The 68,736-nt window shown below is 48.8% G+C and overlaps 5 protein-coding genes and 2 pseudogenes across 10 annotated transcripts; 5 read left to right on the forward strand and 2 right to left on the reverse strand.

Moving 5' to 3' along the window:
* The first annotated feature begins 2,968 nt into the window (after nucleotides 1–2,968).
* On the forward strand, nucleotides 2,969–7,326 carry GCHFR (GTP cyclohydrolase I feedback regulator). Its single transcript, XM_079769399.1, has 3 exons — nucleotides 2,969–3,320; nucleotides 5,489–5,583; nucleotides 6,818–7,326. Exons 1-3 carry the CDS (start codon nucleotides 3,285–3,287, stop codon nucleotides 6,939–6,941), a joined length of 255 nt encoding a protein of 84 aa, XP_079625525.1. The 5' UTR covers nucleotides 2,969–3,284; the 3' UTR covers nucleotides 6,942–7,326.
* Nucleotides 7,327–7,442: 116 nt separating this feature from the next.
* Nucleotides 7,443–44,938, reverse strand: DNAJC17 (DnaJ heat shock protein family (Hsp40) member C17). 3 transcript variants are annotated; one of them, XM_079769389.1, is made up of 11 exons: nucleotides 44,773–44,938; nucleotides 17,722–17,791; nucleotides 17,377–17,435; nucleotides 17,076–17,163; nucleotides 15,594–15,685; nucleotides 15,250–15,346; nucleotides 14,704–14,747; nucleotides 14,193–14,267; nucleotides 13,636–13,716; nucleotides 13,023–13,133; nucleotides 7,443–7,622 (listed from the first exon to the last, which is right to left on the reverse strand). In XM_079769389.1, the coding sequence occupies exons 1-11, from the start codon at nucleotides 44,848–44,850 to the stop codon at nucleotides 7,500–7,502; spliced, it is 918 nt and encodes a 305-aa protein (XP_079625515.1). In that variant the 5' UTR covers nucleotides 44,851–44,938; the 3' UTR covers nucleotides 7,443–7,499. The 3 variants fall into 3 exon arrangements, with proteins under 3 accessions (XP_079625515.1, XP_079625516.1, XP_079625517.1); XM_079769390.1 differs by lacking the exons at nucleotides 17,722–17,791; nucleotides 44,773–44,938 and adding an exon at nucleotides 16,592–16,798 and having other exon boundaries at nucleotides 15,594–15,698; nucleotides 17,377–17,421; XM_079769391.1 differs by lacking the exons at nucleotides 17,722–17,791; nucleotides 44,773–44,938 and adding an exon at nucleotides 16,592–16,798 and having other exon boundaries at nucleotides 15,594–15,698; nucleotides 17,072–17,163; nucleotides 17,377–17,409.
* On the forward strand, nucleotides 7,629–13,009 carry LOC307098525 (uncharacterized protein C15orf62, mitochondrial). Its single transcript, XM_079769395.1, has one exon. The coding sequence runs from the start codon at nucleotides 10,169–10,171 to the stop codon at nucleotides 10,694–10,696; it is 528 nt and encodes a 175-aa protein (XP_079625521.1). The 5' UTR covers nucleotides 7,629–10,168; the 3' UTR covers nucleotides 10,697–13,009.
* On the forward strand, nucleotides 34,628–36,408 carry LOC307097543 (TATA-binding protein-associated factor 2N-like; annotated as a pseudogene). The gene is made up of 2 exons: nucleotides 34,628–34,653; nucleotides 34,852–36,408. The product of its transcript is annotated as a TATA-binding protein-associated factor 2N-like (transcript).
* A 145-nt stretch (nucleotides 44,939–45,083) lies between the features above and the next one.
* On the forward strand, nucleotides 45,084–52,232 carry ZFYVE19 (zinc finger FYVE-type containing 19). Of its 2 annotated transcripts, XM_079769383.1 has the most exons (11): nucleotides 45,084–45,288; nucleotides 46,750–46,871; nucleotides 47,038–47,091; nucleotides 47,478–47,596; nucleotides 47,773–47,918; nucleotides 48,251–48,359; nucleotides 49,887–50,096; nucleotides 50,491–50,570; nucleotides 50,861–50,959; nucleotides 51,092–51,219; nucleotides 51,303–52,226. In XM_079769383.1, exons 1-11 carry the CDS (start codon nucleotides 45,235–45,237, stop codon nucleotides 51,379–51,381), a joined length of 1,200 nt encoding a protein of 399 aa, XP_079625509.1. In that variant the 5' UTR covers nucleotides 45,084–45,234; the 3' UTR covers nucleotides 51,382–52,226. The 2 variants fall into 2 exon arrangements, with proteins under 2 accessions (XP_079625509.1, XP_079625510.1); XM_079769384.1 differs by lacking the exon at nucleotides 49,887–50,096 and having other exon boundaries at nucleotides 45,220–45,288; nucleotides 51,303–52,232.
* Nucleotides 52,233–52,922: 690 nt separating this feature from the next.
* On the reverse strand, nucleotides 52,923–62,631 carry PPP1R14D (protein phosphatase 1 regulatory inhibitor subunit 14D; the record flags this gene model as incomplete). The annotated part of the gene is made up of 4 exons (XM_079769396.1): nucleotides 52,923–52,988; nucleotides 53,176–53,208; nucleotides 53,407–53,490; nucleotides 62,377–62,631. The coding sequence occupies 4 exons, from the start codon at nucleotides 62,629–62,631 to the stop codon at nucleotides 52,923–52,925; spliced, it is 438 nt and encodes a 145-aa protein (XP_079625522.1).
* Nucleotides 62,632–64,770: 2,139 nt separating this feature from the next.
* Nucleotides 64,771–66,941, forward strand: LOC307098258 (small ribosomal subunit protein eS6-like; annotated as a pseudogene). Its single transcript has 2 exons — nucleotides 64,771–65,565; nucleotides 66,937–66,941. The product of its transcript is annotated as a small ribosomal subunit protein eS6-like (transcript).
* Nucleotides 66,942–68,736: the final 1,795 nt, after the last annotated feature.

Here is a 68,736-nt window from a genome sequence, read left to right on the forward strand (position 1 = left end):
CTCCTTATGCAAAGTATCTGTTTGCTTGCAGAGTAGCTTCCTGGCTTGCTGCCAGCCTGTGCATGGTCCACACTTATGAGTTCAGGATCTATGACAATGTGAATAATTCAGATGTTTACAATAAAAACACATGAATACAGGAATTCACTAATGTTAATGTTAAATTTCATGGAAAAAATAATCCTTTGAATCTTTGGTGGTTAGAAATTAAAGACCTCAAATCATGTGCAATAAACAGTAAATAAAGTTACACTGAATGACAAAAAAAAATACATTAGGGGCCAGGAAATGTCAAAAGAACTGGGGAACCAATCCCAGATCAGGAAGGGAAGTCACAGGGTATATATTATTGCTACGAATACAGTATTTCCTACTACTTACAACATATACAATGTAATGTATTAGATGCCTTCCTATTGGATGAAGTATGTATTTTCATAGAGTAATACTGGTAGATATGTTATAGTTATGGCAGTATGTCATATTATCTATATTAATAAAAGGGTAATATGTTAATTAGACCATGAGACCTTCCAGATGTCCTTCTGGACAAAGCCATGGTGGCGGGGCTGAGGCAGAAGCGGTTATGGGTGATCAGACCAGGAGGGGAGGGCAGTTGGAGGTGAGCAGGCTGGCGGGGGGGTGTAGTTGGGGGCAAGCAGGCCAGCAGGCAGAGTGGTTAGGGGAGATCAAGCAGGCAGGCAGGTGAGCGGTTAGGAGCCAGTAGTCCCACATTGTGAGGGGTTTGTCCAACTGCAGGTTTAGGCCCGATCCCACAGGGGTCCCAGATTGGAGAGGATGCAGGCCAGGCTGAGGGACCACCTCCTCCCCGTGCACGAATTTTGTGCACCAGGCCACTAGTGTAAATATAATTGTTCTATATGTTTCCAAGGTTTGCTTTTTCACTGAGCATTTTCATTGCTATAGTTTCCATCTTACGGGTTGAGGGCTTATATCATAACCGGTGGCCCAACATTTGGATTTTTGCAGTTTGAACTCTGAGGCCACTTCTAGAGCACGGCTCTAGTCCTTGGATTTGAAAACTGCCTGCAGAATGAAGTCTTTCTGTGCTGTTTGATTTCTGTTGATAAGTAACCCAAAAGCTTCTGTTCTATAAGTAGAACACCGACAAATGCCTAAACTTCAGTTACCCAGTATTCTTGTGTCCCAGCCCCACTTGCTGAACACGCACTCGGCCTCTGTTGAAAGTCCAGTTGCCTCCACCAACTGAGAAATGAATGATGTAAGTTTATGGTCTTGTTTCTCCTAACAACCCATCTCTGATGATCAGCTGCTAGCAGCTTACATCTTTAAAAACCCTGTTCTCCTCCTCCCACCTCAGAGCGTGTCTTTGGTTCATACCTAGGGCTATGTTGTCTGATTTGCAAATCACACAGGAACAAAATTCTCTTAATTTCTTCTGGAACTTTTGTTAACAGAATCAACCAAAAACATATTCCACTTTTGATGGACATAGAACTGTTTCCAGTTTTTTGCTAGTTACAAGCAGTGTTGTTATGAATATTCTTGTACATGTATTCCCATGCTGCGTGTCAGTGAGTGCGCCTGAGGTTTTTGTAAGAGAGGTTAGGCTGGGTCGTAGGGAATGCGCATCTTCAGCTTTACCAGATGGTGCCAAATTGTTTTCCAAGGTGCAAGGTAACTGTAATTTGCAGTCCCAACAGCAGTGTTTCCGTTTGTTAGATATCTTCACCAATACTTTGTTTACTTATTTTTTTTTGCAAATCATTAAAATAGTATGTCATTGTGGTTTAAAGTGTAGCTTAATTTTCATTTCTAGGATTTCTAATGATATTGAACATCATGCTATATGTTTATTGGCCATTTCCATTCCCTCTTTTGAAAAGTGCCTATTCTAGTCATTTGCCCAATGTTTCTTCTATTGATTTATCTTTTTCTCGTTGATTTGTAGTTCTTTATATGTCCTGGGCATTCATCCTTTGACAATTTAACAAAACCTTTGTTAAGCATGAATATGACTGTCTTATCTCTCTAGCTAGATTATTAACCCTGGGGGATAGTAGAGAGTACAGAAAATAAATTAGACCAATAAGAATCCTGTAGAATTATAACTCCCTATTTCCCTTACAGTTCTTTTCACATTTAAGGGCCCTTCAGTAAAAGTCAAGGTTTTTCAATCGCTGGCCTGGAAGGTTACAGGCTGTTTTTGTTTTGCTTTTTGTTGTTAATCCTCACTGGAAGATATTTTTTCCATTGAGGAAGTGAGGGAGGAGGAGAGACATCCACGTGAGAGACACATGGACAGTCTGTCTGTCCCCCAATCGAACCTGCAACCCAGGTACCTGCCTTGACGGGGAATCGAACCCACAACCTTTCGGTCAGCGGGGCTGACGCTCTAACCACTGAACCGCACCAGCCAGGTACGGTTTGCTTTATTTATTTTCAAAGAACCAATCACAACAAGACAAAGAATGTTGAGTTGTCAGATTTTGCTACATCCAGATGAGGGCGTGGGTGCACGGGGGTGAACTCGCTGCCCTCTCGTTGATGACTGGTGCGGGGAAGTGGTTTCCTTTGCCCCATGTGTTGCCTTCTGATCTCTGCTTGTGCTAGTCTCTCTAGCTTTGCTCTCCGAACTGAAGGCCAAAACAAATTCTGTTGGTTCAAGTCCCTCCGGGCTTGGCACGTAGCCAAGCGCTCAGTTCCTTTACAGATTTACCTATAGCGCCCAGAAATGCAAGGTCCAACCACTGTGCTAGGCATTAGGGCGGCGGAGACCGCAGCGCACCCCAGGTGGTACTTTAGCTGTAGCCACAGCTCCTCTCCCCGTTTCCTCCGCTGGACTCCGGGGGACGTGTCCTGCGGGTGGGAAGTGAGAGGCCTCCCTGGGTGCAGTGGGCCGGAGCTTCGGAGGCTTCAGCGGGGTCGCCGTTTGCTCCCTGCTCTGCTTCCACTGGGACGGAGAGGGGACCAGCAGGACTTTGGAACCTGTTCCTGGAGGCGTTGCCGTAAGAGGGTGCAAGGTCAACAGGCGCGCTTGGCGCCTCCACGCAGCGGGTGCCCGAGTGGCTCCCCACAGCCCCGGGGTAGGGGTGGGCCCTGAATCTCCGGGTGCCGGGGCGTCACGGGCGCCCGCTCCTGATTGGCTGCCGCCACGGTCACGGGCTGGGCGCTCCGAGATTGGCAGAGCCAGAGGCCAGAGCCGGAGTAGCGGGACCCGGGCGTCTGGTCGCAGTCCGAGGGGCTGGCGTCGGCACCAAATCCAAAGCCCACGCTGGGAGCCTGGCCGGGAAGCGCGCACCATGCCCTACGTGCTCATCAGCACCCAGATCCGCATGGTGAGTACCCCGCCTGGCCAGTGGAGTGGGGGCCGGCCGGGCCTGGGGGACTGCGGCCGCACTTTGGCGCCTCCCTCTTGGGCCCGTAAAGTGTCCGGACACGCCCCCTCGGGCCTCAGGGAGGGAGGCTGGGATCCCACTCTGCCCAGATCGCGGAACTCGTAGCTCTGGCCGCTTGGCGCCTCCGAGGACGCGAAGGCGGCCAGATGCGTGCGTCCCCGCGACCCAGCGAGCAAGGGCGCTTGCGGCTGCTCCCACCTGCCCAAGGGAAACCCTGGCCTCACAGGTGCAACACCCACAGCCCTACAGGGAGCCGCTCCGCAGGGGGTTGGGGGGGCGGGGGCGGGGATGTAGTAACCCGAGGAAAAGAGGTTTGGAAAAGATGTGCTAAGATGCTAAAACAGCTATGCCCAGTGCCTGACCCACCCACAGCCGCTAGCTTGGGTGGGTCAGGAAGAGTTGTCCCTAAGGCCTTAGGAAAGGAAAAGGAAACACACACACACACACCCCAAACGCTTCCTGCTCAAGAAGGGGCGCCCTAGCCAGTTTGGCTCAATGGATAGAGCTTCTGCCTGGGGACTGAAGGGTCCTGGGTTCATTCAGGTCTAGGGCACATACCTGGGTTACAGGCTCCTCCCCAGCCCCCTCTGGTCTGGGCGTGTGCAGGAGGCAACCAATCTATGTGTTTCTCTCATATCGGTATTTCTATCTTTCCCTCTCTCTTCCACTCTCTCTAAAAATTAATGAAAAAATATCCTCGGGTGAGGATATTTAAAAAAAAGAAAGAAAGAAAAGAAAAGAAGCCCTAACCGGTTTGGCTCAGTGAATAGAGCGTCGGCCTGCAGACTGAAAGGTCCCTGGTTCGATTCTGGTCAAGGGCACGTACCTTGGTTGCGGGCACATCCCCAGTAGGGAGTGTGCAGGAGGCAGCTGATGGATGTTTCTAACACTCTCTCCCTCTCCCTTCCTCTCTGTAAAAAATCAATAAAATATATTTTTAAAATAATTTTAAAAAAAAGAGAAAGAAGAAAGGGGAGAACGCTGCCAATGGTGTTAGAGGTGGGGAGAACACCATTCCGGAGTCAAAAGTCACCCTCCTCTGGGCGCAGTTTCCTGTCTAAGAAGGTGCTGGTTGCCCCAGTCAGAATTATATGACTGGGTCCCCCAGCTGGGCAGCAGGATGCTCCTCTGCCTCTTCTCACTCCCCAGGGCTGAGTGACCCATCGGAGGGTCAGCAACTCCCTGGGTGGGAGGGCTCACCACAGGACGGGTCTTGGCCGTGCCCAGGGCAGTGGTCTGAGAACCAGTCACTTGAGCAGTTGTTAAATGTGGACTCCTGGCCCCTTCCCAGACCTCTGAAAACACTAAGCCTGGGGCATGGGAATTCGGTGCTCCTCAGGTGGTTTTAAAAAATAGGTCAGCTTTATTGCTATATAATATACAAACCACAGAATCCACCAATTTAAAGTGTACAATTCAACAGTGTTTTTTAGCATGTTCAGAGTTGTGCAACCATCATCCTAATCAATTTTAGAACATTTCCATCACCTTAACAGTCACTTCTCATCACCGCCCGCCCCCAGGCCCCCAGCCCCAGGTAACCACTAATCTACTTCCTGTCATAATATATGGTCTTGTATCTGGCGTCTTTCACTTACATAAGGTTCTCAAGGTTCATCTATATTGCAGTATGCATCAGTGCACATTACTTTTTATTGCAAACACGATTCCATCATATGGATATGCCACATTGCATTTATCTATTCAGCAGCTGAAAAACATTTAGGTTGCTCCCACTTTTGATTATTATGAATAATACTGCTACCGACATTGCCGTACAAGATCTTATGTGGACAGGCTTTCATTTCTCTGCTCTCCAGCTGATTGTGACACACATCAAACACGGTGGTGGGTGGTGCCTGGCACGTAGGTGCCAGTTCAGACACTGCAGCTCCTCTTGGAGGGGCCAGAGAAGCCTCACATTGTTTGGTTGGGTCATGACTGGCCTCACCCTCTTCCAGAGTGTTCTCAGCCCTCAAGGTCCCTCACCAACCCCTCCAAACTTTATCTAAGCTGGCTCAGCACCAGCAGGCAGGGAGGAAGGAGAGGCAAGACCGGCTACCTCTACCTGGCAGCCAGCCAAGCATCCACTGTGGCTTACCTTGCAGGAGGTGGGTCCCACCATGGTGGGCGATGAGTACTCCGATCCAGAGCTGATGCAGCATTTGGGGGCCTCAAAAAGAGGCGTCCTGGGAAACAACTTGTAAGTAGTGGCATTCTTAAGTATCTTTTCCCCTGGACCCGTCCCTGTTCCTCACACACCACCAAGACCAGGGACAATGCCACTGCCCGACCTCAGAGCCCGCTGCCTGCCTCCTGGGCTCTGTCCTCTTATAGGGCCAGTCTGTCTGCAGCCTCACAGCCCCCCAGGCTGGCTCTGAGGCTTTCCCACTGCCCTCCCTTCATAGGAGAGCTCACGGACAAAGTCCCAGGACAGAGTCCAGTCCCTAGAGACAGGATTATGGAAGTGCTCCATTCCGTGCTCTCCCCCCATCTCCAAGCTGGACCTTATCGTGGCAGACAGGCACAGGGAAAGGTTTCTGTCTGGAAGAGCTGGCTGATTAACAAACCTCAGCCCCCAAAGCAGGGAGCAGGCAGCCTGAGTCCTACTTCCAGCTCAGCCAGCAGCCTGGTACTCGGCCACTTCCCTTGGCTTTCTTCACACTAGTTCTGAGCTTGAACTGTGAGTGCTGCTTCCTTTTCTGCCCCTCCCCGTTCGTGCCCCACAGGCAGGGAGAACCCTGCGCCACAGGCTGGAACTCCTTAGAAGGGTCCCCAGAATGAGCCCCATTCAAAGGGGGCAGCTAGGAGAGGCGAGCTGGTGCCAGCCCCTTGGGTCAGGGCTGGAGGGCGGAAGCCAACCCATCCATTTGCCATGCAGCATTGATCTGGAGATGCCCAGCGTGGAGCTTGCACCCTTTACCTATGTGATGGCCCTTTAGAATCAGTTCACCCTGAAAGAAGGAACACAAGCCTTCTCTGTGCTAGGGAGAGGCGCCCAGAGTCAGGAACTATTGGGGGTCAAGCTATGGCCCCAGAACTGTAGGACAGGCTAGGCAGGAGGAGGGGCAGGAGGCTGGGTGAGGCCCTGGGGAGCAGCCATTCTTCCTGAACAGTGCAGCAGCCTAGGGCACGTGGGGCTGTCAGCCCAGCCTTATGACACTGGGAAAGCCCTCTACATTTTCTCATTTACAAAATGAAAACAATGATGGTGCCTTCCTCCGGCTGTTGGGAGGAGTAAGTGAGATGATGCACGGACAGTGCTTAGCAGGGGAGGGTCAGGGAACGTGCACGCAGCCCGGCACCTGGAAGACACCAGCAAGCGTCAGTCCCTGTTATGAGCATTCCTGCCCAGGTGTGGTCTTCAGCAGATACTAGCTTTGTCGGGGAAGCTCGCACTGTGGCCCCTCACGCTGCCCCTCTCCATCTGTTCGCAGTTACGAGTACTACGTCAATGACCCTCCTCGAATAGTCCTGGACAAGCTGGAACGCAGGGGCTTCCGTGTGCTGAGCATGACGGGCGTGGGCCAGACGCTGGTGTGGTGCCTGCACAAGGAGTGACCCTCACTGTGAGGAGCGGACAGGGCACCCCTTCTCTGAGTGGCTGCCTGTGGGCCCTGATCCCAAGCCCTCCTCACTCACTGCCCTGCCCCTCTTCCCAAACTGTCCTCTTCCCTTGGACCAGCACCACTGGGCAGTGAATGGCTCTCTGAAACCTGCTCCCAGCTGCCCCTCCACCTTCCAGCTGGGTGAGGGTTCTGGAAGAGTCCATGTTCATGGGCAGGCTGAGGGGCTGGCAAGAGCGAGGCTGCCTTTGTCAGGAGCACTGGCCCTGATTCTGGGCGGGTGGGCCTGTGCCGCTAAACTAAGCCAATAAAGGGCTGTGATGACTGGTTGATTCTAAGCTGTGTGTGTGCAGGGACTCTCAGCAAGCGGAGCACCTCCCGGGGGTCTGTCCACTGCCAAGGGGAAGCCAGCCTGGGCGGAGCCTCTGAGGCAGAGCCCAGGACCCAGGGCCACACTGGACAGGCCAGCTTCCTACGCCTATACATGCAACAGAGGTAGACTTAAAAAAAAAGTTTATTAGGGAAAGGGGCTGTGGGGTGGTAGGGCTGGATGCTACGTGAGCTGCCCCACCTTGTCCTCCTGCTGCATCTGGGCGATCAGCTGCTGCCGCTCAGCTGCTTGGCGCATGCGCATCATGACGAGGCTTTCGTAGTCCCTCTCGGACACCACTGAGCCCTGGGGGACAGAGGAGGGAGAGGGAGGTCAGGGCCTGGGCAGAGCTAGGCAAGAGTCAAGAACGGTGCCCAGGAGGAGAAGGACCGGGGAGCACCTGCAAGCCCAGTTCATCATGTTCCTTCGGAGCAAGCAGACCCTGGGCCTCCGGACCAGCTTCTCAACCCATCCCAACCAGCTATCACCGCCCCCCCGCCCCCTCAGGTCTTCCCCTCTCCAGTCAGCTCTGGTCCAGCTTTCCCAGGGGCTTCACTCCCTTCCTTCCTCTCAGCCCTCTACTCCAGCTCTGCTTCTCACAGGTTTCCAGTAAAGGGAAGTTGTCAGAGGTTAGAAACCCGCTCTGCTCTGCCAGGTGGAGGCGGGAGCACTGCGCCCTCCCAGCTGCCCATCTTCCCTGTGGACGGGCTCCTGCTGAGGTCACAGGAGAGGAAGCCCTGCCCTAGACACAGCCTCAATCAACCTCAGCCAAAAAAAGAGAAACAAGCACGGAGCTGGCTTGCCTCCTAAAAATACACACCAGGGTTCTTGGAGGGCTGGGCCCGTAGCTCTTTCTTGTATGATCTTGCCAGCAGAGCAGGGGATTAAAGACTGCTATATTTTAATCATCACAAGAATAATAAACAACCACCTCCAGGGGCCAAGGCTGTGGGGTGGAGAGGCGGCTCCACAGCGCCATGAGCCGAGCTGCCAGCCCCACGCCCTGATAAGGTCCGCAGTGGGGATTAAATCACTTCCTCCTTCGGGGCAGCTGAAGCCGCGTGGAGTGTGAGGCCCACCTGAGTTGGCACGGAAGCAAGGCCAGGGGCCACGCGGCAGGCCCAGGTGCGGCGCCCTGCTCTGTGGTATGCCAACCTGCTGCACGCTCGTGGGGTAAGTCAGGAGGCAAGTTTGGTGGTCAGTGACCCAGGGAAGAAGGAAGTGGCTGTGGTTAAGATGCCAGACCCTGGCCAACTGGTTTGTAGTATGGGGGGTTCGGAACCAGGAAGTGTTATTCAGCCCAGATCCCCCTGCTCCTCCCCCAGCCCCACCCCTCTCTTTCTCTCTCCTGGGCTGCAGAAGCTCTGAGCAGAGTTGCCCTCCCAGCCAGGCCCACCTATCTCAGCTTGGTCAGAGCTCTGCTGACCCAGCCCCCTCCACAGAGGAGGGGCCTCCAGTGAGGCCCAGCAGCCCACAGGAAGGACTGTAGCACAGGGTGGAAGGCAGAGAACCCTGCCCCCTAGCTGCTCTCTCCTGCCCTGAGGCCGTCTGGTAAATGGATGAAGGATGAGGAAATAGAGCAGCTTAGATTGGGTGTCAGGCCAAAGGGAAGGCAATTCTCCCCTCCCCAAGGAAATACTGCTCTGCTGAGAAAACTCCAGTCACCCTGGCATGCCCTGAGCCCAGCCCTGGAAGCAGCCAGCCCTTTATTGGCATGGGGCTGCTCCCTGTTAACACACCCTCTGCCTCCTTCCCCCATACCTGTGGGCTCTGCTAATGAGGGCCTGTCCCCGGGCTGAGTCACCCACACTAGCAACAGGTCTCTTCTTCCTCCACAATCGCTCCCCACACCTGCACTCAGTTAACCCTTTGCACTCGCTTGCTTTTTTCTCGATTCCTTTATTCTACTCGGGATTTAATTTTTTAAATACCCCAGATTTTACAAAGTGCGGCAGTAGAATAAAAAACTGGAGTTTCTTTTCATACAAACTTATTTATTTGGATTTTTTTATATTTCAAATTATTGATACATTCAAAGAGTATAAAAAGAGCTGCTACCGATGCTAATCATGTCGAGTCACACTCAACATCCGAGTGCAAAAGGTTAACTCACACCTCCCTGGGGGCCTCTCCCCCAGACACACTGGGGGGCTGGGGAGTAACCTGCTGCTACGGCCCAGGGTGGTGGTGGGGAAAGGAGACAGTGTGCTGACATACAAGGCAGGGCTGCCCCAGACAAGTCCCCAGAGGAATCTTTGGCTCCCCAGTGGCCCTGGGGTGTTGGCCACGGCTGCCCCAACTCCTGCATGCGGATGCTGCAATTACCGGAGCACGAAACCGGGCTTCCCACCTGACTGAGTCAGCTGAGAACAACAACACACCTCCACGCCACACCAGCACAACTCGCAGGGCACTCATCAGGGGCCAGGAGCCACGGCAGACAGGCAGGGAGAGGGTGAGCTGGGGCCGTGAGGAGCTGGGGCAGAGACCGCTCCTACCACCTGAGAAGATTCATCCCTCACCCCCTGGCGCTCCTCCACTCCGGCTCCAGTAAGTGCTGCTTCCTCCTCTCGGGGTTTTTCCACTGCCCTATCAGGTAACCGGGCCACTCCTGTCCCTCTGGGAGACTCCCTGCGCCAGCAACTCGCGGCCCTCTGCTAGCCTCTTCCGGGGACGTCGTCTCACCACCCAGTGCTGGCCTGAGGTCTGCGCTGAGCAGAGAGCTGGAGGCCTCTGCTAGGAGCCCACATGGGCTGTCTCCCACCTCCTGTCACTCACTGCTCTAGCAGAGACCAAGTGGTCCCTAGCCCCTGCTGAACTGGACTTCGAAGGTGTGCTGGCTCCCTGGCCCCATGGAGACCTGGCGGAAAGGCTCCTTCCGCAACGCCTCCTTCTTCAAGCGGCTGAGCTTGAGGCGGCCTCGAGGACTCCGGCGACAGGGCAGTGTGCTGAGTCAGGCCAGCATGGCTGGCGGGGACCATGAGGAGTACAGCAACCGAGAGGTCGTCCGGGAGCTTCGAGGGAGGCCGGATGGCCGGCGCCTGCCACTGTGGGGGGACGAGCAGCCCCGGACCACCCTTCTGGCCCCACCCAAGCCCCCTCGCCTCTACCGAGAGAGCTCCAGCTGCCCCAACATCCTGGAGCCCTCACCTGCCTACACTGCTGCCTACTCGGCCACCCTGCCCTCGGCGCTCTCCCTGGCAGACGCCCTCCACGAATACTCCGAGGAGGACCTTGCGGACACGCCCCCCTTCCAGAAGACACCTGCTCCGGACCTTAGTGATCCCTTCTTCTCCTTCAAAGTGGACCTGGGGATTTCACTTCTTGAGGAAGTTCTACAGATGCTGAGGGAGCAATTTCCCAGTGAGCCCGGCTTCTGAATGGGGTGAGGGGGTGCAGAGGTGTGATAACTGGAAAGCCTGGGGCCCAGGAAAGGAAGGTAGAGTTGTGGGTTAAGAAAAAGGTGCGGGTGGGAATCCAGGGCCCTGCCTGCCCTCTGGGTCCTCAACAGTCCTCCAGGTCACCCGGAGTGGAGGGACAGAGGTGTGGAGGCAAGCTGGAAATGTGAAGGGGCACTTGCTGTCAAGAGCCCTGAAGGCAGCAGCGAGGCTGGGGAAGAGGCCACATGGCAACTCCAGGGGCCAGGCAGAGGCCAGCAGAAGGGGTGGGTGGCACAAGGGGCGAGTCAGGGAGTGGAGAACACACAGACTGGACAGATCTACCCTCTGAAGCTACTCTCCACAGCGAGAGGTCACAGGACAGGTCTAGGCAAAAGTGGCCCAAATCAGACCTAAGGGGAAAGTGGGAAGACCTGAAGGGAGAGGATGAGACAGGCTTGACTCTGTCCAGTGTAGTAGCCACTAGCTACATGTGACTGTTTACATTTAAATAATTAAAACTAAGTAAAATTAAATATTTAGTCCCTCAGCTGTACTAGCTGCATTTCAAATGCTCAATCGCCACATGACCAACGGCAACCACACTGGACAGTGGAGGGTGAACTTTATTAACATCCCTGGGGAAAGGCCTGCTGGGGAGTTCACAGGACCACAGTGCCCCTAGACCGTGGCCCTGAGGCAGCAGTGGCATGGGGGAGGGGAGCACAGGAAGGGAGGGGCTGGCAGAGGAGGAAGTGGGAGGCATGGAGACACACACATCATTAGCAGGAGAGGGGGCATGAGAGACTCCAGCTGCCAACACAGCTGCCTGGAGCAGTCCCTGGGGCCTGCGGAAGGTGGATCCAGGGACTGCCCGCTGAAGGCACAGACACAGCGTGAGAAGGGCTGCGTGGGGAATTCCTGGAAGACTGCTGATGGGAGCCCTTGGGAAATGCAGCAACAACAGTAGCAGGTTTCCCTTCATCCTTCCCCCAACGAGAACACAGGAGGACCAAACCAGGGATGGACATGGAACTCATGGCTGTGACCATGAAGAGGCACAGCTAGTCTCCAGAATCCTCCACCAGGACTGGGAGCTCTGCCTGGACCCGCACCGACGGGGCCTGCCACCCGGGGCCAAGCCCACTGGCTAAGGCCACACGCTGCGCTATTGCCCCACACTGCGGCTTGGCCAGAAGACTTGACACTAGAGCTCAGGTAGGCTGGGCCATGTGGTTCCGAGTTCCAGCGTGAAGAGAGAGGGAAGCTTCGGCACACACTGCTTCCACAACCCGAACCCGTGGCCTCTATCTCCCCTCCCCCTGAGGATGTGTCCAGAGGAGGCTCCTCCCCGGATGCAGGAGGCAGTAAATAAAGTTCTATACAGCAGCCTATGCAATGTCATCTGGGGCTGTGAAATGCTGGGACTTAACGGTGAGGGAAGGAGCTCTCTAAAGAAGGGTCTTCAGCTGGACAGTTCCTTTTCCTCCTCTGTCCATGGTCTGGGACACCTCCCAGAGCTTCGGTTCTCACGGCCAGGTGGGGGGCAAGTAGGAAAGCAGGGGTGGAGTGACAGCGCAAAGGCCTTGCTGACCCACCGAGGGGCATGCTCCCCTCAGAGGGACTATGACATCATCTGAGGCTCCCACACAGGCCACAGGCCATTCCAGAGAAGGAAGAGCTCTTGGCCCAAAAGCTTTCTGTCCCACCAAAGCAAGGGCAGGTGTGTGTGTGTGTGTGTGTGTGTGTGTGTGTGTGCGCGCTCCTAAATAGAAGGCTTCATGGAGCTGTGAGGACCAGCAGCTAGTGTGGAGCCTGCTTCCTCAGGAGTCGACCAGGCAGCGAGCGCCCAGTGTCGGCAGGGTCGCTAGTGTTATTTCTGAGGAGCAGACAGCCCCTCTCGACAGCAGGTCCTGCCTGGGGCAGCTGCAGACACACCGGGAGAATGAGTTGGGGACGCAAGTGGAAGCAGCTGCCCTCGTCCTCTACCCCTTCCTCGCAGCACCGGGTTGTCTAAGAGCCAAACGCTTCACATCAACACCAGGCAGCCTGCGGGCCAGGGAAACCCCTCTGGGTGAGGATGGTCTCCAGCAGGAGCCCGGGATGTGGAGGGAAAATAAGGTCTAAGAATCTTGGTAGGGTGGGCCGCTGGCACCCAGAAAGGAAAAGGGGTCAGCACGAAATCAGTCCCCGCTCTGGTTGGCGGACCTGCCAATCGCACTCCATCAGGATGAGCTGCATTTGCGAGCAAAGAGCCCTGAGAAGAGCCCAAACAGGAGAAGGTTCCCCAAACCCTGGGCGGCCCCCTGTGTGAGGCCTGGCTCCTTACCTGCGACAGTCCTGGGTGGCTGGGGCCGTCCTTGCCCTGGGGCCGTCCCTCCAACCAGGAAATCTTCAGAGGATTATCGACCAGGCCCACTTCATTCTGGACAGCCAGCTCCTGCCAAACACAGCCTCCCGTTGGTCCTATCACTCCGAAAACCAGCTATGGAGTGGCTCTCTCTACCCCCACAGAAAGTACCAGAACCAGCAAACTCATCCTCCAAGCAAAACTGAGCAACCTTCCCATGATGGTGTGCCGAGTGGGTAGTTGGAGAAGGGGGAAAGGCAGGGTGGGGCCCCAACCTGGAGGCGCGCCAGCTCCCGTGGCAGAGTGGAGGGGTGGAGCCAGCAGCAGGAAATGCTGTTGGTCCACGCTCTCCTTTATCCCAGAGCATTCTCCGGCCCATCCCTTCCCTCGCTATGCCTGTACTCCTCCCGGGATTCCGGAGTCAGGAGTCAAGCACCTGGGTGGGTGTGGGGGTGAGAGGGCTTGGCTCTGAGCTGCCCCAGAGATTTCCTGGGAGTGTGGGTACCTAACCACAGGGTACCCCTAGAATTGAGTCCCTCCCTGGAATGGCAGGGCCAGCAGTGGCTCCCCCAAAGCCTCAGGCAGCACTCACCGCAGCCTTGATGGTCGCAAACTCCACCACAGCGGTGCCCGCCTTCTTACTGGAAAGCACGAGGTTGAGCACCTCTCCATACTGTGGGGACAAGGAAGGCCGTCAAGTCTGGCTGCCCGGAGGCCCTCGGGGCGTGTTCAGCTGGGGACAGCTTCTTGTCCCCAGGTTCCCAGAGGGGAGATCAGAGATAGGAAGGAAAGGATTTTTCCCAGGAATACAGGAGAGAAAGGAGAGTTGGACAAAGGGCTGGGACTTGGACTGGCAGAGTGGCAAAGCTGCCTCAATGACTGAAGATGGTGAAGGAGGCAAGGCTTTTGTGCCAGATGCCCACCTCCTCTCTCCCACACACTCAGCCCAGCCCTCTGCTTCTAAGGAAGACGGGCAGGGAAGGTGAGACAGGCTGGAGGGGAGAGGAGGGCCGTGACCTGGAAGAAGCTAAGCTGTCCTAAGGTCCATGACAGAGAAAGAGGCAGGGAGGGCGGTGAGGGAGGTTGAGGCATGGAGATCCTGGGGTTTGGACTGAGATGATGGGAAAGAGGGAAGTCAGCAGGGCAGACCTTTTGAAAAAGCCGCAGGAGGACATCTCTGGAGTAGCCGCCTTTTGACCCGTCCTCTCTGCACTTCCATTTTAGCTGGAAAGACAGCAGCGGGCATCACCAGTGAATACCAGCCTTCGCCTGAACAACACCAGACCCCACACCTGAGCTTTACAGTCTGAACAGACATCCTCCACTAGCAATCTAGGGAGAACCCTCCAAAATGTGTCCCCCTTGAAGACGGACAAGCAGGGTGGCCTGCTCACTGCAGCCATTCCCCAGCCCTGTGGGATGCTCTCTTCGAGGGCCTCTGGGGAGTGCTGCCTGCAACAGTCAGGGCTAAGAGCAGCCTTCCATGGCGAGCTCTGAGGGGCTGTCCTCCCCGGGCAGTGGGAAGGGGGAAGGCTGTGGAGAGTGGTGCTGGCTCCCTGAGATTCAGTGTCCCCACCAGAAGCCCTTGAGCCGCAGAAAGTATCTGTTCTTGCTGAGAGGAGGTAGTGTGAGGTGACCCATGGATCCCCACAGGGCTCACCTTTAGCTTGGGAGTTCCTTTGCCTTCAGGATTTTCTGCCTTTCCTAGAAAATTTGGGGAAATTAGAAAGTCGAGTATGAGGGAGAGAGAAGTTCTCCCAAAGGAGATGCAGCCCAGGCCCAGAAGGACCTAGAAAAGGTCACTCTGACCAAGGGCAACAGCTGCCCCTGCTCAGGAGGCCCTGAAGCTCCTACCCCAGGGGGGTCTGCCGGCCGCCTGCTGAAGGGCACGGTGAGCACTCTGCCAGCGCAGGGCTGTGAACACCTTCGGGGGCAGGACGCAGAGGTACAGACCACACAGTTCTACTAAAACTAGAGCTTTTCTCCCGGTTACCTGCTCCAAAATAGAGCCAGCCCTACTTGGGACTAAGGTATATGAGGCTAGGAGACCGAGGGCAGAGGGAAAAGCAAACAGGCCCAGAGAACTGGTAGGCAGAAGGACAGGTGGCGTGTGTCCATGTGGGGTGCCCCTGGGATTGCAGCAGGTAGACGTCTCCACAGAGAGCTGCCTCAGAGCGGGAGGCGGGTGAGGGTGATGGACTCTCACTTCTCAACCTCTGCTCCCGTTCCTGGCGTATCTGCTCCTGCATCAGCCTCTGCTGTTTTTCCAGCTGCCGGGAACCCTCTTCTCGCAGGCGTTCGATCTGCAGAGCAGGGGGTTGGGAGGTGACAATTCTGTGCAGATCCCATTCCAGGTTGGCTCCTGCTGTAAAGGCCCCTGGGAGGTTCCACCTATAAGCTAGGGCTCAGCAACCTGCAGGTGGGACAGATGGCCCAGATCCCACAGAAGAAGGTGGGGAGGGCATGACCTCCCAGCCACCACACCCAGCTAGGACCACCTCCCCCCAACTCCTGCAGATGGCCTCAGGCCCTCATGCCCAAGTCACTCACCTCCTGCTCTAGTGTCCTGGTGCTCCGTCTCTCCTCCTCCTCCTCCTCGCCCTGGGCCTGGGCCTGGGCCTGCCGCTCCCGGGCCTCCAGGTCTAGACACAAGGGCTGAATGACCCAATGGCTGGTCTAAGCAGTTTCTACACGGCCTCAGCTCCCCCAGCTCTGGCTGCTTCCCCAGCCTCACACAGGATGAAACCGTACAGTGACTCTGCCCCCACCCTCCATGCCCATGTGCTCCCAAGTTTATTTCCATCGAGAAAAAGTCACAGCACAGAAGTACAGGCTTCAGATGAGTGGCCGGGGTCTGGAAGAGTTAAATCAGCTCATACTGACCGAGCTGGCTGGCTGATCAGTGAACAGGGCGTGGGTAGGTGCTTATGTTAGCCAGCCAGGGCCATGTGTCAGGGATGCCAGTGGGAGGAGCTGCTGGCCCCTGTTCCTGCGGTTTGGCACCACAGCCTGACTGTGATCTTGCCTTGGCTTTGATGCATTTCCCACCAAAGAGCTCAGGTTGTCACTGTCTCCTTCACTTCCCCCTCAACTCACGTTTACCAAGCCTCACTGCGACCTGGCTCCCGCAGCTCCCACATGGACAGCAGGTTCTGTGTGAGGAACTCCCCCAGGTCACAGAGCCCTTCCCACCTTCCGGGGAAAGTGCTTGTGGCCCTGTTTTAGGCGAACTGCTGTGACAAACTCTTCTCTCGGGCTCGGGACGCAGTGCTTTCTTTTCTGTGCACTTTACTTACCTTCAATCTCCAGAATTTTTGTTTGTTTTTGATAAAGAGTTGGATGTACTGGGCTGGCATATGTACATATTAAATATACGGGTATCAAATAGGCAAGAAGATGGAGGGAAAATCGAGTGAAGAATGTCTGGACCAATCTTACTGGGGTGATGAAATTGATTTACAGTCATAATTACACCATTTGGTAAATTTACTAAAAATCATTGAATTGTACACTTGAAATGGGTGGATATTATAATATGAAAAATATACCTCAATAAAGCCGTTTAAAAAAATGCCTGGACCTCTTTGGATCCTTCTGAGGGGACTTCGCAGAGTGAAAGCTCTGTGCAGAAATGAGGCTGGGACGAGTAAAAAGGCCCCGGGTGGCATGGTGAACAAGAACGGATCTACGTGGACTGCGGGTTTAAAGCACAACTCCAGCCAGTTCTCATCTTTGTGGTGCCTTAGCTTCTTTGTCTACAAAAAATGGGTTTAGTAATACCCACCTCCTTTGAGCACTGTGACAATTAAGAGACAGTAAGACATTTGCCACAGTGCCTGGCTAATAGTGAGTCTAGTCATTGCTGTTATTCTGGGTGTCCTTTAGGATCCACCCGAGGACAGGGTTCTTCCCAGAGCTGGGCCAAGAGGCTGAGCTGCTGGAACTGAATGAGCTCCAGGAAGCAAGGTGAGGTTGCTGCATGAAAACGGCCCAGGGAAACTGCAGGCCACCCAGCACCACCATCTCACCTACCAAGCTTCACTTTCTTCCTTCTCTCATCTAGTTTCTGGGTCCGCTCTGCTGCCTGCTTCTTGGCTTTCCTGACCTTGTCATACGCGGCCTGGCAGGAGAAAGGAACGCCGAGGAGCAGTCAGCGGGGAACAAGCAGTGGGCTCAGCCACCTTCCTGCCCGCCCCCTCCCGCTGAGCCCTGGGAGGGTGGCTAGGCTGGGACAGCTGGGACCGTGCTCATGGCATAGTACAGAGGACCGAGGCTGAAGTACCACGGTGGTCTCTAACCATGAAGACAATTCAGACAGAGGAGGATGTCTTACCCTGGCTGCAGCGTCAGTCAGTACCTCCAAGGCCTGAGAAAGCTGGTGGAAGAGTTCAGCTAAACACAAAGATCAAAAAACGGAGAGGAGAAAAATTAAATTAGACTTGGTGATGTTGTGCTCCCTCAGAAAAGCACCTCAAGGAAGCCACAGGCTGGCAGAAAAGCTGACATCAGATGACAGACCAGCAAGGAAGGGTGAGTACATCAGCAATGGACCTGACCCCCTCAACACGATAAGCGGGCTGTGTGCACCAGCATTCCACAGCACTCCCCGGGAGCACAGGTGGGAACCACATGCCCAGGTGGCCTTGCCTTCTTCTTCCCACACCCAGGAGAGTCTCACCTGCTCTGGGATTATCCGGATTTTTGTCTGGATGGCAGGAGAGGGCCTTCTGCCTATATGCCTTCTTCACCTGGAAGAGTCAGAAAACATGATCATTCACTCTTTCTCACCCACAGCAAACAGGAAAACCTTGCTAAAGCGATAAGGGAAAGCCCTATAAGAGAGGCTACTGGCTCCCACACTGAGACAGTAACTCACAGCCACCGAGGAGATTTGCAGTGGAGGAGGCAAAGGCTGTGAGGGAGCCCAGGACCTCCTGGAGCAGAGGGGCTGGGCTTACTTCCTGCCCAGCCCCCAACTCATCACTCGGGATGCCAAGGGCTCGGGGCAGGGGCAGGTTCTCTGCAGCCACCTGGAAACAGGCACTCTCACACACCTTGATGGGCATGGGAACTGGGGCAACCTTTCTGGAGAGAAATTTTGCCATCAAAATTTAAAATACACTTTCCCTTTGACCCACTCCTAGGAATTTGGACTTGTAGAAGTATGCTAACAAAAACATACAAGGATGCCCACTGCACCACTATTTTTATTAGCCCCCAACTGGAACCAACCAAAATCTCCATCAACAAAGAGCCATTTAAAAAGATAGATGGGAACCTATATGTGCTGACTAGAAAGATCTTCAAGCCCTCATCCCAAGAGGGCCGGGGGGGGGGGGGGGGGGGCGGGAGAAGCCCTGGCCAGGTAGCTCGGTCAGTTGGAGCGTCGTCCTGTACACCAAAAGGTTGTGGGTTTGATTCCGGTCAGGGCACATACTGAAGTTGTGAGTTCGATCCCTGGTGCAAGTCAGGTGCACATGGGAGTCAGCCGATTGATGCTTCGCTCTCATATCGATGTTTCTCCCTCTCTCTCTCCCTTCCTCTCTTTCTGAAAATCAATGAGAATATGGTCTTTGATAAGGATTAACAAGAAAAAAAAAGATTCTGTAACTATATGTGGTAACAAATGTTAACTAGACTTACTGTGGCGATCATTTTATGATACTATATACAAATATCGAGTCATTGTGCTGTATACCTCAAATACAATGTTATATGTCAATTATACCTCAATTTTAAAAAAGAAAGGTCTTCAAGATAAGGTGTGTGAAAAAAAAGGCTTAGAACCGTTATATAATATGATCACTTTGAGGTTTAAAATAAACAATCAAACAAATGAAATAAAAACAGTTAGAGATACTCTGGCATGTGCATAGCTTCTGTTTTCTTCATTTTCCTCAAAGCAATCATAAGAACCGTAAGAGTTGTTTCCTTTGGAGAGAAGCTAAAGATGGAGGGGAAGGAAACATTTACATCTCATTTTATGCCATTCTGTAGTTCAAATTTCAAACCTTAAACAAGTCTTATTTTACTATCATTTTTTATTGTCAACAGAGGTTATCTTGGTGGGGAGATTATGGCCCATTTTTAGTTTTTATTGTCGCATATCTCTGATTTGAAAAGAAGAAAAGTAGTATTTTTTCTATTAGTAAAAGTAAACAGCTACCAAGGTTCTCTTTCATCTATTACCCACTCATTTGTTTTAAGGGAAGGCAGAGCACAAAATCCCAGATTCTGCCCTCTGCTTCCTGAGGGCTTGCCCTCACTTCTGCCTACATACCTTACCTGCTGCTCAGGAGCCCCTGGACCTAGAACTTCCACATCTCAGAGGGAACCAATAAATACTTCTACCCAAAGTGTGCTAAAGGAGGACCTTCAGAGGCAAGTTGCCAGAGGCCCTAGGGGAGGAGGGCCTGTAGACAGGTGCCTCATTCCACTCCTACATCTACTGCTAAGAAAGGCCGGCAGCTGCCTAGACCTCTGGGCTGTGCTGCCCCCTGGTGGGCCACTGCCAGCACCACACCTTCACCTGCTAGGGTAACCTGGCCCATCTGGCTCTCCTGGCTGAGCAGGAGGCAGAAGGAACCACTCAGGCTCCCTGCCCTCCCACCTTCCCAACTGCACCCTATGCTCACCTGGCCCACCGGTTCACCTCCCCACCCCAACAGAGGTCTTTACCATTAAACAACAACAACAAAACCTAGTTCTGTTTTCACTAAAAAAAAAAAGAGGGGGTAATTCTAAGGGAATGGGCCTTAGCCAGGTAGCTCAGTTGGTTAAAGTGCCATTCCTATATGCAAAGGTTTTGGGTTCAATCCCAGTTAGGGCACATAAAAGAATCAAACAATGAATGCATAAATAAGTGGAACAACAAATCAATATTTCTCTTTCTTTCTATCTCCCATCCTGCCCCCCCCCCCAACTAAAAAAAAAAAAATTGGGCCGTGGCCAGCGTGACTCAGTTGGCGCGCGCGCGCGCGCACACACACACACACACACACACACACACACACACACAAAAGATAAGGGAATGGGAGGTGCTAGTTTTATATATAGTCTTACATTTGAAATGTCATCTTCATTCTTTAGCCCCTTATCTACCCCCCACATACACTTTTTAAAGATTTTTAAAAGTGATTTTGAGCCGAAACCGGTTTGGCTCAGTGGATAGAGCGTCGGCCTGCGGACTGAAAGGTCCCAGGTTCCATTCCGGTCAAGGGCATGTACCTTGGTTGCAGGCACATCCCCAGTAGGGGGTGTGCAAGAGGCAGCTGATCGATGTTTCTCTTTCATCGATGTTTCTAACTCTCTATCCCTCTCTCTTCCTCTCTGTAAAAAATCAATTAAAAAATATATTTTTAAATTTAAAAAAAAAAGTGATTTTGAGAGAGAGAGAAAAACATCAATGAGAGAGTGAAACATAGATCGGGCTGCCTCCTGCACACCCCCTACTAGGTATTGAGCCCACAACCTGAGCATGTGCCCTGACCAGGAATCAAACCTGAGACCTTTCGGTGCCTGGTATGACACCCAACCCATCCCACCCTCTCTCTGAGATAGGGAGAGGAGGAGGCAGGGAGAAGGTGTCTATCACCTTACCTTGCAACACTGCCCTCAGAATGAACTTCCTTAGAACCAGGATTAGCTGGCGTGCCCTACTGATGTTGGGGGATTTTTGTGGAAGACGGTTTATTTTGTGTCATGGGGCTCTTTTAAAGTGTTTTATGTTCTTTTTTTTTTTTTTTCTTTTTTTTTTTTTAAATCTGAGAGGAACAGTAGAAAGGAGAGGGACAATAAGGCCCAGTAAGAAAGCAAGATAAAAGAGCCATGGGGTGGGCTGGGTGGCATAAAGCAAGCATTATTATTTTAAAAATATATATTTTATTGATTTCAGAGAGGAAGGGAGAAAGAGAGAGAGAGAGAGAGAGAGAGAGAGAGAGAGAGAAATATCAATGATGAGAGAGAATCATTGATTAGCTGCCTCCTCCATGCGCTCCACCGGGGATGGAGCCTGCAACCTGAGCATGTGCCCTGATGGGAAATCGAACCATGACCTCCTGGTTCATAGGTCAATGCTCAACCACAAAGCCACACCGGCTGGGCTACTAAGAACTCTTTTTAAATGTAGATTGTTTGCCTTAGTTTTGTTCAGTGGTTAGGGTGTCAGCTCTTGGATCATAGGGCTGAGGGTTTGATTCCCGGTCAAGGGCACGTACCTCGGTTGCAGGTTCCCCAACAGGAGGTAACCAATCAATGTATCTGTGTCTCTTGAGTCAATGTTTCTCTCTCTCTCTCTCTCTCTCTCTCTCTCTCTCTCTCTCCCCTCATCCTCCCTCCCTCCCATCTGTCTCTTCTTCCTCCCTTTCACTCTCTAGAAATCAATGGAAAAAATATCCTCAGTAACAGAGCACCCAAACCTTCGCCAGGGTGGAGCCAGAGAAAGGTGGAGCTCATCCTCAACAGATGAAAATATAAAAATATCCCTGAAACGGAGGGTTACAGTTGATATTTACTTTCTACAATGAGCTCGTATTATGTTTCATATCAAGAAAATAATTATTTATAAGAGCAAACAATTAAATTCTTCAATCAAAAGACAGAATGGCTGAATGGATTTAAAAGAATAAGACCCATCTATATGCTGCCTACAAGAGACTCACTTCAGGTGTAACGACATACAGACCTAAAGTGAAGGATGGCAAAAGATATTCCATGCAAATGGAAACCGAAAGAAAGCTGGGGTAGCTATACTAATATCAGACAAAAGAGACTTTAAGATGAAGACTATAATAAGAGACAAAAAAAAGATAAAAATAAAAAAGATACAATAAAAGAGTTCAATCCAACAAGAGGATATAACATTTGTAAATATTTATGCACCTAACATAGCAGCACCTAAATATATAAAGCCACTATTAACAGACCTAAAGGAAGAAACAGGCAACAATGCAGTAACAGTAGGAGACTTCAATACCCCATTTTCATAAAATGGTTAGATCATCCATCCAGACAGAAAAATCAGTAAGGAAACATTGGCCTTAAACAACACATTAGATCAATGGAGCTTTCCATCTAAACGTTGCTCTAAGTTAGTGGATAATAATCTACCCCTGGAAGTTAGTGTACTGGTCTAACCTTTTTCACGTGACTGATGTGTCTTAGAAACAAACTAGTAGCCCGTTGCACGAAGTTTCGTGCAAAAGACCTTCCTTCACCTGGCTGCTGGCGCCAGCACCAGTTTTCCTCTGGCCACCCGCTGATCGGAGCGCCCTTTCCTCTGGCCTCCAGCGCGATCGGCCACCCCGAGTTCCTCCAGCGCCGTTTCCTCTGGCTACCCGCTGATCGGAGCGCCTCCCGCCAGCGCGATCGGCCACCCAGAGTTCCTCCTAGAGTTCCTCCTCTGGGTGGCCGATCGCGCTGGCGGGAGGCGCTCCGATCGGCGGGTGGCCAGAGGAAACGGCGCTGGAGGAACTCGGGGTGGCCGATCGCGCCAGAGGAAAACTGCTGCTGGCGGAAAACTGGTGCTGGCAGCCACGCAATCAGCCACCCGGAGTTCCGCCACCAGCGCCTTCCGCTGGCCCCATGGGTCCTCCCGCAGCTCCGGCCGTTGGGGACAGCAGGAGGAACGGGGGGCGGGAACTCGTGAGTCAGCCCAATCGGCCACCCCGAGTCCCGCCCCCAGCCTCCCAACGGCCCAATCGTGGGCGTAGCGGAGTGATGGTAATTTGCATATTACCATTTTATTAGGTATGATGATAGCCTTTGAATATGCCATTGGTGAAGCTTAGGTGGTGGCATCAGTTGAGACGGCATTTACATTTTACTTGTCCTTTCATGCTAATGAAAACAAGAAAAGATACTGGAAAAATAGACAAAAATCCCCTTTCCCCCCGTGGTGAAACTACGTGTCGAGTGTGGCTCGACATACGAGCTGCTACCGATGCTAACCGTGTGAGGCACACTCGACATACGAGTGCAAAAGATTAAATGAACTCAGTAAACTTGAAGGTACAAAATCACTATAAAAAAATCAGTTGTGCCCTAGCCAATTTGGCTCAGTGAATAGAGCATCAGCTGGTGGACTGAAAGGTCCTGGGTTTGATTCCGGTCATGGGCACATGCCTGGGTTGTGTACTCAATCCCCAGCAAGAGGTGTGCAGGAGGCAGCTGCTCAATGATTCTCTCTCATCATTGATGTTTCTCTCTCTCTCTCCCTCTCCCTTCCTCTCTGAAATCAATAAAAAATATATATTAAAAAAATTAGTTTGTTCTGTCTGCTACACTAATAAAAGAGAAATATGCAAATTGACCGCACCTCCACGACACCCACAAGCCAATCAGGAGTGAGTACGCAAATTAACCCAACAAAGATGGCGGGTTAATTTGCATACGCAGGCGCAAAGTGGCGGGGCGTGACGCTTGTTATGAGGGGAAGGGCGGGGGGCAGAGGGAGCTACAGTGGCAGTGCCCCGGCTGGAGCGGAGAAGACTGAAGGCTCCAGCCGGAGCGAACACTGAAGGCTGGAGCGAACACTGAAGGTGGCGGAAGGCGGCAGCCAGAGCAAAGGCCTGGATCCCGGGTGCCAGAGGAAAACCGGTGCCGGCAGCCAGGGGAAGGAAGGCCTATCGCACAAATATTCGTGCGACGGGCCTCTAGTGTACGTATAATAAAAGCCTAATATGCAAATCGACCGAAAGGAGGAATGACTGTTCGCTATGATGTGCACTGACCACCAGGGGGCAGGCGCTCAACACAGGAGCTGTCCCCAGCCTGCAGGCCCCAGGCCAGCCAAGGCGGGTGCCAGTGGGGGCCCCCTGATCGCCCCATTCGTCCCCACAGATCGCCCCTGACCGCTGGCCAGGCCTAGGGACCTTAACTGTACACGAATTTCGAGCACCGGGCCTCTAGTACACTAATAATAAACAATCAGAAAGAGAAATTAAGAAAACAATCCCATTTATAATTATATCAACAATAAAATACTCAAGAATAAATTTAACCAAGGAGGTGAAGGAACTGCACTGAAAACAACAAGACACTGATGAAAGAAATTGAATATAACACAAATAAATGAAAAGACATTCCATTCTCATGGATTGGAAGAATCAATATTATTAAGATGTCCATCTACCAAAAGCAATTTACAGATTCAATGCAACCCCTGTCAAAATGTTAATGGCATTTTTCACAGAAGTTCAACAAGCAATCCTAAAATTTGTATGAAACCACAAACAACACCAAACAGCCAAAGCAATCTTGAGAAAGAACAAAGCTGGAGGCATACACTTCAAACTTTATTACAAAGCTATATTAATCAAAACAGTATGGTTTACAGGCACATAGATTAATGGAACAGAATAGAGAATCCAGAAATAAACCCACAAATTCATGGTCTATTAATTTACAACAAAGAAACCAAGAATATAGGGTATTCCCAAAAATGTATACACACACTTTGAATAATTATAAAGACAGTGTTTATTAAAATACATTTCATTTTCAACATTGAGCTATCAGATGTTAAAGTGTGTATACATATTTTGGGGACACCCTGTATACTTAGGGAAATAGTATCTTTGATACTGTTGGGAAAACTGGACAACCATATGCAAAAGAATGAACTCTTACACCAAACACAAAAATGAACTAAAAATGGGTTAAACACTTGAACGTAAGACCAGAAACCATAAATTCCTAGAAGAAAACAGGTGGTAAGCTCCTTGACATCAGTCTTGGTAATAATTTTTTTGGATTTGACACCAAAAGCAAAGGACAAAAGCAAAAATAAACAAGTGGGACTAAATCAAACTAAAAAGCTTCTGCACAACAAAGGAAACCATCAACAAAATGAAATCAGCCTACAGAATGAGAGAAAATACTTGCAAATCAAAATATATAAAGGTTAATATTCAAAATATACAATTCAACAGCAAAAAAAAAAACAAAAACAAAAAAACAACCCACCAAAAAACCAAACAACCTGATTAAAAAATGAGCAGAGAATCTGAAGAGACATTTTTCCAAAGAAGACATATAAATGGCCAACTGTTACATGAGAAGGTGCTCAGCATCACTAAACAACAAGGAAATTACAATCAAAACCACAATGTGAGATCACCTCACACCTGTTAGAATGGCTGTTGTCAAAAAGACAAAAAATAGCCCTGACCGGTTTGGCTCAGTGGATAGAGCGCCTGTGGACTGAAGGGTCCCAGGTTCGATTCCAGTCAAGGGCATGTACCTTGGTTGCAGGCACATCGCCAGTAGGGGGTGTGCAGGAGGCAGCTGATCAATGTTTCTAACTCTCTAAACCTCTCCCTTCCTCTCTGTAAAAAAATCAATAAAAAATATTTTTTAAAAAAGACAAAAAATAATAACAAGTGTTAGCAAGGATATGGAAAAAGGGAATCCTGTATACTGTTGGTGGGAATGTAAATTGTGCATCCACTGTGGAAAACAGTATGGAGGTTCCTCAAAAACTTAGAAGTAGAACTACCATGTGATTTAGCAATTCCATTTCTGGGTATATCTGGGGGAAAAAAGTTGAAAACACTAAATCAAAAAGATATATACACCCCTATGTTCACTGCAGCATTATTTAGAATAGCCAAGACACAGAAGTAACCTAAGTGTCCATTGATGGATGAATGGATAAAGAAAATGTGGTATATACATACAATGGAATATTATTCAGCCATTAAAAAGATTAAAATCTTGCCATATGTGACAACATAGATGGAGCTTGAGGCCATTATGCTAAGTGAAATAAGTCAGAAAAGGTCAAATACATATGATCTCACATATATGTGGAATTAAAAAACAAAACAAAATAAAAAACAACCCAAACTCATAGAAACACAGAACAGACTGGTGGTCACCAGGGGTGGTGGGTCAGGGGTGGGCAAAATAGGTGAAGGGGATCAAAAGGTAGAAAATTTCAGTTATAAAATAAATAAATCCAAAAAATAAAAAATAAAAATAAAATAAAATAAATAAATCCTAGGGATGTGATGTATAGCACAGTGACTAGAGTTAAAAATACTATACTGCAGCCTATCCGGTTTGGCTCAGTGGCTAGAGCTTTGACCTGTGGGCTGAAGGGTCCTGGGTTCATTCTGGTCAAGGGCATGTACCTCGGTTGCAGGCTCCCAGCCCTGGGGTGGGGCGGGGGATGCAGGAGGCAACCAATTGATGTGTCTCTCTAACATCAGTGCTTGTCTCTCCCTTCCACTCTCTCTTAAAATCAATGGAAAAAATATCCTAAAGTGAGGATTTAAAAAAAAAACACTATACTGTATATTTGAAAGTTTCTAAGAAAATAGATTTTAAAAGTTCTCATCCCAAGGGAAAAAAATTTAACTATTGGTAATGAATGTTAACTAGACTTATTACGATGATCGTTTTGCAGTATATACATATGTCAAATCATGTTGTGCACCTGAAACCAATATAATAGTATATATCAATTATGTCTCAATAAAAAAACATAGGCATGTTTAGCTTCTTTCTACTGTTCCAAGCTAGGAGGCAACAAGGAAGGAAGGAAAGAAGGAAAGAAGGAAATAAGGAAAGGAGGGAGGGAGGGAGGGAAGGAGGGAAAGGAAGGAAGTTCTGAGCCTAACAGATGGGTTTTCAAATTTTGAGTCTTCCACATACAACTAGCATGATCTAGGGCAAATTACTGAATCTCACTCATCCTTAGGTTCTTCAACTACAAAGTGAGGAAAGTATCCCCTCCCATAGGGACTGTTGTGAGGATTATATAATTAATGTAACGTACCTGACAAAATAGGCACTCAATATAAGTTCCAAAACTCTCGCTTATCCATTCCTGGGAGGGAGGTAACTGTAACACCAGCCCAGTATGATGCCAACCTGACAGTAACTCCAAGGATGGATGTCGGTCCACAGTGGGCCAGGTCAGCCCAATTTGAATTCTTGAGGTGGACAGGGCTGTTTTCAAGTCTGCTGGAGGGCAGTTCTAAAATTCAATCCTTGGTTAGCCCCCAGGGGCTCTGAAATACTCTCATTCAAAGGGTGGAGGTGTCCTGAGATTTTCCAGAGACTGTGAACCAAAACCCAGCTGGTCTAAGTATGCTGGTCAAGTGTGTTTGTCCTGATTAACTAGTTATTACTATCTTTAGCTGCTAAGCCTGCTCTGGGCGGGGCTCATTCCTGGGTTTTAGCCTGGAAGGTCAGTTTTGACTTAGAACCAGTTTGGCCTAGAGTTTGGTGTTTTGTGTTACAAACTGGATTCCCAGCTTTGCCCAGCCCTCCTGAAGTGACTGTTGCCTGAAGAATTTTTCATCATGTAAACACAACTCTCCTAAAACAGGCCTTTGAAAAAGCTCCCAGAGTCAATATTGTTTATTATGAAACTAGAGGCGTTATGGAATACTAGGGGCCCAGTGCACAAATTTGTGCACCTCGAAAGGAACTGTGGGCTGCAAGGCCTCGGTGGGCATAGGGGCAGGTCTTGGTCCATCCTCTGCGCCCCCGCCTGGCCCCTCTCGCCATGGCCCTGGGTCCCCCATCTGCTGGCAGCCCCACTCCTGACACCACTCCCATGTGCTGACGGCGCCAGCCCTGCTCTCACCCGCTGATGGCACGGAGTGATTGGGGCCAGCGCCAGCAGTGGGTGAAAGCAGGCCGGCGCTGTCAGCGGGTGCAAGAGGCGGCTGCTGCCCCAATCGCCCCTCAGGAGCAGGGGGAGGTGGAGAAGCCCTCAAGGGGCAATCAGGGCTGGCAGCCACTCGAACCTGCTGACAGCGCCAAGCGATCAGGACCAGCACCAAGCACCGGCAGCGGGTGCGAGCTGCAGCTCCGGTGCCAGCAGTGAGTGTGAGTGCCGGGCAGGACCGTGGTACGTGGGAGCATAGAATTTTCAGTAATCACCAGAGGCTCCCCCGATGACAGTGACCGGCACCCTGCCTTGGTCTGGCGCCCCCGCTCATCTGCTCCACTATCCTGCTGCGGCCGACGCCCACCATATTCCACACTCTGCCACCTGCTGCTGACACCCACCATGTTCTGTGCATGCCCCCTGGTGGTCAGCACACGTCACAGCGACTGTTGTTCGGTTGTTCCGCCGTTCGGTCTATTTGCATATTAGGGTTTTATATATATAGATGAAATTTATGGAATTGGCGTGAAAAGACAGTTGGAGACTCTGAGGTTTCAGGAAAAGCCTTTATTCAAAGCAGCGCTGCTGGTTCAGGGGACTCTAAGATCCAGATCCTGAACCCCTTAGACAATGATATTTTCTCTTTATATATTTCTGAGTTTCTTTGTTTCCTATCAAGCTTCTGTAGTGGACTCTCACAGCCCGCCTCGAGTCAGTTAGAATGGTTAACTTAGATTGTATCTAATGTCCATCCTGGATGGTGCCAGTGACCTCCCTCTAGTTAAGCCGTTACATACTTGGTTTATGGCCCCTTGTAAATTGGAGTTATCTAGGTAAATAGCTCTTGCAAGACCAGATAATTAAGGAAGGGGCAGTGACTTCAGGAATGTGCATTAGGGGCATTGATTAACTTAGGTACAGAGTCCGGCTGCTAGTCTCCTACATTCTTTCACAAATGGAGTTAATTACCGGCTAGCAAGAGGGTGCAGTAGAAAGCAGGTTACTGGAACAAATTCAGATTGCTAGCCCCAAAAATGTCTTATGCTCCCCATCAGAGGCCCAGTGCATGAAATTTGTGCACTCGAGGGAGTCCCTCAGCCCAGCTTGTGCCCTCTCGCAGCCTGGGAGCCCTCGGGGGATATCTGACTGATGGCTTAAGCCTGCTCCTCAAGTGGGCCTAAGCTGTCAGTCAGACATCCTTAGCACTGTTGTGGAGGCAGGAGAGGCTCTGGCCACCGCCACCAGCTCAGGGCTTCTGGCTGAGCGGCACTCCCCCAGTGGGAGCGCACTGACCACCAGGAGACAGCTCCTGTGTTGAGCGTCTGCTCCCTGGTGGTCAGTGAGCATCATAGAGACCGGCCGTTCAGTCAATTTGCGTATTAGCCCTTTATTATAATAAACTAGAGGCCCGGTACACGAAATTCGTGCACAGGATGGGGGGTCCTTCTCAGCCCAGCCTGCACGCTTTCCAATCCAGGACCCCTTGGGGGATGTCCGACTGCTGGTTTAGGCCCGATCACGGGGATCGGGCCTGAACCAGCAGTTGGATATCCCTCTCACAATCCTGGACCACTGGCTCCTAACTGCTCACCTGCCTACCTGCCTGGTCACCCCTTACTGCCCCCCCCCCTGCTGGCCTGGTCGCCCCCAACTGCCCCCCTCTGCCGGCCTGGTCACCCCTAACTGCCCCCATCTGCCAGCCTAATTGCCCCCAAGTGCCCCCCCTGCTGGCCTGGTTGCCCCCAACTGCACCCCCCCACTGGCCTGGTCACCCCTAACTGCCCCCCTGCTGGCCTGGTTGCCCCCAACTGCCCCCCCTGCTGGCCTGGTCGCCCCTCACGGACCCCCGCCAGCCTGGTTGCCCCATGCAGCCTGCCTGTTCAGTCGTTTGGTCATCCCTCACTAACCTTCCCTGCCAATCTGGTCACCCCATGCAGCCTGCTTGTTCAGTCGTTTGGTGGTCCCTCACTAACCCGCCTGCCGGCCTGGTCACAGGCAATCATCTTGTGAGGGTGTGAGGGTCAATTTGCATATTACCTCTTTATTATATAGGATAAGCCTACCTTATGAGCAACTCAAGAAACTAGATTCAGGGCAAAAGGATGCAACAATATTTTTCTGAACTCTGATAAAACTGGGAAGGAAAAGGAACTTTCAGAAGAACAAAGAAATAGAGGGACCTGGTGTGGAATGATGTGGGGTAAACATAGAACTGCCTATTCCAGGCTTTGAGGTTTAGCGGCTCCTCTATGAAACTGGGTTTTGCAGGTGCTGGGATCCCTTAGGCAGGGTTGAAGTAGCCACAGGAAGTTGCCAAAGGCTACCGCTTTGTCTTAACACATGCAGTTTCCTTCTTTACCTCTAGGTTTCCCCTAAGTCCTCTGGTCTCCTTAACACATGGAAACATTCATTTGCATTTCCTGAGGCCTCAAAGAGAGGAGCTAGGTGACAGTTGAGAGACTTCCCACCCAATACCTCCTGACCAGACCAAGGTTTTTCAGAGGACAAAGATGTCTCCAAGGCCCAGTCCCAGATCGACAAAGATCTCAGATGAACATAAGCTCTGTGAGGACTTTAAAATCCAGTTTGCAGAAGTGTGTGTGGCCTTTCTCCTGATGTCTTTCTAAAATGTTTACCGCCTACCCCTCCCCATCTCCATCCTAGAACATACTTGAGTTTAATTGTCTTTCATGTCTCAGGATCATCATCCAGAACATAAACTACTGAACAGTAACAGCACATTCAGATGCTACTGAGGGCAGAGTCAGGCTTTTCCTATGCTTGGGTGTTGATGATCTTAAATTCGACTCTTTTGATAGTTTTTCCATCTCTTCCCTAATCAGCCTCTACTAGACTATGCCAGATGCCAGCACTTCCCTGGAATCTGCAGTTTTTTTCTGGTATGGTCTGGAAAAACATATAACTTGGTTATAATTGTACCTCATATGAGAGCATACAGGTATAAGAAATTATGTGGGTTCCCCTTATAAAGGGAATGCACTTTAGGGGGCAGGGCCCAGAACAGTGCACTGAACACCACCTGGCACTTAATGGGCACACAATAAGTACCTATTGAACAAAAGGGGCAAACATTCATATGTTCTCAACCAAAACACAATTAGAAAGCCTCAACTATGTCAATTAGTTCAGGCCCACTGAGGAGTAGAAGGAAGTGGGTGCTGCCCCGACTCGAGGAGACCTTACCACTTTTTCACAATTTCCCCTTCTACCTAACACCTCCTCTTGAGAAATCACGTCTGGAAAAGGGACGAAATCACTACAGCAGACTGCCAAGAGAACCACTGTGAGAACTAAAATGTCATCTCCCCAGAGCCCACATTATAGAGGAGAAGAATGAGTCATGAATTAACAGCCACCCAGCCCTTCCTGGAGTCTTCATAACTGGTTCCACCACTTGCAGCAACCTGAGCCCAAAGCAGGAGAGGGGACGGGGCGCTGGGTCTCCGGCCATCTCCAATGGGCTCTGCACCAGGCACAGAGCTGGGGCCTCTGACAATCCACCTGCCTATAGTTTCACCTCTTTAGGGGAATGAACTCCAGATTTACCCAAAAAAGCAAGGCACTAAGGGGTCCAATAAACATAAAATAGCCATAACTAACTTAGAAGAAAGGAGCCCTACAAAGAGGAGATCACTGTTTTTTTAAAAGGCTACAGCCCTTTCTTATAATAAAACTTGGAGCCAGGTAAGTAAGTGGTACAAGTAATTGGGCCCAGTTCTCAAAAGCCAGACTCATAAGTGGGAGTCAGATATGGAGATTTATAGATAGGACTCAGATGTGGAGAACACATAGGGAGGCCACTCAGTGTGACCACAGGTACTGAATGAACAAACCACCTCAGTGAATCAGCTAGAAAGACTGGGTTCCAGGAATGGGACCCAGTAATCAATGCCCAGCAGTAATTTCTCCCCAAGCCTGGGAGAGGCAGACATAGCCCCAGGAATACCAGAGGTTATGTGACTGCCTGATGTCAGAGGCAGGAAGTAAACCACAGAGTTCTGGGCATTTATCTAGAAGTCCGCTCTGCCTAAAACATTGATGTCTTTCATTCCTTATAGCTTATGGCCCACGCTGCGACAGCACTACCGAGAAAGTCCTAAATGCCTGGTCACTACAGAAACTATGGACTGCTCATAAGCCTCAGTGCAAGCAAGGTACCAGCCAACCCCCAGACCAGCACCCTCAGCTCAACACTCCCAAAATGTGGGCCTGCTGGTGGTACCAGGATGATTCTGGGGGGACCTGGAACTCACACCATCTCTCTTAGGTTGCTACCATACCCATCGTCAGACTCAAGGTAGTAACCTATGCAGCCTGGACCGACTGGGACCATGTACAGGATCTGGCTCGCTTCTCTGCAAATGTTGCCCCATGCACCCTTTGGGATCTGGATCCTCAGCCCATCTCTGAGGTCACTCTTCAGCTCCTCCCATGTCTCGGTCCTCACCTCTGGGTTCCTCCTTCCCTTAGCCCTCCCAACACTCTCTCCTGGGCCTCAATATCTGCCCTGCCCTCCTTCTCAGCTCCACTTCCTCAAATCAGCAATTCACCTGGACCCCAGTCTACTGCCATTCCCTTCCTCCTCCTCCTCCTCCAGTTTCTCTTCCTTCTCCCCTTTCTCAGATACCCACTTCTCTCAGGCCCCGCCTCTACTCTCCCACACTTACCCTAAGTACCCCTATATCAGGCTCAGACTCCAAAATCCTTGCCTACCTTCTTATCTCAGGTTAGAGATTCTCACCCCTCAGGTCTATCTATACCCTGGGTCTGGCTGACCCTCACCTCTTCCCACTGCCTGCTGTCACCCTCAACTCCTGGAGACCTGAGTCCCCAGTCTCCGCCCTTTCCTGGAGTGTACAACTCCTTCTCTCTGGGCCCTGGTACTTCCTACATCTCATTCATTTCTTTTTTCCTTTAATGCACCAGTTTCCTTTATAAACAAATTTATATTAGTAAAAAGAAGTGAGCCAACTTAAAACAGCAAAAATAGGGAAGCAGCTATGGGTATGGAGAATATTTTTAGTACTGCCTCAGTTGAAATAGAAACTCTGCTGTGGTAGTTTTAATGCACATTTTGACACATAATTCATCCAACTTTCCAGACCAGTTCAATACCTGTTGGGGTGAGCCAGACTGGGCAGCTTTATGTAGTCAAATCTCCATCTGTGTCACTGTTGGAGTCCCAAGGCTCTCTGAGGCCTAAAAACCTGTCTTTTATTGCCCTAACTGCTCCTGAAGTATGGGTCATGGAAAAAGTTCTGAGAAGAGTAGGAAATTCAGGTTTGGGCAGGTGCTTTGCATTTACTAGCCACCCTATGCTGGGCAAATCAATTAAACCCTTCGTCTTCTCACCTATAAATTGGAGCTAATGGTCATTGCCTACCTCACAGGCTTGTTTTGAAGATCACATCAAATGAGATTAATTTATGTGAAAGCAATTTGGTGTCATATAAATGAGAGGTATTATCTTGTATGCTAATGAAGAGCTTACAAACACAAATGAATCATTCCATTTGACTTAACAGGCAGCCAAGTAACTTCAAAAACCCAGAGCTTCAGCCAGACAACTAAACCCAGGAGTGAGTTAACCATCAGAGAGATAGGGAGAAGTCTTGGAGTGCTGGTCAGGCCCTTGGTGAACAAACGACCATCATCAAGTGAAACCAGGCTCGGTGCCCAACCTCAAGGACTTAGTGCCTGTTCTGGTAGAGGCTCCTCTCAGAGACAGTGACCAAGTCAGGTACACCTCCAATGCAGAAATGGCCCCCGTATGCCCACAGAATCAGGTCCAACCACACTAGAACCTAGAGGTCCAAAGACACCACGTTTTTCAGATTCATCTCCTGCCATATCCTTAAAGAACCCTAAGCAATGTCCCATTCCTTGTCATGCCAAGTACTCTTACTTCTACTTCTTCATGCTCATGCTGTTCCTTCAAGCCCCTGTCTGTCCTCAAAACTTAACTCTTCCTAAATCTGTAAGAAACAATGTCAGTGGATCACATTCTGGGGTATAACAGAAATACGTGGTTTAAGGACAGGTATTAGCTAGCATACAGGTAAAATAGCCTTTTTCTTAAAGCAGTAATAAAATATATCCACCACCCCTAAATGTCAATATTAAGTTTCCATGGTAGTTTTTCCTGGTAAATACACTTAAAATTTGAGTCTTCGAAAAGTTGATCAAAATGCATTTCAAGCTGGCTTCACCAAGTAATACCTGCCAAGATACAGTGAGTTTGCAGCCTTCGAAGGGCATCAAATGAAAGGCGAGGCTGCTATGGACAGGAGAGAAATTCACGTGTCAGCTGCAGAGGAGGGAAGAGAATATTAAACTGGGGCTCAGGTTACAGATTCTCACCCCTCAGGTCTATCACTCACTGGGTGACCTGTGGGAAGTTCCATAACCTCCCTGGACCTCCATCCTCATGTCTATAAAATGAAGAGAGTAGAGGACCACGAAGATCCCTTTTAACCCTGCTGTGATATATTCTTTTCTCTCCTCAAGGCCTAGCACAATAACACCTCCTGAAGGATATCTTCCCTGATCCTGCTAGTCGTATGAGCAGTGTCTCCCTTTTTATTCCTACATGTTCCTTATATACTTTCATTGAACCTCCTGCACTCTACCTCAGAATTCATTGCTTACTATACTGTGTGAGCTGTCAGAAAGCAGAAGTAATGTCTTATTCAACCCTACAAGACCCAGAAGGTACTTGTTCATGGTGACATACTCCATTCATTTGTAGATTTGAACTGAACAGTGCACTCTGCTGATTCTCAACTTTGTTCTGATTCCCCATCTCCTTTCTACCCTGACCACTGCCTTAGTCAAGAATCACTGGTGTAGTGTTGGGTGAATCAGCACTGGTCTGTCAGGACTGGAATGAGTGAGAGGGGCAAGGACTAGAGTACAACCTCAGGCATGAGTCGTGGACAGCATGTATTTGACTTTAGCACTCACAGTGTAAGAAAGGTGGAACAACAATGATAACAGCAAGAGCTAACTTGTAGTAGGCATGTACCCTGTACCAGGCCCTGTGCTAAGTGCTTTACCTGGACCAAGCTTCACAACAATGTTGGCAAGGAGGAACTGCCACCATTCCCATTTTGCAGATGGGAAAGCCAAGGCTCACAGAGGTTAAATATTTGCTCAACTGTCTAGTTATGATCAGCATCATGATTCCTATAATCAAAACCAGTAGTCTTACCATTCACAAAGGAAAAATTACAGCCACCACACACAAGATGACTGTCTGATGTGAGTAGGTATAGAGAAGATAATAGGGGATATGGTGGGTCACAGGGAATAGGCAGAGGGCGTGGGAGATGTGATAAGGATGAAAGAAGTCCTATGACAGGATCAAGTGGTGGTGACGGTAGTGGCTTCAAAAATGTTGGTGGTCACAGGGATTATGGACCCAGACCAAATGCTGATTAAGAATCTGATAATTCAGATAACAAACACAATCTTTGGACAAGGACTTGGAGAGGGTGTGTCTACAGATCAAGTAGGGGAGTTCTTTAAATGAATAGGAATTATCCAGATAAATCTGTACACAGACAAGGAAATAGGGAAGCCAAAAGGGGAGACAACAGAGTATTTGATAACTCTCTTTCAGCTAAGGCAGCCATTAACTGGTTTGATGGAAAAGAATTCCATAGTAACATCATTAAAGTGTTCTTTGCCACCAGAAGACCTGAATTTATGAGAGAAGGTGGAAGTGGAAGTGGGTGGCAAGGCCATGGGGGATATAGAGGTAATTGAGGCTTTCAGGGAGAGGTGGAGACCCCAAAAGTGGGGACTGGGTTTGCCCTAATCAGTCATGTGGAAATATGAACTTTGTTTGAAGGAATCCCTGCAATCAGTGCAATGAGCCCAGACCAGAGGATGCTTGTCCCTCAGGAGGAGGTTTCTGGGGAAGAGGCTATGGTGGAGAGAGGGGCTATAGAGATTGTGGAGGCAGAGGTAGAGATCGAGGCAGCTATGGTAGAGAGAGAAGTGACTATGATGGGGACAGAGAAGATAGCTATAGAGGGGACAGAGGCGGTGGTTATGGAGATCAAGGAAGCTATGGTGGGGACTGAGGAGGCCATGGTGAAGACTGAAGCGGGAGTGACTATGGTGGAGACAGGAGTAATGGAAGCTATGGAAGAGACCAAGGTGGCTATGGAGGCAAAATGGGAGGAAGAAATGACTACAGAAATGATCAGCGCAACTGACCATATTGACTGTTTTGAATGTTCCTTTGTCTCTGACATGATCCACAGTGAAACTGCCCGAGTTTTGCTTGCTTCTTTCATCATGGCCTCTTCTTGGGTAGTAAAATGAAGTGGCATTTGAAATTTTATTTAGGGGGGGAGGGCTGGGACAGTTTTTCTTTTAGTAATGTCCATTGAAATTTCCCTCTTTAATTTCCAACTTTCGCCTTCCCAACCCTTGAAGCTAAGTGTGTTGTAAAATATTGCCAAAATGGAGCGCTAGAAGGTTTGGCTCAAAGGATAGTGTTGGCCTGTGGACTGAAGGGTCCCGGGTTCGATATCAGTCAAGGGCACATGCCCAGGTTGTGGGCTGATCCCCAGCAAATCAATGATTTGGCAGCCAATCAATGATTCTCTCTCATCATTGATGTTGTTTCTCTCTCCCCCTCTCCCTCTCTTCCTCTCTGAAATCAATAAAAATATATTTAAAAAATATATTGCCAAAATGGAAAGTGTTTTGTAATACTACAATAAATGCTGCTTGTATTATGGGAGAAATATATATATATATATATATATATATATATATATATATATATATATATATATATATTTTTTTTTTTTTTTTTTTCGCTTAAGGTAACAAACTAGGTAAGTTATGGGACCCATATCCAGGCAGTCTGACTCCAAAGTCCACTTTCTTAACTATCACTTGTAGTCAGTACAATGGCTATTATAAAGGCACTAGAGGTCCAATGCACCAAATTCATGCAAGGATAGGCCTTCGCAGCCCCGGCTGCCTTGGCCCTCACAGCCCTGGCTTCGTCCGGAAGGTCATCCAGAAGGTCGCCCGGACGGTCATTCAGCTGTTCGGCCATTCGGTCAATTTGCGTATTATGCTTGTATTATTATAGATATTATTATAGACTAGAGGCCGGGTGCACGAAATTCGTGCACGGGGGTGGGGGAGGTGTCCCTCAGCCCAGCCTGCACCCTCTCCAATCTGGGACCCCTCGAGGGATGTCCGACTGCCCGTTTACATCCCTCTCACAATCCAGGACTGCTGGCTCCCAACTGCTCGCCTGCCTGCCTTCCTGATTGCCCCTAACCGCTTCTGCCTGCCAGCCTGATCACCCCCTAACCACTCCCATGCCAGCCTGATTGATGTCTAACTGCTCCCCTGCCAGCCTGTTTGCCCCCAACTTCCCTCCTCGGCTGGCCTGCTCACCCCTAAGTGCCCTCCCCTGCAGGGTTGATCTCCTCCAACTGCCCTCCCTTGCAGGCCTGGTCCCTCTCAACTGCCCTCCCTTGCAGGCCGGGTGCCTCCCAACTGCCCTCCCCTGCTGGCCATCTTGTGGTGGCCATCTTGTGTCCACATGGGGGCAGGATCTTTGACCACATGGGGCAGCCATATTGTGTGTTGGAGTGATGGTCAATCTGCATATTATTCTTTTATTAAATAGGATATTTACAACTGACAACATTGCTTAGTGCTCTGTATTATGAGTCCCATCCATTCTCAACACACAGTTGATGTACAAAGCAACCATTCTTGGCCTTACTTGTTAAGATTAGTTATAAACACTGTTATTTTCTACACTTCTTCTCTAGGAAATTATCATCTGACTAGAAAACTTCATCTTGTAGAATTATCAACGTTAACCCCTGCATTTCAAAATGATGAGCCACAGGAGCAAGAGACAGGGAAAGTAAAAACAGACAAGCTGGGGGTGACCCTACAGGGATATTCTCTTCACATTTGTATCCCTAGCACCATGTGGGATGGACACATGGTAGTCACTTAAAAGTTTGTGGAATCAAATGGTGTTTTAGAGAAATGTTTCTACCCTCATGTAAAATACTCATGGAGAAAGGAAAAGGAAACCAAAAGGTAGCAGGGGAACTAAAGTGAGTGTGTGTGTGTGTGTGTGTGTGTGTGTGTGTGTGAGAGAGAGAGAGAGAGAGAGAGAGAGAGAGAGAGAGAGAGAGAGAGAGAAAGAGAGAGAGAGAGAGAGAGAGAGAGAGAGAGAGAGAGCCTGCTCTGGGCAAGACACTGGGCACACAGCATGCTGATTTCAAGAATCAGGGTGGGGACTCCCAGCAGAGAGATGGGCCGTCTAATATTAACGGCTGGGAGTGTACCACCTTTCTGAAAGACAATTTGAAAGAGCTTTTAGAGGGGCTGCTAAGGGAGGGGAGGAGGACTGTGATGGCAACTGCAGCGGAGCAGGGATTGTCAGTAACGAGGATTTTAATTATTTGATTTTAGAAGAAAATATAACTGCAAAATTCTTGATTATGTTTATACAACAAGGGACCAAGATTTATTATAGCTGAAATTTGATGTTGAATACCTAGCAATATAGCCTTCAAAATAGCTTCTTTTTGTAGCCTTCTCTGTTACAGCTCCGCTGTAAAGACATCAAAATCATATTCACCTCCTCCATGAGTGTTCCTTGTCAAAGATACCTGCCTATCTCCCAGAGTCCCTCCCAAGAGGCCCCAGAACACACCCAGAGGCCAGCTTCAAACAACATCAGAGCAGGCTCTAATGAGCTTCACAAGCGGCATATACAAAGGGAGACCTTGGCAGGCACCAGACCCAGCGAAGGAGAATTCTGCTTCATGTGTACAGCAGTTCATACACTGTGGTTGGGATTGATCCTCACAGTCAGCCAGCCTGAGGGTTGACCCGACACACAAAAGGGCCAATAACAACCAAGTTTCAATTACAACAAAAGGGCCCACAAAGCCCACACAAGGGACATTCACAGAGCACCCAGCTCAGGTGGCCAAGGAGACAACGCCCCTGGCTTCCACAGGACACCTACTACAAAAAGCCACCCTACAAAGACTGGGAATCATAGCAGATTTTATTAATACACAGAAAAAAAACAGGCAGCCCAATGAGGAAGACAAAGAAACATGCCCCAAATGAAAGGAGAAATCTCCAGCAAAAGAGCTAAATGAAAGGGGGCAAATGATCAGATATAGAGTTCCAAAAATGGTTACAAGGATGCTCAAGAAACTTAGTGAATACTACAAGGAACTTAGAACTACAACAGCATAAAAAAGGACCAGTCAGAAATGCAACTTCATGGATGGACCTGGAGAGTATTATGTATGCTAACTGAAATAAGCCAGTTAGAGAAAGACAAGTACCGTTATGATTTCAGCAGGTAGAATCTTTTTTTTTTAATTTTTTTTTTAATTTCTTTATTGATTAAGGTGTCACATATTTGTCCTCATCCCCCCATTCCCATCCCCCACCCCACCCCTCTGTTGTCCTTAACCATTGGTTAGGCTTGTATGCATGCACACAAGTCCTTTGGTTGATCTCTCCCCGCTACCCGCACCCTCCCCAACCCTCCCTCTGAGGCCCGACAGTCCGATCGATGCCTCCTTGTTTCTGGGTCTGTTCTTGTTCATCAGTCTATGTTGTTCATCATTTCCCCTAGATGAGTGAGATCATGTGTTACTAGAAATATACTTATAAGAACCGAATTTGAGACGAGCAATAATAGTTATGCTGACAGGCAAATGAATCAGTCTGTAGTAAGTTTCTTTCTGGACCAACAGTTCTTTTGAGACCCAATTTCAATGTCCACCAGTTCCTTATGTGTACATGTCGGCACTGACTTTTCAGCTCTGGGTGGTGGACCAATGGTGGTAATGCAGGTCCGACTCCCTCTGGTTTGGTCTCGCACGGACCCAGGGGCGCGGCTTCACCTGCACTCAGGGGCGCGCAGCCTCACCCGGTCCCGGGATCCAGCCTCACCCGGACCCAGGGGCACGTGGCCTCACCCGGACCCAGGGGCGCGTGGCCTCTCCCGGACCCAGGGGCGCTGGCCTCACCTAGACCCAGGGGCGCGTGGCCTCTCCTGGACCCGGGATCCAGCTTCACCCGGACCCAGAGGTGCGTGGCCTCACCCGGACCCAGGGGCGCGTGGCCTCTCCCGGACCCAGGGGCGTGGCCTCACCCGGACCCGGGACCCAGCCTCTCCCGGATCCAGGGGCGCACGGCCTCACCCGGACCCGGGATCCAGCTTCACCCGGACCCAGGGGTGCGCGGCCTCGCCTGGACCCGGGAGCGCGCGGCCTCACCCGGACCCAGGACCCAGCCTCACCCGGATCCAGGGGTCAGCAGGTAGAATCTAATGAACAAAATAAACTAATAAAGTAGAAACAGACTCATAGAGTCAATACTAGACTGACAGCTGTCAGCAGGGAGGTGGATTGGGAGGCTGGTGAAAAAGGTGAAAGGATTAAGAAAAAAATAACAACTACAAAACTCGACCAGCCAGTGCGCCCAGTGGTTCAGCATCAACCTATGAACCAGGAGGTCACAGTTTGATTACCGGTCAGGGCACATGCCTGGATTGTGGGCTCCATCCCCAGTGGGGGGCTCCATTCCCAGTGGGGGGGTGTGCAGGAGGCAGCCAATCAATGATTCTCTCTCATCATTGATGTTTCTCTCTCTCTCTCCCTCTCCCTTCCTCTCTGAAATCAATAAAAATATATATTTTAAAAAAAGATATAAATCACAGAAAAAAGAATATCCCCTTAAAAAAATAAATAAACAAATCATAATATAAGAATGAGGAAATTCTGATACATGCTACAACATAGATAAATCTTGAAAATATTACCTTAAGTGAAATAAGCCAGTCACAAAAGGTCAAATATTATATGACATTTGTATGTTTATTTATATGAAGTACATAGAATAGTTAGGTTCATATAGAGAAACAATAAGAAAAACAGTAGAAGAGTAGTTACCAGGGAGGGGTTGAGGGGAGAGGGAATGGGAGTTAATGTTTAATGGATTGGAATTTCAATTTAGGATGATAGGAAAGTTCTGGACATGGATAGTGGTGATGGTTGCACAACAATGTGAATGTACTAACGCCACCGAACTGTACACTCAAAAAGGGTTAAATGAGAAAGGCAGTGACTGTCTCCTGAGTCTCAAGTCAAGTTGCTGCAGTGGTTTCTGAAGACACTATTTTATTCATTAACAAATACAGGGTGAGGCGAAAGTAGGTTTACACTTGTTCGTATGGAAAATAAATATTTAACAAATAATAATACAAGAATAAACTCTGTAAACCTTTTTCACATACTCACAACTGTAAACCTACTTTTGTCCCACCCTGTATTTGTTGAGAGCCTACTCTGTGCTAGTCACGAGGCAAGGGATTGTTGCAGAAGTAAATGGACTAGATATGCTCCTTGCAGCTGAATATACAGGGGAGTAAACCACAAGACAAATAATCACACAAATGCATAAATAATTGCAAAATGAAATAAGTGCTGGAAAAGAGGAGAACCAGTTGGTATGGAAGAATAATCAGCAAGGCCTCTCTGGGGAAGTACTACTGAAGCTGAGTTCTGAAAGAAAAGGAAAAGCAACCCAGGCTAACAGAAGGGGGGAAAAACATTTCTGGCAGAAGGGACAGCATGTATGAAGGGTAAGAAATTCTACTGAGTATTTTATTAAAAGCACAATATGGTTTCAAGGGAGTGCCAAGATCATTCCATTTTCTGCGAGGAGAACAGATTGGAGGAGTGCAACAGGGTAGACTAGAATAGACTGGAAGCGGCAGACCAGCTGACAGGCTACCCTAATGGTTTGATGGAAGGTGATGGGGCTTTGGGCAGAGTGCCAGTGGTGGAGATGGAGATAAGCGAACAGGTCTGAGAATTATTTGGGAGGCTGACTCATTAAGACATAGTGATGGCAGGATTAAGAGGATAGGGAGCTATGAAGAATGACTCCAGGTTCCTGGCTTGAGTGGATGGATAGTGGTGCCATTTACTGAGACAGAGAAATACAAGGAAGGAGCAGGTTTGGAAAGAGAAGTTCAAGAGTTCGATTTTGGATGTAATACAATTTAGATCCCTGTGAAGCATCCAAATGGAGAGATTGAATAGGATGATGGATACATACAGATTTGGGATTCAGAGAAGTGGTATGAATGGAAATTAAATCAGATGTTGACGCGCATCACTACCACTGAACTGTATAGTGCTGGACAGGGCTAGAGTGACACGGTGTGGACGGAGCAGTGACCTGGGCTGGGATCTAGGGGATCCAGGTTCTAGACCCAATTCTGTCACTAACCACTCTTGCTGAACTTCAGTAACACAGGGGGTTGGCCTAGATTGAGGCTTCTTTAATCTTTTCTGGATAAGACTTACCTCTTCTCAAAAATGAATACACACACAAAAAAATTACACATGATTTCCGGGGTTTATTTAGTTCTTGGCACCTTTTTGTGGACCCCAAATCAGGAACTCCTATCTGACCAGACAACCAACATTTAGGTCCTAAACGTTGTACAGACTTTAGATATGTTGGTCCTCCAGGCACCCCTCGAAAACGATAGGCCTTGAACCCAGGAGAGGGGACACAGGGCCTATGTCTCCTTGTTCTCTGCCCAAAAATACCCATTCCCATGAAGCTAGCCAGTATATCCAAAGGCCCCAATCTACTTTTCAAGGCTTATCTTCTTTTACCTTCCTTTCTTCTTGGCCTATGCTCCACACAAATTGGACTACACACATTCTCCCTTTTCTTGGAATATCCCTTCCTCCTTATGGCCAGACATGCAAACTCTGCTGGTTCTTCAAGGCTTAAAATGCCTTCTCTATTTTCCCTACCCCTTTTCCCAAACTAGAAGCAACCTTAGCCTACTCCAAACATCCACAGCACTTTGTCTGTGTCCCTCTTAAGGAACTTATTGTGTTCTCCCTTGTATTACAGTTGTGTCTCTCCTACTAAAAGGCAGGAGAAGCACCTGTTATCCTTTAAAAGAATGTTCTCACCTATCCCTTATCTTGTTTGAGTGAAAACTGGATCCCAACCACACTGGTCTGATTAGACCTTGGTTTCTGGCTAGACAACAGACTCACCCACCACCCACTTGTGTCCATTCTACACACTGATGTTTAATTTTTTTTAAATCTGATTACATCACTTCTCTGAGTAATATTATACATCAATGACTCCCAACTGCCTTCCTCAAAAGTTCTCAACTTCAGGGTTCCAACACACCTGCTAGATCTAGTGTGAAATGTCCCAAGTAGTTTCTCACTATTGAAAAAGTACAAGTTAAACAATGTACAAATGTAGAACTTAGAATAGTGCTCAGCACACGGTGTTATATGGGTGTTAGGCATTACTAATACTGAAATTTAAAGACTTAAACAGATATAGCAGATGTTACACATCCCCCTGGCCCATTTCTTTTCTTTTTCTTTAAAAAATTGTTTTTAATCCTCACCAAAAAATTTTTTTTCCCATTGATTTTTTTTAATATATATATTTTATTGGTTTTTTACAGAGAGGAAGGGAAAGGGATAGAGAGATAGAAACATCGATGATAGAGAAACATCGATCAGCTGCCTCCTGCACGCCCCCTACTGGGGATGTGCCCGCAACCAAGGTACATGCCCTTTACCGGAATGGAACCCGGGACCCTTGAGTCCGCAGGCTGACGCTCTATCCACTGAGCCACACCGGTTAGGGCTTTTTTTCCCATTGATTTTTTAGAGTAGAAGGGAGGGAGGAGAGAGGGGGAGAGAGAGAGAGAGAAAGAGAGAGAGAGAGAGATTGGTTGCTTTCCCCACATGCCTCAACAGGGACCTGGGATTGAACCGGCAACCGAGGCACATGCCCTTGACTGGGAATCAAACCCGAGACCCTTTGATCCGCAGGCCAGCGCTTTAACCACTGACCTAAACCCAAACCGGCCAGGGGCCCCCATGGTCCACTTGCGATTTCGGCCCAGCTGCAGGGGGCAGTTGTGTGCAGGTTGACCACAGCTCTTCCCAAGGGCCCTATGGGTCGCCCTGCTTTTCCGCCTAGTTTCCTCTTACAAGCTCACTCAGTTAATGAGCAGGGCAGCCTGGATGTACAGGGGCATTCATAGGCATTAATGTTCTTTTTTATATTTTTATTTATTGAGTTTTTGAGAGAGAGGGAGGGAGGGATGTAGGGAAGGAGGCAGGGAGAAAGAGAGAAACACTGAATTGTTCCACTTATTTACGCATTCATTGTTTGATTCTTGTATGTGCCCTGACCAGGGATCCACTGCCAACCTTGACGTATCTGGAGGACGCTCTAACCCTACCCAGCCAGAGCAGGCTTTGATTTTCAGCTGATGAATTATCTGCCTCCCCTTCCTACGTTGCTACAACTACGAACCATGATCCAGGGTTAGATAACAGAAATCTTAACTACAGCACAGTGTCCGAATCCCTGGCGCCTTTATAAACACCTTCCTGTGGAACTTCAGGCCATCTGCCTTACCCTATGACCCTCCTGTTTTGGGCCCACTAGCACTTGTTGAAAGGACAACACCTGAGCATCTGCTACTTGAAAAGAGTCAAAGAGCTGGGATGGAAAAGAAAACAGAGACGGCAAGGTCATAGGTCCCAAGGAGGGGGTGCAAAGGGAGCGGAGGCGCCTTGAGCCTTTCTTTCGACCTAGGCTCTAAGCGGAGTTAATCAGCCTTCAGGAGATGGAAGTGCCTCCAGCCACAGTCAGGACACAAGCGGAATTAGAGGCTGACCCTGCGCAGGCGCAGGGAGGAGGCTAGCATTCCCTCCCAGGCTCACCGCACCACCTCTCCTAGACTAGGGCCAGAGGGAGAGCACAGTATCCCGCACGAGGAGCCTCTCTTCTGTGACCCCTTCTTCCCCGCGAGGCTCTCAGACCGCCCTAGAATGGTTCGGGAGCCCAGCTTCTGAGGCCGTCAGGCCGCCCCTCGCTACCGGCCCAGGGCCCGGCCGAACCTGGAAAGCGGCTGCCAGTCAAGGCGCCAAGACAGGAAGGGCCGCCCGACCTCTCGGGACCAACCCTCCTCGCCACCATTCTCACCTCTTTGTCCGCCGCCTTCTCCTCAATGCCTAGCAGCGCGTACAGGTCCATCTGTAAGAGCTCCTTGGCCACCGACATGATTCCAACCCTGACTTGATTCGTACTACAACTCCCAAGAGTCTAAACGTGCGCGGGACTCTTCCCGAAGACCGTCGGCCCCGAGCCGCTAAATGGCGCTTAGCCCCCTGGGAAATGTCGTGTTCTGTGTCAAGCTTGATTGCCACTGAGGGAAGCGGGCTGTCGTAAACGAACTACAACTCCCAGCAGCCCTCGCGCCCGCCGCTGTTGCTCTCCGACTAGGATGGCCGGTCGCGATTTCCCTGCGGGAGGCCGTGGCAAACTCGCGCGAGTGGGTGTGGGGGACAGGGGCGGAGCTGGGTGAAGGTCCACGGGGCGCCGTACCTCGCAGGCGTGATCTCAACTCTGCCGACGGTGCCACGCCACGCCACGCCAGGAACCAGGATGGAGAGTAGGTGCTACGGCTGCGCTGTCAAGTTCACCCTCTTCAAGAAGGAGGTGAGTCTTCTCTCCCCGTGGGCTAGAGGGCCAGGGAGAACGCAGAGTGGAGGGAAATACACCGGACTTGCAGCCCATAGACTGCTTTTCCAGCCTTTTCCGGCGGTATGGTTTTCAGTCACTGCGCCTTAGTTTCCATTTCTGTAAAATGGGGCTAGCACTCCCTCGCTTGCCGATTGGTGTGGGTCCAGTGAAGTAATGGAGGGAAAAGCTCTCTATAAACTGTAAAGCGCGCTCCTGTGGGTTTTGGAAAGCTAGACTTTTCTGTCTGCCAAGTGTAGGATCCGGCTGTTTCCTCCCCTCAATCCTGCTTCTTCTCCGCAGCCCTGTGACCACTCTCCATCACGCCTTGTCCCGTTACTCTCTGCTCTGAAACCTTCACCATCACGCAGCCTGCCCTTCGGGTTTCTTCAGTTAGGTTACGAACCTTTCTCCTGCCCGCAGGGCTCCATGGCAGAGTCTCTCCGCTCTTCAGCACAGACCCCCCAGTTCCCTGGTAAACTGCAGGCTTCCTGTACCTCAGCAGCGACTAGGAGATAGGAACCACATAGGATGAGTGAAGAGCACGTAGGGAGGCAGGTCCGTGCAGTACTTGGAAAGCTGGGTTTGGCGGTCAGGGTGGTCAGAGTTCAAATTTGAGCTCTGTTGTCTTGTTCATAGGGTGGCTTTTTAAAAATATATATATTTTATTGATTTTTTTACAGAGAGGAAGGGAGAGGGATAGAGAGTTAGAAACATCGATCAGCTGCCTCCTGCACACTCCCCACTGGGGATGTGCCCGAAACCAAGGTACATGTCCTTGACCGGAATCGAACCTGGGACCCTTCAGTCCATAGGCTGACGCTCTATCCACTGAGCCAAACCAGCTAGGGCCATAGGGTGACTTTTGTTTGGGCAAGTCATGTAACCTCTCTGACCCCACCTAAAATAGGAACAATAATGCTGGACATCAGGATTAAGTAAAATAGTGTGTCGAAACTGTGAGGATTAAATCAGCCGATGAATGTTAAATACTGAGCTTAGTGCCTGACACACAGTAAGTGCTTAATAAATGGAGGCTATTGTTATCATCCCATCCTCAGCCAAAGCCTCCCTCCATCGTTGCTGGAACAGAGATGGTGTGAGCTCTGCACTTTCTCTGATTCTCCTTTGTTGAAGAGTCAGTGACCAAGGGGCTTTGCCTATTTGTCTTCTATACCCCAGTGTCAGGAAATTGAAGACCGGTTAGACAGAAAGCATGGAAATTTTGTATGAAGCGTTACCTGATTTGAATAAAAGACTGGAGATTGAGGAATCACTTTACTCCACCCTTGTGTCTCCCCAGGCCTTAGGGTCCCCGCTCCTCATCCTCAGCAGCTGTTCATGACTTCAGTGTCTTCTTTCTGGGTGCTCAGAGAGTGCCAGGGAGGAGCCCACCTGGGTGGTTGAGAGGTGGATAACTCTGCTTTGTGTTTCTTGTAGATTGGCTGTAAGAATTGTGGCCGGGCCTTCTGTTCCAGCTGCCTTAGCTTCAGTGCAGCAGTGCCCCGGGCTGGGAACACCCAACAGAAAGTCTGCAAACAGTGCCACGAGGTCCTGACCAGGTGAGAAGCTGACAAGGGCGAGGATTCAGCCAACCATGGCAGCAGGCAGCTGGCCAACCCTTGTAGCCTGTGCTCTGTGGCCTGAGGTCAGCCCAGGAAGTGTTTGGGATGGGGGGCACTGATTGGCAGATGTCAGGACTTCTGAAACCAGATTTCTTCTCTATAGAGGATCTTCTCCTGCCAATGCCTCCAAGTGGTCACCACCTCAGAACTATAAGAAGTAAGTGCTGAAGGGACAGAGACAAATGTGGGTGGGGGAAAGGACAGGGAAGCCCCAGGGTAGGACTCTCTTCCCAGCCTCTAGATCAAATGAACACAGGGTCAGGAGAATATCCATCTTGAAGGCTCCTACCTGCCCTCTTGGGATCATAAAGCAGCTCATTAGCCCTCTCCCCAGAAACAGTTCTTGATACACATCCTTTCTGTTGGACCCTCTGGCTGGGCAGTTGGGTTGAGCTGCAGGCCAACATGCATGAGGACCACGGAAGATTGTCCATTGGAGGCCTCCCTCGATGCCTAGAAATGATTTGAATGGGGAAGAGTGAGTGGGTGCCTTCACCCCTCCCTTTTGCCTTCTTCAAGAGCCTTTATCTCATATCCTGCCAGGCGTGTGGCAGCCTTGGAAGCCAAGCAGAAGTCCAGCACCCCCCAGAGCCATGGACTGACCCAACAAGACCAAGTCATCGCTGAGCGCCTAGCACGGCTCCGCCAGGAGAACAAGCCCAGTGAGTAGGGGCAGGCAGGGTGGCCTAAAGCAGCGGTCGCCAACTGGTGGTCTGAGGACCACTGGTGGTCCATGAGGTCCGAAAGGTTGGCGGCTGCTGGCCTAAAGGACACTATCTGGGGCTCCTGGGACTGGGATTCCTCTGGACCTTACAAATTTCCCCCATGCCAATTGCAGAGTCAGTGCCCTCACAGGCAGAGATAGAAGCCAGGCTAGCCGCACTGAGGGGTGAAACCCAGAGTTCCATCCCTTCCACCCAGGAGATGGAGGCACGGCTTGCCGCGCTGCAGGGCAGAGTTCCACCTTCTCAGGCCCCCCAGCCGGTGAGTGCTGTGGCTTGAGAGGGAAGGGGGTCCTAGTACATGTGTGCTTATGTACTCTGTAGGAGTTGGCAAGCCTCTGACGCCCACCCCCTGATCCTCGGGTCTGCTGCCAGGCCAAGGAACCAGGGACAAGCAGCATTGGATGGGGCAGGAAAGAGTGGCCCCGGTCTGGTTGGAGACTGCCAGACCTACTCAGTTATGTGGGCCCTGGATTAGCCCCTGTTTCCCTGAGCTTTGGGAACTCCTCAGCATTCACTGACATAGACTGCTCTGGACCTTATGGTGTGGCTTCCCCTGTCCTGATCCCCACTGAGGTTCCCTCCTCTGAGCAGGTGCATCAGCCACCAGATACCAGGACCCAGGCCCAGCAGGCACAGGATCTGCTGACACAGCTCACAGCAGAGGTGGCTATTGATGAGAGCTGGGAAGGAGGAAGCCCAGGTAACTTCTCCACCTGGGCCCCACTGCCCTCCTTTTTCCCCAGGTGGGAGGCGAATATATGTAAATCAGAGAACAATCGACATTATAAGAGCTACCATTTGTTGAGTGTCTACTTCTCTGGGAGCCGGTGTAAGCCTAGTGGGTAGTGTGTGGACTTTAGAATCAGTCAGTGATTCTCCTACCACTTGCCAGCTGTGTGATCCTGGGAAAGTCTCACTTTCTTCATCTGTAAAATGGAGGTGTGTGTGTTAAAACCTACCTTGTGGGGAAGTTTCGAGGAATAAATGAGATTATCCAGTTAGCTCTTAGGACCCTGCCTGGCTGTAGTAAGTGCTCAGTGAATGTTCTTTGCAATGATGATGATAAGGAGGAGGAAGAGGCTACTTAAATTTAATTAAAATTAAATTTAAAATTCTGTCCCCTCAGTGGTACTAGCCACATTTCAAGTGCCCAGTTCCACATGTGGCTCATGGCTACCATCTTGGACTGCACAAATATAACCATGATATGGAATGTTTCCATCATTATAAAAATTATATTGGACTGTGCTATTCAAAGGCTTCAGAGCAGTGGTTCTCAACTAAGGGTGATTTCCCCTCTTTGGCCCATTAGAAGTGTCTGGAGACTTTCTAGTTGCCACAACTCGGAATGTACCACAGGCACCTAGTGAGCAGAAGCTAAGGATGCCGCTAAAACATCATATAATGCACAGGACAGCCCCACAACAAAGAATTATCCTGCCCAAAATGTCAATAGAACCACCACTGGGAAACCCTGTTTTAGAGACACAATCTCATTGAACATCCTCAGTAATGGGTTTGAACATCCTCAGGGTTTCTGGGAAACCCTGTTTTAGAGACACAATTGAACATCCTCAGGGTTTCTGGGAAACCCTGTTTTAGAGACACAATCTCATTGAACATCCTCAGTAATCCTATGAGATGCTTACTCTTATTACCCATATTTTATAAATGAGGAAACAGGCCTGGTGAGCTTAAGGAACTAGATCAAGATCACACAGCCATTAAGTAACAAAGCTAGGACTTGAACCCAAAGCTGTCTGCTTTCAAACCTCTTGGTCTGATATTGAGCTAAAGGGAACATGTCAAAGCCACACCCACTCTGTCAAAATTCTTCCAGCCTAGTAACACATAAGACCTCAGGTTCTGTCATGTCCTCTATGTGCTGGTCCCTGGAAATGCTGATTCAGCCTGTAAGGCAGACACACTGGCTGAACTTTGGCCTCCCTATAACCTAATTATTTGGGGCATTGATTCTCATACCATTTTTTCCCCAATATAAAACACTGGTAATCGTAGAGGTTTTTTCCAACTATATCCATCCCAACCCACCTGATATTTTAACATGCTGTTCTTAGGATGGGCATCTCGTTTGTAATATAAACCATGGGAGCTAGTGCTGAACAAAAAGCTGATGCTTTTATAAAATGTTGAGAAATGGGCTCAGTGGCTTCTGATGAGAGATCTTGGGATAGCTCTGCCTCCCTGACTGCATTGCTCCTTCCAGCTGCCTCTATTCAGAATGACCTCAACCAGGGTTGGCCAGGCGGCCTGAGTGCAAATTCCAAGGGGCAGGCCACCTGGTCCCTGGATGGGGAGAAGAGCAGGCTGCTGGCTGAAGCTGCGGTCGAGCTGCGGGAGGAGAACACGAGGCAAGAGCGGATCCTGGACCTTGCCAAGCGCCTGGCTGTGCTCCGGGGACAGGACCCTGACAGAGGTAGCACCTGGGGAGCAGCCCCCACACGCAGGGCAAGTTCTGTGAAAGGGCTGCCGGGCTCAGGCGGGTGCTGGGGGTCTCTATGCCCGGGGTTTATCGAGCTCTGCCCAGAGCCACAAGGAAAGTACTGGAGCAAAGCAGTGGCTGAGGAATGAGTGGCAGCCATCAGGGGGCAGGGGACCCTCAGTCCCTTCAGGTGCAGAGCCTTCGTTCCTGACCCCGAGCCCTGCCGGGTGGAGCAAGGAGTGGGAGGCCTGATCAGAATGGCTGCAGAGACTGCTCAGCTCTGGACCAAGTGCCGCTGGAAACCAAACCAGCTCCTGGGAGCAAGAGTGTAGCCGGTGAACTCTCTCAGCTCACTCCTCCCCTGCTCCTACCTCTCTCCCTCTTCAAGTGACCCTCCAAGACTATCGCCTCCCAGACAGTGATGACGATGAGGATGAGGAGACGGCCATCCAAAGAGTCCTGCAACAGGTGGGCCTGCCTTACCCACTGACCACCCTTTGTCCTGCCCCTACCTCACTGTCCCACCACACACATGGCCCCATTCATCCTGCCAGTCGCTCTGCAGCTGCTGTTCCAGCTGAGGTCCCTCTGTCCCTATGACCCAGACCTGCCCCCTGGCCCCTTGAGATGGGGTGACAGCAGCCATAGGCAACAAATAAAGGAAGATGGATTGAGAAGCTAAGGCCACAGCACCTTCGGGGGCACGGGGGAGGACCTGGGCCACGAGCAGGGAGCTGTACTCTTTGCCCTGTCCACAGCTCACTGAAGAAGCTGCCCTGGATGAGGCAAGTGGCTTTAACATCCCCGCAGAGCCAACACTCCAACCCCCGGCCAAATCCTGCAGGGCAGAGCCCAAGGTGAGAAAAGCCCCAGACACAGACTGAGGGGCCTCCGCAGCTCCCCCCTGACTGGCTGATGCTCTGGCAACAGCCACCCCACCCATACCCCCTCAGGGACCTTACTTCCCCCATTCCTACTGCTCCCCGAAGGCCCAGGCTATGGCCCCCAGGCCTGAGGCTGAGGAAGAGCAGCTCCCTTGGTGCTGCATCTGCAATGAGGATGCCACCTTGCGCTGTGCTGGCTGCGACGGAGACCTCTACTGTGTCCGCTGCTTCCGGTGCGTGCAGGGAGAATGTTCTGTGGGACTGGGAGTGCCCAAGGGCTACCTGTGATCCCTGACCTGTTCCTCTTTTTCCACAGGGAAGGCCATGAGGCCTTTGACCTTAAAGAGCATCAGACATCTGCTTACCACCCCCCACATGCAGGCCAAGAACACTGAGGAAACCCTGGTCCTCCCAGGAAGGTCGTCCTACAGGCAGTCACACAGGCTGGGGCACCCACCTCTGGGCCCAGACTCGGGGCATCTGATGGGAGAGCACTTCAAGCTAGACTGCTCATGGGTGCACCCCTGCCTGAGCCTCGATGTCCATGGAGGGGGAAAGATTCTGCATTGGAAATGATGGCTGGAGGAGCCAGAGGGAAGGCAGAAGTCAGGAGCCCTCCACCAGCAAAGCCTGGACTGGAAAGACCAGACTGAATCTAAGAATGAGCCTGAAACCTGCTCAAGGGCCCCAGCACTTATTGTATCAAATAAAGTATGTTGAGTCCTTGGGCCCAGCATCGTTGATCTCTAGAACCTGTGGGCCCTGAGCCTGGGTCCTTGGCGAGGTGGCAAAAGCAAAGTAGGCTGTAAGTCCAGTCCTACGGAGTGAGGGAAAGGATCGACCCTCCGTTAAGATTCTCCAGTCAGGAACAGTACCACCTGTCTCGGACATAACAGTGTTTTCAAGGTTCATCCATGTTGTAGCATGAATCAGTGCATGAATAGACCATAGGCATGAATATTTGTTCAACTGAACGGAAGTGTGGTTCCTGCTCTGGGCAGCCCAACTTAGCCCCAGCCCCCACTATCGTGGATTCTCGGCCTGTCTCGTGCTGCATGCACAAACAATGGAAGCACACCCTGCTTCCTGCCTTATTCCCAAAGGGCACCAATTTCCAGGGCTCCTGTCCCAACCTGCCTGCCATTCTGACTCGGTGTCTGTTGCTAGCAACTCCCTCCTGACCTGACCCCTGGCCTCTTAGCCTGAACCCTATCCCTCTCTGCTTAGCCCCTGCTTTTCTCTTCCCCTGGCTGGAGCCAGCTCTGTAAAGCTGCCCCCTGATGGCTGCCACTTGTTCCTCAGCCTGGAGCCTCCTGCCTCACCTAGCCGGGGAGGAGGTTTCAGCCTTCCCGTATGTCCCAGACCCAGATGGCTTTTTCCTGTTGCCTCCTCTGGGATTCAAAACTAGTCTTTGCCACTTGGGCTCCTGTTGATGATGACAGGATGCTTTGTGTCTTAGCCTCAGGGCCTTGCTAGAATTGTGATCTCTGGAGCGGAACTCTGACCTTCATTTTTAAATTCTCCAAGACTGGATGGATGGATGGGTGGATGGGTGGATGGGTGGATGGGTGGATGGTGAGGTGTGAGGATAGAGTGTACCAGGATGCTTGCCTCCTGGTAAAGCACTTCACCCTCTCCCTCTCCCACCCCTCAGCACAGATAGGCTCCACACTCCATTCAGCTGGGACTCCTGAAGGTTTTATCCACTTGGCTGTCAAGGAAAACACTGGGCAGCAGCCATGACTGGCTCCCAGAGAGCCCAGCTGACAAGAACTAGCTGTGATTGTACATACAACAGGGGTGGCCACATGTGACCTCCTCATCTTCCCGTGTTCCTTGTCCATGTCCCAAGGAGCCACTTCCCTCTCAGCCCGAGATCCAGAGGCTCGGGGCAGGCCTGACAGTGCTGAGGCTGCTAAACGTAGTCTCACAAGTCTTATTTCTGAGGCCGACTGAGTCTCCGGAGTTTCTTGAGTTGACTGAGCAGTTCGGAGATAAAAGGCTGAAGAAGAAATGGGTGAGATTAAGGCATGGAGTCACACCCACCACCATACTGTCCTCCCTAATATCTCCCTTACCCCATCTCCTAGAGCCAGGGAAGGGGGAAAGATGCAGGCCCAAGCTCTCCTTTCATTACTTTCCTCCCCACTGGGCCTCCTCTTACCCCCAGAACAGCAAAGCATCCTTACCTCTGTGGGGCTGGGACAGTCTCGGAGAAGAGCCTGGGTAGAAGAGAGCAGACAGTGGGTCCTGAGCCACCGCACTTTCCCACAAGCCCCCACTCAGTCTTCCGGGAATTCCCTCTGATTTGGTTCTCCCACTCCGCCCAAGGAGGCAGAACCTGGGTTCCTAGGTTCCCCTTAGTCCAAGCCCAGCTTCCAACCCCAGCCCCTGGCCCCAGGGCCCAGCCCCCATTCTACCTCCAACTGAGTTTTCTGCTCCTCTGTGGATAGTTCCATGAGAGCTTCCAGGTCAATCTCCAGCTCGGAAGAGGTTGGTTGATCCTGTTTGGGAATTACATGGGGCTCAGAGAGGCCTGGCCAGCTAGTGCTGGAGTGAAAGTTACTGTCAGGGGCTCACCCATTCCCCACTCTATTTTCCATGTCCATTTCCTCTCCTTCAAACCACGCATTCATCCTTCCATAACAGTTACTGGACATCTACTGTGATCTACCAGAACAGCCCTAGAAGTCTTTAAAAAGAATGTTTTAATTTCAAAAGTTTTATATATATTGTTGGTAGAGATGTAAATGGTGCAGCTGCTTTGGAAAAGTTTGGTCGTTCCTTAAAATGTTAAATATATATTTGTCATCTGACCCAGCAATTCCACTCCTAGGTCTATTCCCAAAAGAAATGAAAACATATGTCCACACAAAAAATTTGCACATGAACATTCATAGCAACATCATTTATACTAGCCAAAAAGTCTAAAACAACCCAAATGCCCATCAACTGATGAATGGATAAATGAAATATGATGTAGCTATGCAATGTTACTCATCAATAAAAGGAACAAAGCACTGATTCATGCTACAACATGGATGAACCTTGAAAACATTGTTAGTGAAAGAAACCAGTTATAAAAGGCTACATATTATACGATTCAATTTGTATGAAATGTCCAGAATAGATAAATCTATGGAGACACAAAGTAGGTTAGTGGTTTCTTAGGGCTGGAAATGGTGGCAGTAGGGAATGAGGTATGACTGCTAATGGGTTCAGGGTTTCTTTTAGGGGTGATAAAAAGGCCAAAAATTAGATTGTGATGGTTGTACAACCATTTGAAGATATTTAAAATATGAAATTTCCCACTTTGAGTGGTGAATTATATGGTATGTGAAATAAAGCTATCTTTAAAAGTTATTATAGTCGCCCTAGCTGGTTTGGCTCAGTGGATAGAGCGTCAGCCTGTGGACTGAAGGGTTCCAGGTTCGATTCTGGCCAAGGGCACATGCCGGAGTTGCAGGCTCGATCCCCAGTAGGGGGTGTGCCTATCAATGATTCTCTCTCTCATCATGCTTCTATCTCTCTCTCTCCCTCTCCCTTCCTCTCTGAAATCAATAAAGATATATTTTTAAAAGTTATTATAGTCATTGAAAAAAAATTTAACTACAGAGGTTATAAAATTAAAGATGAAAGAAGCTCAAGAGAATAAGAAGACAAGCCACAGATTGGGAGAAAATATTTGCAAGAGATATATCTGATAAAAAAACAAAAACTGTTACCCAAAATATACAAAGAACTCTTGAAACTCATAAATAAGAAAAGGACAATTTAAAATGGGCAAAAGATCTGACCAGATGCCTCACCAAAGAAGATACACAATGGCAAATAACAGCTGAGAAGATACCCAATATTACATGTCATTAGGGAATTGCAAATTAAACCAACCATTAGATACCACTGCACACCTATTAAAATGGCAAGAAATCTAAAACACTGACAACACCAAATGCTGGTGAGGATGCAGAGCAATGGGAACTCACATTCATTGCTGGTGGGAATACAAAGTGGTACAGTCACTTTGGAAGACAGTCTGTTTATTATAAAACTAAATACAGTCTTACCATATAATCCAGCAAGTGTGATCCTTGGTATTTACCCAAATGACTTGAAAACATTTCCACACAAAAACCTGCACACAAATATTTATAGGAAGTTCATTCATAATTGCCAAAACTTGGATGTGACAAAGATGTCCTTCGTTAGGTACAAGGATAATAAACCGTGGTACGTCCAGACAATGGAATATTACTCAGCATTAAAACAAAATGAGCTGTCGCCCTGACCGGTTTGGCTCAGTGGATACAGCGTTGGCCTGCGGACTGAGGGGTCCCAGGTTCGATTCTGATCAGGGGCATGTACCTTGGTTGCGGGCACATCCCCAGTGGGGAGTGTGCAGGAGGCAGCTGATCGATGTTTCTCTCTCATCGATGTTTCTAACTCTCTATCCCTCTCCCTTCCTCTCTGTAAAAAATAAATAAAATATATTTAAATAAAAAAAAACAACAAAAAGAGCTGTCAAGCCATGAAAAGTCATGGAGGAACCTTAAGTGCATATTACTAAGTGAACGAAGCCAATCTAAAAAGTCTACAGACTGTATAATTCTAACTATATGATATTTTGGTAAAGGCAAAACTATAGAGACAGTGAAAAGGTCAATGGTCGCCAGGGTTGTGGGAGGCTGGGATGAACAGGTGATACACAGAGAATCTTCAGGGCAGTGAAGCTATTCTGTATGATATTATAATAGTGGATACATGTCAATATACATGTGTCAGAACCACAGAATGCATAACACCAAGAGTGGATCCTAATATAAAATATGGACTTTGGGTGATTACGATGTGCTGGTATAAATTCATCAGCTGTGACAAGTGCACTGCTCTAGTGGGAGACGTTGATAGTAAGGGAGACTATGCATGTGTGGGGACGGGGAATAATGGAACTCTGTACATTCTGCTCACTTCTGCTGTGGACCTAAAACTGCTCTAAAAATCAAAGTCTATTTTCTAAAAAAGATGGGAGCTCAAGGGCCGAGAGTTAATAAACTTAATAATTTTTACTGCTTCATCAAGGACTTCCGTGAGTGAAAGTGGCGTGGTGGTGAAGAACATGATTACTAGTACAGGTTGGTGTCACTTTTCTTTTTAATGTATTGAGGTGACAGGGGTGAACAAAATTAAATAGATTTCAGGTGTACAGTTCCATAATCTGTATATTGTATTGTGTGTTCACCACCCCAAGTCAAGTCTCCTTCCATCACCATTTATCCCCCGCCTTTACCCTCTTCTACCTCCTCCCATCCCTTCTCCCTCTGGTAATCACCATACTGTTGTCTGTGTCTATGAGGGGTTTTTTCGTTTTTTTCTTAATCCCTTCACCTTTTTCACCCAGCCTGCCAGCGCCCCTCCCCTCTGACATCTGTCAGTCTGTTCTCTATATCTATGAGTCTATTTCTATTTTGTTTGTTAATTTTGTTCATTAGACTCCACATATAAGTGAACTCATATGGTACTTGACTTTCTCTGACTGGCTTATTTCACTCAGCATAATACTCTCCAGGTCTATCCATGCTGTTGCAAAAGGTAAGATTTCCTTCTTTTTATGGCCAAGTAGTATTCCATTGTGTAAATACACCACAGCTTCCTTATCCACTCATCTACTGATGGACACTTGGGCTGCTTCCAGATCTTTGCTACTGTAAATAACACTGCAATGAACAGAGGCGTGCAAGGTGTCACTTTACTGATTCATTCTGAGAGCCATCATTGCTTTTGCATCATCAGTACAAGTGTCAACATAGTGAAAAAGGCAAACAACATCTCAGTATTATTGTGAAAATCATCATGGGCCCCCTGACATGGTCTTGGGAACCCCTGGAGTCACCAGAACACACTTTAAGAACTGCTGCCTTATCCATTTGTCTATTAGGTTTGTTCAGTTTTTTTCTTACTGATTAAAAAAATAAGATCAGCCCTAGAATTCCACATATGATAGAAATATCATTTGTTCAGAAGGGTTTGGGGAAATAGGTGTATGTGTTTAAAGAGTTAAATCTAATGATCTTTTCCAGTTTAGGTTTTGCTTCCTTTTTATTTTATGCTTAACAAGTTCTTTCCATATTGATTTGGATATTTTATATTTGCCTTTACAAACTTCACCTTTTTCATTTGATTATTAATCCTTTGGGATAATAATAAATATGTGTCAAGTGGCTACTGTGAACTTGGGAAATTCAGTGAACAAAACAAAGAACCTGCCCTCAAAGAGCTTACATGTTAGGGTGAAAGGGCTATTTAGAACCCTGGCACTGTTTTCATAGACATAATAGAAATAGATGTACTAAGTAATCAAGTTGTGTAATTCAACTAAAGGTAAAGGCTATTGGAGGAACTTTTTGAACTATGGAAATGTCCCATATCTTGATTGGGGCATTGAATACATTTTAGCAAAGTACATTCACATGCAGACTTCAAACGGTAAAATTTTATTCTATAATTGATTTTTTTAAAAATATTTTTTATTCATTTCAGAGACAAATTAACAGTTTTGGTCCTTCCATTCCTTTTTCAAAATAAACAGTGCTAGGTGTCGAAGATAGCTCTTTCATCCTAAGCTCCAGACTTCCCCCTTTGCTTCCTTGGTTTGTAGCTCATCTGATTCAGCATTCATTCATTTAATGCATATTTATTGAGAGAATGCTGTACACCAAGCATTGTGATGAATACCGGGGTTATAATTGCAGGACAGACAGACATGATCCTGCCCTTGAAAAGCTTATCGTCTCCCGAGGGATACAGACAGGTGAAAAGGCAGTTGCAATAGGGTGGTAAGCACGTGGACGAGATACTTTGGGAGAATATGGAAGGGAAACCTAACCAAGCCTGGGGTTAGGAAGGCTTTCTGGAAGGAAGTGACCTCTAACCTGAGACCAGAAGGCTGAGTAAGCGTTAGCCAGACATTTAACTTCTGGTCATGATGGAGTAGCAGGGGCCAGATTTATCCTCCCAACATAAGCACTAGAACACTAGACAAACATATATGAACAGTGTTTTCAGATATTGGACAAGAAGCAGCTCAGAAATACCCGAGAGAGAAGGGAAGTGAAAGAGGTAACCTCTATACTTGCCCTGAATGGCTTTCTAGAGGCAATTTCCAGACAACAGAGCCGAGAGGGAGATTCCAAGCAGAGCACAGTGGTCTTGCTAAGTTGATATGACAGAGATCAGAATTCAGGGTTGAGGGGACTGGAATTTGCTGGACAAAGTTCTGGAGAGGAGGGAGTTATAAAGAAAATAACCTTCAGAAATCTGCATAAGGGGGTCTCTTAAGTCTGCTGAACACAAGATGCACATTCGTAGGGTAAAAGTTCACAAAGCCAGGCACCCTGAGATACCGAAAGCACAGAGATGAACAGTTCCCAGACCTCACAGAGGTGTGGAGACAAATCAAAGTCCACCCAGCCAGAGCAGACAGTCAGCACTGATCATGCAGGGATTCCGTAGAGACCTCAGAAGGGCCACGCTTCACTACGGGGGTAAATTATTCTCTAGATTAAAGGCAACTCCAGACTAATGCTAACAGAGCTTAAAAACAAGCCTCAGCAGAACCACAAGTAACTAAACTACCTACTAGGATAAAGCCCAACATTCTTTAAAGGGAGAAAAAAAAATCCAGTTACTCAACAACATAAAATTTACACTATAATTCAGTATCCAGGCAAAAATCACTAGTCATGGCAAGAAGCAGAAAATGTTCTCTATAAACTAGGAGGAAGATCAATTAATAGAATCAGACCCAGAAATGACAGAGATGATGGAATTAGCAGACAAGGAAAACATGAACACAGTAATGATGAAAATGGAAGATCTGAGAAAGAACCAAACATCTAGAGGTGAAAAATACAATATTTTAAATGAAAATTTTACTGGATGGAAATAACAGAATACTTGCAGAAAAAAGGATCAGTTGAACTGGAAGATATAGCAAAAGAAACTAGTCAAAATAAAGCACAGAAAGAAAAACACCTGGGCAGTGTGAGAAAAGGAACAGAACAGAGCTTTGGTGACCTGTGGGATAATTTCAAGTGGTCGGTCTAGCATACATGTAATTTGAAATCCCAGAAGTTGGGGGGTGAAATTATTAGGTAGAATATAATAAAGATATATCCTAATGATTAGAATTCTGCCTCTAAAAATATATTCTGATTAGAATTCTGCCTCTAAAAAAGTATTAGTGCAGCCAAAAAATCCCACATATTTTTATTATCTCCTGAGGATATGTTTATTGATTTGAGAAGAGAGATAGAGACAGACAGGAGAGAGAGAGTATGAGAGAGAGAGAGAGAGAGCGATCAGTTGCCTCCTTTATACACCTGGACCAGGAATGGAATACATAACTTTTTGTGTATTCAACCAACTGAGCCACCAAAAATTTGTATATGACTTATGATGTTATATTAAGTATAAGGAACATATATTACCTAGAGTCAGATTGCCCCTGCAGTCTGGAGTTGAGAAATGGGCTCATATCATAATCCATATTCTTTCCCTCAAGTTTTGTTTTTGAATTCTCAGAAAATGAGCAGATATATCAAACAACTCCTGCTGAGATGAACAAGTGTGGTACGCTTGTGACTCTACATTTCATGTGGCGGTACCCTGCCGGATGCTGCCAGATATGGCCCCTTTCTCAGCTCCACGCCCTACTCAGGCCCCTCACTCCTGATCTCTCTGCCATGGGACCAGCCATGGAGTGAGGTTCAGAGATGAACTAGCAATGTCTGTTTCCACAAATTCACTGGCTATACTTTTTTAAAGTTGGAAGATTGTTTCTTAAAATCTCACCACACTAAAAGAGCTGCATCAAAATGCTAGCTGCCACCAGGAAAAGATAGTGTCATGAAATCCATAGGAAAGGAATGTTTCAAAATCTGGGGTGATCAACAGGGTCTCCCCTGCTGCTGTGCGCATTAGATTTAGCCCAAGGCCATGATTGGTGACCTTGGCAAGAGCTCTCAATAGAGTTGGGGGAACAGAAGCCAGATTTTGATGGTTTGAATGGTGATAGGAGGGGGAAAGGTAAGTAAAGGATGTGAGTATGGACAAATCCTTTAAGTAGTCTTATTGTAAAGGAGACACGAACTATGGGATGGTAATTAGAGTGGGGCACGTTGATGAACGAGAGTGTTTTTAAAATAGGAGAAACTTATGAGTGTTTAAGCCCCTGCTTAGTAGCCAAATCCACACACCCCCTCTGGACAACGGGAGCGCTAGCGCCCCAAATCTGTTGGTTGGGGTTGGATCCAGACTTGCTTCCTCTGAAGACCCCAAAGCAGGCTGTACACCCATCAAAGGAAGGTTGGGTCCCATTAAAAAAACTAAACAAGTAGTGATGCATCCCTGGAACCATTTCCAGTTGTGCCATTTAAGGTGGACATGTAAGGAGAGCCCTGGTGGGTGGCGAGGGGCCCTGTGAAGTTAGAACTGGGGTCGGGTAAGTCTGGAGGCTCTATTGCTTCCATCTCTGCCCAAGGTGATCAGCCACTTGGGGCTTCCCCAGTCACTTGGCTGCTTCCGGATGAAAAGAGCAGGGATTGGGAGAGGAACGGCCACCTGCACCTTTGGACAATCACCGTGGCGACTGCAGGCCAGGTATTTCATTTCAGTCACTGCCTGGGAGCGGTCCTCCTACCTGTCCTGTTGGAAATGTTATGAGCTCGTTATTGTACAGCTTCCCCCACCCCCTCCCTTAATCTTGCAAAACAAGTTTTGGCTAGTATCTTCCTTTGATGCCCCGGGAAGGACTTGCCCTGAGGTGTCTGAAATATGAGACTTTTCATGCAAGTGCACAACAATCTGAAATTGAAACTGATCCAGAGAGAGGGTGCTGGCAGCAGTGACCGGCACGGGAGGTGTCCTGCAAGGTCAGAGCAGACTCAGGCCAAGAAAGTTTGCCTCTCCCGCTCGCAGCGCCAGGACATCTGCCCCCTGCCCCAGGATGCAGCAGGGAACAGGGTCAACATCTGGACCAAGCAGCCACATGACCCAGTGAGCCTCACAAGGCAGCTGGGGCCACAGGGATGACTCCTCCCCACCCAACCACAGAGCTGCTGGCACAGCCCTTTTTGGAAGAATCACAGGCCCTTGCTTCCCACAAGAAAGAGAGAGAGAGAGAAAAAAAGGACTGAGTCAAGAAAGAGGAGAAATAAGGACCATGGTGTGAGGACAAGGAAGACTTCTAGTTTCTGGCTAGGTGCAGCGGCTCTCTGCCAGCCACATGCTAGAGTCAACTGTGGAGCTTATAAAAGACCAGTGCCTGGGCCCCACCCTAGCAGATTCTAATTAAATTCAGTTGAGGTGCAGCCAGGGCACTGGGTTTTTTTCCTGAAGTACTTCAGGTGTGTGGAGAAGCACTCAATGCACAAGTAAGTGCTCAGGCCCTGAGTACCGTAGCTTCCTAGCTACTCAACATCGCCAAGCTTCCATGTCCTCCAGGGTGAAATAGTAGCTACCTAATGGAGTCATGTGTGTGTGTGTGTGTGGGGGGGGGGCTGAATGAAATAACGCACATCAAATGCTGGCACTGGGCCTAGCAGGTGCTTAAGTGCTCAAAATGTGTTCTTGTTAAAGCAGTGGTTGCTTCTACATTAGGATCCCAATGTGGAGCTAGCTAAGTACTTCCCATGACAAGGGACCAAGACCCATCCTTTGCCCTGGATGGAACTGAGGGTAGTCAGTGAGAACCAGGACAAGCTAGACCAGCTGCTGGTGTTAGTGCCGGTTACTCTGATGTTCTGGTCCCGTTCTGTTCATTCTGAAATGAGGAAAATGTTCTATATCTGTGCTGACAGATATATCTGTAGCCACTAGCCACATGGGGCTACTGGGTAGTGTGACTGAGAAACGGAACTTTTAATATTATTTAATTTTCATTAATTTGAAGTTAAATAGCTACACGTGGCTGATATCTACAGTATTGGACAATGTAGCTCTAGACGTGTATATACGTTGAGGATAAGAGTAAAGAAACACATAAAAGAAAAAAAACAGCCCTTCTATTATCTCGCTTGGGCATCAAAACGCCGTAAAAGGAGGTATTGACAGGCATTTATAGCCCTGTTTTGTAGATTAGGAAACCAAGTCTCAGAGATGGTAAAAGGCATGCCCCGGATTATGAAGAGAGTGAGAGGCGGAGCCCAGACCAGAGGGGCCAGATTTCTGGGCTGCAAACGCACGCTTCACCTGTTGGGAAAAGCGTTCTCTCCGTGGGAGCATCTCACATCCACCCTCCAGCTCCTCCTGAGGTTTCAGAGCAGACTTTTCCTCAGCTCCCGGGCCAGGCTCCAAGCCCCCCGCCCTCCCCCTCCGTCCCCCACGCTACCCACCTGGAAGAGCTCCTGAACCTTCGCATCCACCCACTGCTCCACGTCCACCCAGCGCTGGAGCTGCCCGCGGTCATACTTCACCGTCAGCCGGCTGGGTCTCCGGGACCTGGACGCTTTGGACGGGTCGGCGTGGGACTTTGGCTCTGAGTCTGTGGATGACGTCCTCCTCTTCCCAGAAGCCCACTGGACCTTCTTACTTGAGTTCTCCCTGTCAGGGTTGGGAGAGGTGCAGGCGGCAGGGTTTGAAGACAGCATGGAAGGAATGGCCCGGGCTAGGAGCTGGGATACACTGCCAGTCAGGGCCAGGGTGCCAGGGAACTGAGGAAACAGGAGAGACCAGCAGGGAAGAAAGGTGGGAGGGGCGGGGGTCAAAGATCAACAACAGGTACTGGAAATGCCAGACTCCTGGCTCCTGGCTGCCAGTGAATGGCACTCCTGAGCTGAGCTGTGCCCTAGCCTCCCTTTCTAGCAGCTGTAGAGGCTCAATGTGACATAAGCTGCAAATGAGCAAAGGTCAAGAGGGTGCCATGCCTCGGGAGGGGGAAGGGGCCCTTGGGCCCTGAGGGGTGTGGGGCTGTGATCTGTGCTCTATGACCAGCTCTGAGCAGGACCAGAGTCAGTCACACTCATCCGAGAACCTGCTGCATTCCACCGCCTGGGACCTGATCTACCTGTGGTCGGACGGAGCCTGCAGGAGCAGTGTCCCTGGCAGGCAGGAGCTCCTGCTCAGCGTATGGCTCTGCTCCGAGGGGTGCTTATCTGTGGTCCCCCTGGAGTCAGTGCCCTCTTGTGTCTGGGTGTGTCTGCATGTGAGCTGCCTTTAGGAATAGGTGAGGGAAGGGGCGCTCCTGTGTTAGCCGGGCCCCGTGTGCTTGCAAAGGCACTTGATCAAGCTTGTCTCCTTTTTCCAGAGGCAACTGCTTAGGAAGCCATGTTTATCATCACATGACCCTCCCCTGACTCACGTCCTTCCTGACAGAGGAAACCTGCAGACTAACTTTTACCCAGGTGTCAAGGCCTGCTACTTCAACACATGCTTGCATTCTAAAGGAATGGTGTTTTTGTTTGTCTAGTCCTTTGTAACAAAAATATCTAAACTTTTTAGAAAAGTTACAGGACACTAATTTTTTAAAATTGATTTTTAGAGAAAGGAAGGGAGAGAGAGAGAAACATCGATTTGTTGTTCCACTTATGCATTTATTGGTTGATTCTTGTATGTGCCCTGACCAGGGATCAAACCCACAACCTTGGTGTATCAGGACAATGCTCTAACCAACTGAGCTACCCGGCCAGAGTTAATTTTTTTTTTTTTTTTAATGAAAAGCTCAGAAGGACAAACAAATGAAAGTGAAACTTTCTCTTCTTTCCCCAACTCCTCTCCCCAGAGGCAACTGCCATCAACAGCTTGTCTTTAGTTCTCCTGTGATCACCATTATCCTTTTATGCAACACCATAAATTTGTCCGTTTTAGACAGTATCTCTTATCTCCTTAATCTGAAGGATGAGAAATTAACCCCCTCACATTAACTCCATCTCCTTTACTTCCACATTCCAATTTTTGTTTATAGATTACTTTTGAGGTCTGGTAGCAGTTGCCTTTATGTTGAGTTTCTGTTTCCAATGTATGGGTTTCAACCATCATACTGTACATGGATGCCTAAAAGACAGCTTTAGACAGACGCCAACCGATGAGTCTTTAGGTCCAATTTTATTTTATTTTTATTTTTTATTTTTTAAAATATATTTTATTTATTTTTTACAGAGAGGAAGGGAGAGGGATAGAGAGTTAGAAACATCGATGAGAGAGAAACATCGATCAGATGCCTCCTGCATGCCTCCCACTGGGGATATGCCGGCAACCAAGGTACATGCCCTTGACCAGAATCGAACCTGGGACCTTTCAGTCCGCAGGCTGACGCTCTATCCAGAGTCAAACTGGTCAGGGCTGAAATGTTTTTTAATTGATTTGAGAACAGGGGGGTTGGGGGAGAGGAACACAATTGGCTGCCTCCTGCATGCCCCCTACTGGTGATCGAGCCTGCAAACCAGGCATGTGTCCAGACTGGGAACTGAACTGGAGACTTCTTGGTGTATGAGACAATGCTCTACCAACTAAGCCACACTGGCCAGGGCAAGGAGGAGACGTTTAAATAATAATGGCCTGCTTTGTTTGGTGAAGTGCTTTATACTTAAACAAAAACTTTACCACCGCTCTTTTCGTGAGGCCTTGGAGCCTGTCGGATGCTTTAGGCCAGTGGTCAGCAAACTCATTAGTCAACAGAGCCAAATATCAACAGTACAACGATTAAAATTTCTTTTGAGAGCCAAATTTTTTAAATGTAAACTTCTTCTAACGCCACTTCTTTAAAATAGACTCGCCCAGGCTGTGGTATTTTGTGGAAGAGCCATACTCAAGGGACCAAAGAGCCGCTTGTGGCTCGCAAGCCGCGGTTTGCCGACCACAGCTTTAGGATGAAGTTGAACTTCTCTTTCCCAGCCACTGGCTCTCAGCAACTCGAAGTAGACAATGATTGCAAACTTCATACCTTTTATGAAACGTGTGTGTCCACAGAAGTTGCCGCTGAGGCTCTGGGTGAAGAATGGAAGGGTTTTGTGGTTGAAACCAGTGGTGGAATGACAAACAAGGTTGCCCCATTAAGCAGGGGGTCTTGACCCATGGCCGTGTCTGCCTGCGGCTGAGTAAGGGGCATTCCTGTTACAGACCAAGGAGGAGTGGAGAAAGAAAGCACAGATTTGTTCAGGGTTGCCTTGTGGATGTCAATCTCAGCGTTCTCAATTTGATTAGTGTCAAAAAGGGGAGAAAGATATTTCTGGCCTCACTGGTAACTACTGTGCCTCATCGCCTGGGGCCCAAAGGAGCTAGTAGTATCCGCGAACTTTTCAATCTCCCTAAAGATGTCTGCCAGTATATTGTGAGAAAGCCACTCAACAAAGAAGGTGAGAAACCTGGGACCAAAGCACCCAAGATTCAGTGTCTTGTTAGTCCACATGCCCTGCAACACCAGCGCCGGGTGTACTGCTCTGAAGAAACAGTGTACGAAGAGGCCGCAGACTCTGCTCAACTTCTGGCCGAGAGAATGAAGGAGGCCAAATAAAAATGCCGGGATCAGATTGCCAAGAGCCATACGCTGTTCTCTCTGAGAGCTTCCACCGCTAAGTCCAGTCAAAGTGAGATTTTTCTAAGAATAACAAATAAATAAGATCAAACATCAAAAAAAAAAGGAAAAAACCTTATCACCAAATATACCAAAATGCACCTCTTTCACAAGTGAATTACTAGTTTCTATACCCGGAATAATTATGTATGTTTTATTTATTGGATGTTCACATGTGAGGAAGGAAAACATTTTTGTTTATTAAAAAATTGAATATTTGTAATTTGTTGTTCCTAAGATTTTTCCCCCCACCATAACAAAATTTGTTCTTTTCTCACGAATTTACAATATCTTTTTTTGTTGTTGTTAGTCCTTACCCGAGGATATTTTTTCCATTGGTTTTTAGAGAGAGTGGAAGGGTAGAGACTGTGAGAGAGAAACATCGGTGTGAGAGAAACATTGATTGGTTGCCTCCCACACGCTCCCCGACCAGGGCTGGGGGTCGAGCCTGCAACCCAGGTACGTGCCCTTGACCGGAATCAAGTCCATGACCCTTCAGTCCGAAGGTCGATGCTCTAACCACTGAGCAACTGGCTAGGGTACAACATCTAAATGAAGATAAAATTGCCAGTGTAAAATTGGGAGGGGGTAGGAAATAGGCTTTATTAATCAAATTGTTAGATAGGACAAGGGTCTCAGGGTCTGAGCAGTTCTATATGTTATTTCTTCCTAATGTAAAAATGTAGCACAGTATTTTTCAGATGCAGCTATAAACAGGATGAGCTGCCAGGAACTCAACCAGATAAATGTTGCCAAGAAATCAATAAAATCATATATATTTTTAAAATCTTACAAATTAAATGACTTCTTAATATTGTATTTTACTTTGATGATGAGACTTTGATTTAATTTGGGACACTTTTAAAAGGATACTTTGTGTTTGTAATTATCTTTAAAGAGTTTACAAATAGCCTGGCTGAGTATGGCTCAGCGGTTGAGCATTGACCCAGGAACCAAGAGGTCACTGGTTTGATTCCCAGTCAGAGCATATGCCTAAGTTGCAGGCTTGATCCCCAGTAGGGGGTGTTCAGGAGGCAGCCAATCAATGATCCTCTCTCCTCATTAATGTTTCTATCTCTCTCTTTCCTCTCTGAAATCAATAAAGATATTTTTTTTTAAAAAAAGAGTTTGCAAAGAAAATTTCTGCTAAATTAATCATTTTCTATGATTAAAAAAAATAATTCTTGCCCTGGCCAGTGTGGCTCAGTTGGATGGGCGTTGTCCTGTGCACCAAAAGGTTGCTGGGCTGGGTTTGGCAGGTGCAGCTAACCTCTGCTGGGGTGACTAGATTGGGACTAAGAATGTTAATGCTGCTCTTCAGCTAGACCCCTCTCTCTCCCTGATAAATCTCTCCTGCTCTCTTTGGGTGGCCTCTCTCCTACAGGATAGTCAAACTTCTTTACAGCACCAATGGTTCAAAGAGGGAAAAATGGAAGCCACAAGGCTGAAGCCTTAAAGTCATGTGATACCACTTCTACTATGTCCTATTGGTTAAAGCAAGTTGTAGATTCAAAGGGAAGGAAAAGGTAGATGCCCCCTCTTGGTGGGAGGGGCAAGCCTGCACATACAGGAAGATGAGAGGTCTGGTCTACCATCTTTTTTTTAATCCTCACCAGAGCATATGTTTCTAGTTTTTATTTTTATTTATTCTTTAATATATTTTATTGATTTTTTTACAGAGAGGAAGGGAGAGAGATAGAGGGTTAGAAACATTGATGAGAGAGAAACATCGATGAGCTGCCTCTGCACACTCCTTACTGGGTACGTGCCTGCAACCAAGGTACATGCCCTTGACTGGAATCGAACCTGGGACCCTTGAGTCCGCAGGCTGACGCTCTATCACTGAGCCAAACAGGTTAGGGCTAGTTTTTATTTTTTAAAACTTATTTTTATTGATCTCAGAGAGGAAGGGAGAGGGAGAGGAGATAGAAACATCAACGATGAGAGAGAATCATTGATCAGCTGCTTTCTGCACACCCCACACTGGGGATCCAACCCACAACCCGGGCATGTGCCCTGACCGGGAATGGAACTGTGATCTCCTGGTTCATAAGTCGACGCTCAACCACTGAGCCATGCAGGCTGAGCTGTTTTTATTGATTTTAGAGAGAGAGGAAGGGGGAGAGAGAAACATGGAGTATGCACCAACCTAGGTATGTGCCTTGACCGGGAATCGAATTCACAACTGGACGATGCTCCGACCAATTGAGCCACACCTGCCAGGGCATACTTGTTTGATCTCAAAGGGAATGAAGGCTAGAGCATAAACCCAGGCCTTCTATTCTCCAAGTTCACAGGGGCGGGAGTGAGCCACATGGTCTAACAAAAGAGCTAATTCATCCAGACACCTGGCCCTGGGCCTGCAATAGAGATTTAGAAAACAATACCATCTGGAAATGCTTTGTAGAAAGGCAAGTCATAATCTTCATGGAAAGGGCCCAAGATTGGCAGTCAAGAGACCTTAAGTCTGGGCTGGCCTCTGCCACATACTAGCTGTATGTCTCTGAACAAATCAAGGTCAAATCTCTGGGCCTCAGTTTCCTATATATAAGGCGAAGGCCTTTAACTAAGGCCCCCAACAGTTCTGATACTCTCTCTTCACAGACAGAACTTCATGAACCCATCCAGATAACAGCTGGCTCTATATACACGGCCAGAGAGGCTCTTGGGGTCAATGAGGGTCTGAACAGGTGAAGGGCAGATGAAGGCAGGGCTGGAGGAGAGAACCTTATGCAGTGTGCAGGGCGGCTGGGGTCCATCTGGAAGCTGGCACAGAGCCCAGAGCAAGGGCAGCAGTGGCAACAGGCAAGAAGGGGTGGATGTGAGGGAATACCAGGGAAGGCTGTCAGGACCCAGGGGCTGTCTGGATGTTTGCAGGGTACAGATAACTCCAAAGTGACTGGGACAATGAGGCCAGAAGAGCAGAGCAATTTGGGGTTAAATAGGAGGAATGTGGAAGTTAACATGATATATTTCTCTTTTCATTATGGAAGCAGTCCATGTTCACTAAAGGAAAATAATTTAAAAACTAAAAAACAAAACAAAACAACAAACAACCCATATTTCCACCATTCAAATGCCATTGCTTTCACCATTTTGTTAGACCATCTTTTTTCCTCTCATGTGTAGTTTTTCTTTTTATCAGAAGCAGCTTAAGATGGTGGGAAAAGTGTAGTGTTTTTAT

This window comes from Cnephaeus nilssonii (assembly GCF_951640355.1).
Source record: "Cnephaeus nilssonii genome assembly, chromosome: 4".
NCBI classification, from domain to species: Eukaryota; Metazoa; Chordata; class Mammalia; order Chiroptera; family Vespertilionidae; genus Cnephaeus; species Cnephaeus nilssonii.

Coding starts and splice junctions, on each gene's coding strand:
- GCHFR (XM_079769399.1), top strand. CDS start 3,285: ATGCCCTACGTGCTCATCAGCACCCAGATCCGCATG. Junction 3,321..5,488: donor TCAGCACCCAGATCCGCATG/GTGAGTACCCCG, acceptor CTTACCTTGCAG/GAGGTGGGTCCCACCATGGT. Junction 5,584..6,817: donor GGCGTCCTGGGAAACAACTT/GTAAGTAGTGGC, acceptor ATCTGTTCGCAG/TTACGAGTACTACGTCAATG.
- LOC307098525 (XM_079769395.1), top strand. CDS start 10,169: ATGGAGACCTGGCGGAAAGGCTCCTTCCGCAACGCCTCCTTCTTCAAG.
- DNAJC17 (XM_079769389.1), bottom strand. CDS start 44,850: ATGTCGGTGGCCAAGGAGCTCTTACAGATGGACCTGTACGCGCTGCTA. Junction 17,792..44,772: donor AGAAGGCGGCGGACAAAGAG/GTGAGAATGGTG, acceptor TGACTCTTCCAG/GTGAAGAAGGCATATAGGCA. Junction 17,164..17,376: donor TGACTGACGCTGCAGCCAGG/GTAAGACATCCT, acceptor TTCTCCTGCCAG/GCCGCGTATGACAAGGTCAG.
- ZFYVE19 (XM_079769383.1), top strand. CDS start 45,235: ATGGAGAGTAGGTGCTACGGCTGCGCTGTCAAGTTCACCCTCTTCAAG. Junction 47,919..48,250: donor CTTCTCAGGCCCCCCAGCCG/GTGAGTGCTGTG, acceptor TCCTCTGAGCAG/GTGCATCAGCCACCAGATAC. Junction 50,960..51,091: donor CCTGCAGGGCAGAGCCCAAG/GTGAGAAAAGCC, acceptor TGCTCCCCGAAG/GCCCAGGCTATGGCCCCCAG.